Source organism: Eupeodes corollae, chromosome 3 (assembly GCF_945859685.1).
Source record: "Eupeodes corollae chromosome 3, idEupCoro1.1, whole genome shotgun sequence".
Classification (NCBI taxonomy): domain Eukaryota; kingdom Metazoa; phylum Arthropoda; class Insecta; order Diptera; family Syrphidae; genus Eupeodes; species Eupeodes corollae.
In genome coordinates this window covers 125,483,835-125,555,923 of record NC_079149.1, presented here as the reverse complement: position 1 = coordinate 125,555,923, position 72,089 = coordinate 125,483,835, and the positions used below count along the sequence as shown (strand labels likewise).

At 29.1% G+C, this 72,089-nt stretch overlaps 3 protein-coding genes across 6 annotated transcripts; all 3 read right to left on the bottom strand.

Annotated features, from left to right (window-relative positions):
• Positions 1 to 2,239: 2,239 nt before the first annotated feature.
• Positions 2,240 to 3,268, bottom strand: LOC129950217 (uncharacterized). The gene is made up of 3 exons (XM_056062070.1): positions 3,122 to 3,268; positions 2,823 to 3,054; positions 2,240 to 2,764 (listed from the first exon to the last, which is right to left on the bottom strand). The coding sequence occupies exons 1-3, from the start codon at positions 3,130 to 3,132 to the stop codon at positions 2,381 to 2,383; spliced, it is 627 nt and encodes a 208-aa protein (XP_055918045.1). The 5' UTR covers positions 3,133 to 3,268; the 3' UTR covers positions 2,240 to 2,380.
• Positions 3,269 to 6,375: 3,107 nt separating this feature from the next.
• On the bottom strand, positions 6,376 to 7,147 carry LOC129950302 (electron transfer flavoprotein regulatory factor 1). The gene is made up of 2 exons (XM_056062198.1): positions 6,943 to 7,147; positions 6,376 to 6,834 (listed from the first exon to the last, which is right to left on the bottom strand). Exons 1-2 carry the CDS (start codon positions 6,982 to 6,984, stop codon positions 6,628 to 6,630), a joined length of 249 nt encoding a protein of 82 aa, XP_055918173.1. The 5' UTR covers positions 6,985 to 7,147; the 3' UTR covers positions 6,376 to 6,627.
• Positions 7,148 to 13,454: 6,307 nt separating this feature from the next.
• Positions 13,455 to 71,233, bottom strand: LOC129952763 (synaptotagmin 1). Of its 4 annotated transcripts, none has more exons than XM_056065578.1 (11): positions 70,989 to 71,233; positions 70,408 to 70,651; positions 42,294 to 42,455; positions 41,935 to 42,212; positions 41,779 to 41,877; positions 39,844 to 40,038; positions 39,597 to 39,773; positions 28,659 to 28,767; positions 25,806 to 25,939; positions 18,201 to 18,602; positions 13,455 to 16,244 (listed from the first exon to the last, which is right to left on the bottom strand). In XM_056065578.1, exons 3-10 carry the CDS (start codon positions 42,445 to 42,447, stop codon positions 18,396 to 18,398), a joined length of 1,353 nt encoding a protein of 450 aa, XP_055921553.1. In that variant the 5' UTR covers positions 42,448 to 42,455; positions 70,408 to 70,651; positions 70,989 to 71,233; the 3' UTR covers positions 13,455 to 16,244; positions 18,201 to 18,395. The 4 variants fall into 4 exon arrangements, with proteins under 4 accessions (XP_055921553.1, XP_055921549.1, XP_055921552.1 ...); XM_056065574.1 differs by having other exon boundaries at positions 28,659 to 28,773; positions 70,989 to 71,232; XM_056065577.1 differs by having other exon boundaries at positions 28,659 to 28,773; positions 41,779 to 41,871; positions 70,989 to 71,231.
• Between the last annotated feature and the right edge of the window lie 856 nt (positions 71,234 to 72,089).

Below are 72,089 nucleotides of genomic sequence, written 5' to 3'. Positions count from 1 at the left end.
TGTTAATTTTTTTGTCGTTATTTTATTTTATTTTGTTATTTTTTAAATCTAAATGTTGAAATATTTTGTTTTTAAATAAAGAATACATTCTCCTATTAAAATGAACAATTTCTCTTATCGTATTATTATATTCTTAGAAAAAAAAATCAGCTCGGTGTGGGTGTGGGCCATTTTCATTGTGAGCCACTGTAAATACCAAAAGATTCATTTCATTTTGAATTCTTGTGTCCTTACCGAGCAGCTGATTGTGAAACGTCAAACCAGTGTGCACTAACTTTGCAGCCGAAATGTTTACATTACGTCGGAGGGGAAATTTCAACTTCTTTTGTAGTTAAATTCAGCCAATCAGAATCCCTTCACTAAGTAGCCCCTAGCTTTGTGAATGCGACCAATATCAAATTCAGAACTTTACTTCGCAAAAGGTACCAACAAAATTACTGTCTACAAAACACTCCTCAAGCAAGCTACAAGTCCACCGCGATTTGTATTTTGTATTGTAAGGAAATATTACTTATTGTTTTTCCAATTTGACAAGGAACCCTTTTACAAAAAGCATTCAATGAAGTTGTGTAGAAAACAAATAAATCATAGAGTAGTAAAGTACAGCCTTCAGTTGAATGAAAAAACATAACCAACTGTCATTTTGGTAGAAGTAGACTTGACTTAAAAGTTAAAGAGATTTTTCTTGACTAAATTTCCAGTGAACTTACCATTAAAGTTGCCATAATTGGAAGGTAATTTTTTAGCAGCTGGCCAATCAGATAATCTAGGAATTTGCCTAAATTTCAAGTCCCTTATGGCTGAAACAGAAACACGCTTCAGCTTCGGCTTCGCCTGACGTTTACGATTTAATTATTATTAATTCAATGCATGCTATCACAATGGAGCTTCGACCTCACGTTCCCTTTGACAATCGTAAGGAAAAGAACGTAATGTGACTCCAAACGGAAGCTCTGGTTCAATTATCTGAACATTTGCTTTGTCTGACAGCTCAACATCTGTACAAAAATGTCAACAAACAAAATATTTGTTTTTTGGAGGGATGAAATAATAGAAATGTCATTCAAAGAAAATTCGAAGCAGACCCACCGTAACACAGACGAAACTGTAGCGTGTTTGTGATTCAGCCATTATGTCGTCTGAAGCTACACATTGAAAGGCTACGTTCAACGTGCTTCAAACCGAACTACTTTAGAATAAGCTTTTCGACGAGAAATCAGTTTGATCAATTTTTTCTTTTTGTTAAATAAATTATTTTGTGTTAATAACAACAAAGATTTGTCACTTATTTTACATTTATTATAATTCTCTTAGATATCAAATACTTATTTTTTCACCTCAAATGTTTTATCGACGTAAGGTAGAATTTGATGTTCCTTTTTAAAATGAGAGTGGACTCAAAATTTTGGTTTACAGCCTATATTAAGCTTTTTGAGGGTATCTAAATGTATGATGTTGTATTTTTGTTCAATAAAATTCCCTATCTTCAATATCAATTTTAAATATTCATTTAAAGTGTTTCATTAATACCTATTTCGAAAAATATTCATAAGTTGTTAGACTTTACACATAAATCTTAAGGAAACGCTGAACTATTGATGTTAAAACTGTTTTTAACACAAAAATTCAAATCGATTCGTAAGTAATTTGTTTTAATAATCCCCCGTCCAAAAAAGGCCATCAGTTAAAATTCTTTGGCATCTCAATGTTGAAAAAAATGTAAAATAATGTTAAAAACGGATATTTTTTAAATTAAGCTCGTAGTTAAAATCGATGTTTGGATTCCAATTCAGAAGTTAAAATTAACTCCAAAATATATTTCTCAAAAACTATGGAAGCATTTATTTCAAAGTTGTTCAAAACTTCATTTAAGTGTCAAATGAAGACTCATAACAAATGAGAGTTTTCAGAAACTAAGTAAGAGACTAAAATGATTTAAACTGTATGTAGATTAGACAAAGATTTGTACTTTAGGATTACATAATTTATTCTTAAGGGCTATGATCAATGTTGTCTTTTACGTTAGCCTAAAGAACACCGTCTTTAGTTGTCTTTGACATTTTTAAAAAGGAATATTTTCAAAAACCTGATATGTCTCATTAAAAAACAATTGTTTTGTTTAACAAAAAAAAAGCTGACCCATTTCTTGCAGGTCAATTGAATACAGAGTTCATAGGTTTTCTTTCCTAATCCCATCACAAATGTTAACTTTAATTCAAAAAACAAAAACAAGGACAACTCCAAAGAACAAATATGAATATTTATTTAGAGAAAATGTAATTCAAATAAAATTTTATTGGTTTTTAAAATGTATGCATTTCAAGAAAATATATATTAAATTTCGCATCCGCCATATCAACATCAACATCATCATCAAAAGTTAAGATTTAATAATGTTCAACAAAGTTTGCATGTTTTCCAGTTTCTTCTTCCATCGTTCGCGTCTGTCTTGTTGTGCCCGATCAATCTGATTCAAACGCTCTTTGTAATATTCCGAACGTGTCATTTTCTTCTTTTTTGTTTTTAGAGATGTACTGCGGCCACCGCCACCGCCATCAGTGCTAATGTCTCCGCCGACGGCGCCTGTCGATTGACACGACGAATCCGAAGCTAATTCATCTTCGGAGGTGTCCGAGCCGGATGCTGATTCGGTGTCTGTGAGGACATTGGATATATTTTCAGGAGTTCCAAGTAAACTTGGGAAGAAGAATGCTCTTGAAGTTGAAGGCTTATTGGGTGAGGCTGGTAGAGGAATTGATGATACCTGTGAACCAGAACAGAAATAAGTTCCTGTATCATGTGAACATCGTAAGAAATCTTACAGTGAACAGATTCTCAGCCCCAATATTAATAGCTTCACTTTTTGAATGAATCGGTTTACCATCGAAAATGTAGTTTGTATCATTCACAAACGGAAGAGGTATTGGATAGGACTCCTGTGGTTTGTTGTCTGTCGCTGCTTTGGATGATACCAATCGCCTTTTGCTAGGTTGAGGTAATTCTCCATTCCTGGCCCCATTGAGGAAAGTTGATACATACGAAGAACGCTTCGATCTGTGTTGTAATTGATAAAGACACATGAAAAAACAAATAATTTATTGATTAAGTGGTATTTATTAACCTTTTTGACATTGTTAGCTTTTTGTTTTTTGGAATTGTTTTGTGTTTTTTGGGGAAATTTTGTTTTTTGAATTCACCGAAATGAAATTCGTATTCGATTCGACATTCGACGCTGTTTGACGTTTGGTTGGAGATGTTTTGAGGAACGACTGTGTTCACAAAGTATTGAACTTTTACACTGCTGGTGCCTACGTTTACATATGGGGGTTAAATGTTTGGGATTCAGTTGAAAGTTTGGTCAGAAAAAAGTAAATTATCGTTGCAATGTGTGATTTATCTTGATTCAACATTTGACATTTCTGCATTCCCAAGATTGGGCAGGTTCAGGCGACATAAGGTACTTGAAAGTAAGGCAAGTTTCTAGCATCTGATTTACCAGCTTCCAAACATTTCCTTCCAATTAAGGCAACTTTAATGGAAAGTTGACTGGAAAGTTAGTCAAGAAAATCTACCTAACTATTAAGTCAAGTCCACTTATGTCAGAATGACAATCTATCATGTTTCTTTAATTAAATGAACGTTGAACTTTATTCCTCTACGATTTGTTTATTTTTCGCACAATTTCATTTAATATTTTGTGTAAAAGGGTTTCTCGTCAAATTGGAAAAGATATAAGTAATACTTCCTTACAGTACGAAATGCAAATTGGAATGGACTTGTAGTTTTCTGAGAATTGTTTTGTAGACAATAATGTTGTTGGTATTTTTTGTACGGTAAACTTAAGGTTTAGTTTAGATAGGGATGTAAAGTTCTGAGTTTTAAATGTATGGCGCTTGAAAAACTAACTTGTTGACTTGGTCAAAATGTACGTTCAAGGAATGCAGTTGACTGCAAATGAAGTCCCGTATGTTGTCTGAACCTGCCTATAAACAAAAATGTATCGTTTTTTTTATGTCAAAAATCTGAGACTTTTTTGAGATTCGATTACTCAATCAATAAATATTTATTTGACTCCTAGTGAGCATGAATAGTAAATTATATTTCACTCTCCTGCTCTCAATGTAAAAGAGAAAATTCTCAGAAATCTTTTAAATAATTTATATTTTATACATTTTATGTTTTTATGTAATCTGTCAATTGTAAAACGTTTCTGTGGTCTTTAATCACAAACTTTTTTCAAAATTCATAAATAAAATAATTTGTCCTGTTATAATTCCTCGACAGAGATTTTCAATCACGATCTACACTTCTAAGTGTTTTTCTTTTTAGACTCAGAGCAGACAAATGAACTGTCAAAAAAGTGTTTGTGTTTCTTTTTTATCTCAGAGATATCACAGCTTTTGCTAAGGTTATGTTTCACTATGAGCTCTTAATGAAATTACCGATATATATTGGAATAAAAACCTGAGTTGTGGAGGACAGGATGGTAAATTCTAAAAGATTTGACAGTTCTCTTTTGTTTCATAAATAAATGTTAGATCTTCAGTAAAACCAATCTCAAGGCGTATTGAACATGTACAGGCTCTACATTGTGCTCTGCTCTGAGCTTAATAAGAAAAACGTCTACTGATTACACAATTGGATGGATAGAGTGCGGTTATGATCAAATGTCATTTTTGACATTTCAACCATAGAAAATGGTACATAAGGGACTTGAAAGTAATTCCAGTTTTCAGCATCTGATTGGCCAGCTGCCAAAAAATTGCCTTACAATTAAGGCAACTCTATTGGAAGGTTGTCTGCAAAGTAAGTCAAGAAAAATCTCTCTAACTATCAAGTCAAGTCAACTTATGCCAACATGTCAACATGACAACTGATCATGTTTTTTCATTCATGTGAAAGCTAAGCTTTACTACTCTATAATTTATTTATTTTCTGCACATTTCTATTTAATGTTTTCTGTAAAAGGGTTCCTTGTCAATTTAAAAGAATACAATACAAAAGACAAATCTTAATGGAATTGTAGCTTGTCTGAGGAGTGTTTTGTAGATGTTGCCTGAATCTGACCAGTTTCAAAAAGTCTATGGTCAGGCTCAGATGACATAAGAGACTTGAAAGTAAGGAAAGTTTATCGTATCTTATTGGACAGCTGCCAAAAAATGCTTTCTACTTGAGGCATTTTATTGGATAGTTGACTCTTAAGTTAGTAAAAAAAATATCTCAAGTCTACTTATGTCAAAATGACAGTTTTGTAGAAAATAATGGGCTTCAATTTGCTTTGTGAATGCAAAATTGCACTACAAAGCTAGTCAATCCAGAATTGTCATATTAATGACAAATAAAAAAAATATGTACATATATAAAATATGAAACATTTGTGTATTCAGAACTTTCAATAGTTTTTTTTTTAAATTCAATAAAACCAAATAGAAGATATAAAATGAATGATTTATATTTGTATTTAAATACCGAAAGATTCCTTTTATTTTAAATTCTTGTGTTCTTACCGAGCAGCTGATTGTGAAACTTCAAAACCAGTGTGCACTTAATTTGTAGCCGAAATTTTTGCACTACGTCGGAGGGGAAATTTCAACTACTTTTGTAGTTAGATTAAGCCAATCAGAATCCCTTGACTACGTAGCCACTAGCTTTTTGACTGGACCAATGTTTTTGCTAGTTTTTGAATGTTGAACTGAAGTTAGTGAAGTGAAGTTCCAAGCTATGGTTCCAAGTTTGAAGTTTATGACGTTTGAAAAACTAACTAAATGGTTTTATTAAATGCCCTTTATTTGCCAACGAAATTTCTTGTCATTCTCTTTTCGTACAACAAAGTGCAATCGTTTAAAAATAAATTGTACTGGTTTCGAAGTTTAATCGTCGATTTTATTTTTTTAATAGATTCTAGTCACTTTTCAGAAGCTTGGTGTGACTTAACTTATGAAATTTATCAGCATGTTTTTATGTTATCGAGTTCAAATTCAAAACGATAAAAGATACACTTTACACATTTTCGATAAAATTATGACCAATCTAAAATTCTATGGTAATAAAAATTGGATGAAATTTTAAACCTGGATCAGATTTGATAATTTATTTAGGAATTATTGAAAGGCCTGAGACTCACTTACTTTTTCGTAGACCTTCATATCAAGCATTAAGTCTTTATATACAAACAAAGATAAGATACCTACCCACACTTTCTGACATCAATCCAAATGATCATCTTAAGGTTCAGTCTATCAGTTAAAGTATAATCAGACTAAACCAACATTCAGTCTTATTTCATACTACAGCTGTTCCTTTTAGTACTTAGACTATGACCACCGTGCATTTGGGTTCAAAACCTTGAAAATAAAAAATGCTTCTTAATCTGAATCAGTCTTCAAGTAACATAGTACTACATTAATTTTATTATTCCGCTTGATAACAATCGATTTACAAATGAACAATATAAAGTATATAAAAACACAGAAAACTAAAGGATAAAACACAAGTCTTTGGAGGAAATTGATACAAATTGGAAGCCAATAATTGCATTTTGCTGATAATTTTTCGAGTCTGTTATTTATAATTAATATTTTATGGCATCTTCAAAGTTGAACTTCGATTCGTGAATTAAATTTTGATTTAATTCTTTTGATAACGCTGCTTCATGGCACGATATTTCTTTAACGAATAAAGTGCCTCCAATTCCTTGGCTACATAACGTCCTTTAGCAACCAAAGCCATAATTTGTTTTGGGTCTTGTACGTTTTTATTTTTTATGAATGCATCATGACATTGTTGACGGAACTTATTAGCTCCGCCAGGGTATTCGCGACCAAGAAATTGAAGCTATTTTTCATGAAAAACAAAAAATACATTTTTCAATCAAAAGAAAATCTTATTATGTATTATTTTTGTTGATAAATTTAGATGGAGTATTAGGAAATGTATGAATACCTGTTTATAGAGTTGAAGAACTTTTGTGCGTACTTCAGACATTAGAACGCAAATAATTAATTTTTTTTCGTAAAATTTAGTTGTAAGTTTAGTGAAAATTTATTTTTCAGGAATGAAATTTTTCGTTTTTCCGGGTTTTCTTTTATTTTTTTTTGTATGTCTGTCAGATGGAAAATTGTACACAACAAAATACAGCCAGTTCCACAAAATGAGACATTAGTTATGAATATGATCCACTCGAGTCTCGAAAAAATATACTACGATGTTGGTTTTTCTATTTTACACTAGGTGTCCCTTCCAATGTTGGTATCATATAAAGGTCCCTACACACTTTTATTGTTGTATAATTGTCAGTTGGCGTTTTATACATTTTAGACAGAGCAACTGAAAGGCCGGATCAAGGTGGTTGCTTTGGCGAAGAAGGTAAAATAAGTGATCAAGTGGATAAATACTTTGTTTATTCAGTAAAAACCAAAGAGAGGGCAAAAAAGTACAAAATCGATGTCAGATGTCCGATACGTCCATTTCAAAAATGAATCTGAGTGTTAAGACCACGTTTCTTATTCTTTTCCAAAATCTTTTACATCGAACATACAAATTTAACTTTTCTAGATTGATGGATATTTTGCAGAGCTGTCATGGGCGTTTTTCTTAGTTTTTAGGTTAGAGCAGAGCGTAAACTGTCAAACAAAAAATTGTTTTTCACCTGTGAACGTTCAGAGGTTTGCATTTGTGTTTCTTTTGTCATTCTTAACGTATTCTGAGCTTGTTTGGAGCAAGCGCTATAAGATCCGAATAATTTATTAGAACAGTCTAAGAAAGAAAACATAAGTGTTCAGATATGTTTAAAAAATAATTCTGTGCTCACCACGCGCTTTTTTTAGAGGATGTTTAGAAAGTGCGATTTTTGGAATTCCGTATATAGTACAGTAAGAAATTGCTAAAAAACGATCTGCTGTGGCCCGATTTTATATTTTGATCTTGAACATTCGTCAGAATAATTTAAAAGACAGAAAATTGTCAAAATTTAGATAAATTGTTATGTAAATTAAACTGAATGAAAGGGGTTCGTTCGTAGATTATGGTCTGACAATGAGAAGATTTTTGCCTGGAAAAGATGGCGCTATATTTGTTGACACAAATGTTTTGAAAAATAATTAACAAATATTACAACTTATGTGTATTGCCGTATAATTAAGCAACTAATTTGAGTCAGCGTACAAAAACAAAAAAGATCGATTTCATGTTCAACATCGTTGAAAACCCGATGGGGAATACTTATCCTTACCATTTTTTTCTTTGAAGAAATGCAAAGTTGCTCGTTCTACAATTGATACGAAATTTTGTAGGACTATACAAACCTAAGAAATATCCATTTCCAACAAAGATAACATTAAAGTTGAGTAGTTAAATAATCAAATATTGGTTGAAATACATTTTAGAAGAAATTCTGTTGAAGTGTCAACATTCATATTGAGATTCTTAAATTCACTTCAAAGTATTTTGTATGCTAAAGTTGAACATTACCCAACGAACACATCCATCGAGCATCAAAAGTTATCAACGTCTTAAAACGACAAACTCCAAAATTGATTTCGGTATTCAAATAATTATTTTACTAACTGTTGACAACCTACGCAAACGAATTAAGGACAACGAATTCCGTTTATGCACGTGGAATGTTAGGTTCCTTAATAGACCATGTGCGGCCGGCTGACAACACCAAAGATATGTTCTTCGAGCTCTTGGACAAAACATATAAGTAGTGTCCTAGCTACGATATTAAAATTGTCCTGGGCGATTTTATTGCCAAACTAGGAAGGGAAGACATCTTTGTTGGAATAATCGGGAAAAATAGCCTGCACGACAACACTTCCGACAACGGATTCAGGCTCTTAGATTTTGCTGCGGGCGAAACGTCATGGTAGCCAGTACGTGTTTTCCGCACCTTAACATCCACAAAGGAACTTGGAGTTCTCCAGATCAATCTACCGTCAACCAGATTGACTATATTGCTATCGACGCCAGACACGCTTTCAGCATCATGGATGCCCGAACTTTTCGAGGAGCTTACATTGACTCGGACCACTACCTCGTTGTAGCCAAGGTAACACTTGAGGTTTAAAGACCCAAAGCAAAACAGGGAGGTGCTGGGAGAAGGTTCAACGTCTAAAATACTTTTCCGACCGAGTGACAAGTAATCTCTCTCGAAGTTCTCTGCCGCCAACACAATGTATCGAAAACCAGTGGCAACATTGCCAAGATGCAATCAGAGAAGCCGCCTCTGATGTGCTGGGTTTCAAACAGCCACCAACAAGGAACCCCTGGTTTGATGAGAAATGTCGGCAGGCAAATGCAGCCAAACAACAGGCACGCAAAGCGGCGCTGCATAAAAGGACGAGAGCTGCTCGTGAGCTCTATGAGCAGAAGAGGCGAGAGGAACGCCGACTTTTCAGAAGGAAAAAGAGAGGGCATGAGAAGCGTGCGGTCGAAGATGTTGAGAGTTATAAAAGCAGGAATGAGGTTCGAAAGTTTTATGAACAGGTGAAACGAAATTCACAGGTACATAAACCTAGAACCGAAGGCTGCAAAGACGAAAGTGGAAACATCATAGTGGAACCGCAGTCAATGCTGAGGATATGGAAGGACTACTTCTGCAGACTGTATAACGGCGGCGACGAACCGAATTCCGCTGTCAAGCAGGATGATAAATTCAACATAGACGACGAAAGCCAACAATCCCGTTCTCCCGAATTAGACGAAGTAAAGATTGCCACATCTAAGCTGAAGTCTAATAAAGCCGCTGGAGCGGATGGCTTGAATGCCGAGCTCTTTCAAGCAGCTTGAGATAAGTTGGTTAGGAGCGTGCACCAACTTATCTGTAAGATATGGTCGGAAGAAAATATGCCCGTTGAATGGAACCTCAGTATTGTTTGTCCGATCCTGAAAATAGGAGACCCTCTAAACTGCACCAACTATAGAGGAATAAGTCTACTTAACATCGCCTATAAAATCTTCTCTGCCGTAATATGTGAACGTTTAAAAAAAAAAAGTATTCACGCTGCTCCATAAAGGTTGAAACAACTTAACAGAACCTTTCGATGTCAAAAAAGGTTTTAGACAGGGTGATGCGCTTTCATGCGATTTTTTAATATCGTGCTTGAGCAGAGCTCACATGTCAACACTAGAGGCACTATCTTTCAAAAGTCTGTCCAATTACTGGCATATGCTGATGACATTCATATAATCGGAAGAACTCAGCGTGATGTCAATGGGGCTTTTGTGAGTATTGAGGCAGAGGCGGCAAAAATGGGTTTAACGGTTAATGAGGCAAAACAAAGTACATGCTGTTGTCAAGAAAGGCCCTACAACACCGACGTCTTGGTCAAAACTTCACCATCGACAGACGTAACTTTGAGCTAGTCAAGGAGTTCGTCTACCTAGGCTCCGCTTCAAACGCAGAAAACAACACCAGCGCTAAGATCAAAGGCAGAATAACTCTTCCTAACCGCTGTTTCTTTGGGTTAAGAAAGCAATTGAGTGGTAAAGTATTCTCTCGAGGGACCAAAGTATTGCTATGTAAGACCCTTATCATCCCCGTCCACTATACGGTGCAAAAGCATGGACTATGACAAAAGCGGATGAAAGTACCTTGGGTCGCTTTGAAAGAAAAGTTCTTCCTGTGATCTACTGTCCCGTACGCATCGAAGGGGAGCGGAGGAGAAGATGGAACGACGAGCTGCACGGGCTGTACATTGACTTAGCCAGAAGGGTAAAAGTCCAACGACTAAGATGGCTGGGTCACGTAGAGCGCATTGATACCAATGCTCCGGAAAGTCTTCAGTAGTAGAGGAAGACCGCGGATCAGGTGGCACAAGTGGAAAGTGACCTCACTCAGCTTGGAGCACGAAACTGGAGACATCTAGCTCGGGAGAAGTTTGTTGGGTGAGGCGCGTTCACACAGGACTGTAGCGTCACCTTAAGTAAGTAAGTGAATCGCATTATATACGCCCCAAAAATTCCGTCAGCATATTTGGAAAGCAACTTGCGGCCCTGCGCTCCAAATAAAATAAATTATAGACCAAATTAAAGGTGCTTGACTGGCTCAAAACCAGTGTATACTTGTTAGCGAAATCTACTTTGGAGAGTTTTTGACGTTTTTTATACAAATCTCTTTTAAACCAGTTACACGAAACCTAAACAGATCTAAAAATTATTACAAACAAAGGTGGACATAGCTCGCTCAACATATATCATACTGTTCTTCCCAATATTCCATCTGACGTTTCCCAAAATCAACTTTTAAACTTCTTTGTTCGCCATTTTGCATTGGAGAAACAAAATGACAGTGGAGAGTAAATAAGGAAAAATGAAAAACACAATTAAATCGATAACAGAGATTTATTTCTTTTCATTTATAATAATGCCTTCATTTGCTCAATTTTTTTGTCAGTTTTTTTTTTGTTTTTTTTTTAATTTAATTTTTTTAAATAATTTATTATTTTATATTTGCAGTTGTATTATTATTAAATAATATATTTATATATATGTTTTTGTCAGTATTTCAGTTTGTTTTTTTTTTGTTTTGTATTATTTTATTTATCTACCATTGTTACAGTTTATTTTTATTATTTTGTTTATGTATAATATTAATTTTCTTGTTGCTGTTTTGTTTTGTTGTTAATTTTTCTTGTTTCGTACATTATTAGTTCTTCATTTACACCTACATATTCTTTTTGTTTTAATTATTATTAAGTTATATTTCGTATTAATATTATTATATGTATATAATAATAAACTCCCGACACACATAATATAGTTAAATAATTATTAAACAAAAAAAAAAAACAAACAAAACAAAACCCAAGAATAAAGAACCATTTAAATAATAATTATTTTGTTTAAAAATACATCTATTTTTGTTTTTTTTTTGTATCTTTTAATATAATTTATAATATATATATATATTATAATAATAATACATCTTCTTCTTTATGGGAGGACTCTTTAATTATGTCTTTTTATTTTATTCCATGTTTATCTTTTTATTTATTTCAAAATTTTTAAACATTTGAAATTCACTTCAGGGATAAGTTTTTACTAAGATTTTTGTTTTTCATTATGTTTAACCGAGAAAAAAATTAAAAAATATACATAATTATAATAAGAAATCAAAAAGAAAAAAACATTTTCTATGTAATTTTGTTTTGTTTAAATCTTTTCCATTTTTTGAAACGCTATTTTTATGTGTATAGAGTTGTATGCTTTCCTAATTTTTATTCCATTCTAAGTGCGAGTGTTTTTGTTTAAATTATGGGCAAAACTTTAACGATGAAAAGTTTTTTTTTTGTTTTTTCACTACACGCGATTATTTTTTGGTTTTCCTATATAAATGATTTTTGTGCTTTATTTTATTTTGTCTTCCATATTTAAAATTCATTTGCTGCATTAGTTTAAATTGTTTCCTTCAGCTCTGCAAAAATGATTGATTCCTATATAATTTGCTATCTTTTCTTTTATTTTTAAATATTTTTAATTCCGTGGGATTTGGTTAGTTTTGTTTTTAATAAATTCTCAAGACAATCCTGTTGATGTTTTGTGTTTTAGACTTTATTTTTATATGGTTTTTGGTGAAAAATTTAGGTACACCTACTTTGTTGGAAAAAAGTAGATAAATCTCTCTATAATTTAATATTTTTATGATTTGTGTGATAAAAGTGCTGTGTTAACTAACTACATCCTCTAACATTTTCTAATATTTAAATTTATTTTGTTAATAATTTTTTCCATTTCCTGGCCTGCCATTTCCTATAGAAAAACATGAAAATCCAAAAAATAAAATAACTAATCTTCAAATAATAATAATAAAATGAAATAAAAATATATCGTTGTTAGTAATTTATTTAAATTTTAAAGTGAAATTTAAATCTTCATGTTTCCTTAAATAATAATAATTAACAAAAAAAAAACAAAACATTAAAATTATGAGTCTGAGGAATATAATATATCTTTTGCTATACATTACCTACCTATGTTTTTGTTTTCTTTTTTTAAATTGATATGAAGTTATGATAGTTAAAATTTAAAGTAAATTATTTAATTGAAAAAAAAACTAAAATAATAAAAATCGCCTTAAAACTAAAACTATTTATTTTCACCTTTGTTTGTTTTATTTTTTTTTTGGTCGTTAGCGTAATTTATTTTGCATGTTTAAAATTTTTGTTAGCTAAGTCTTTCATTTTTGTTTTTTAGTTTTATTTTGTATTTTGTATATATTTATCTCTTATTTATTTGTTCTATTTTTTGTTTTGTTTTGTTTTTTTTTTGTATAAGAAGTTACGGATCGAATTTTCTTTTTTCTTTGTTAAATTATTTATAAATAAATTTGTGTAGTTTTTAATTTTAAGGTAGGATTTTCTTGTTTCTAAAATTTAAACAAAAAGAAAAAAGGAAAAGTTTGGAAATTTTAAAACTGAAAACAAAAAATTATATATAAAACAAAACCAAAAGCGTTCATGAATATAGTTTATTTTTATTTAAATTTGTTGTATATATATATACTTTGTATTTATTTATGTTTTATTTTTTTACATTTAATAAACTCTATCCCATTTGTATATTCTTGATTTTTTCTTTTTTTGTGAAATATATTTTACATAATTTTGTTTAGTTATTATTCGTGTAAAGTGTGTCTTCCGCCGCGTAACTACACACACTCTGTGAGACATCTTACATTGTTTTTGTTATTATTTTGTTGTTTTTTTTTAAATATTTAAACTTAATTTCATAATATTTATACATGACAAAACATCTAGGTAATTTTTTATATATATATATATTTTATGGTTGTTGTTTTTTTTGTTGCTCAATATAATATTTTTAATTTTTCAATTTTATTTTTGGTTTCTCTTAAGAAAAGATTGATTTTTTTAAATATATATATATATATATATTTATTTATATATATAAAGAATTTATTATTATTGTGTATAATATTTAATTTTTGTTTTGTCTTTTTTTGTTTATAAATAAGTAATAGCTATTATTGTTCTTAATATTTCATTATTTTTATATATATATTTTGTTTTTAATTTTAAATACATACATATAAAATGTTAATTATAGAGAATAAGGAAATCAGTAGTATATAGAAATAGATATACAGAAAATTCACGCAATTAACAAAAATTTAAATAAATTTGTGTGATTTTTTCGTGTCAAAAATCAAATCGAATGGCGGAAATTAAAGTTTCCGTTTCGAATTCAAACTTTTGGTTTCTTAAGTTTGACTTGTATTAAATGGAAGAAGAAGTTTTAAGGTCTAAGCAGGCTTAGAGCTTGAAATATACAAATAAAATAATTTATAAAAAAATTAGCTGTGCCTCAAACCACTTAGTTAATCTTCGAACCTAATCGATTAATTTTCATTGCCTTCTTTTAGGATATTGCTTTTTTTTGTTGAAGCTTAATTAATAATGATTAAAATCACGTGGAAAGAAGGATTCTTTTCCAAAAATAAAAGATAAAGAAGGCCTCCATTTTGATTTAAAATCAAGTTTTATTGACTGAAAAACAATGTTTGTATTGAATTACATTTTTAAGTCACGATAATTTTTATCTGACCCTAAAAGTATATAATGAATATTGCACTTTTTTGTAATAAATAAAAAAAAAGAAAAGATATTTAAGTGAATGAAACCTATTAGTATATTTATCGTTGGATTATATTATATATTTTGTTTGCCATTGATTTTTAAATAAATTCAAACAAAAACCACAGTAAAAAAGAAATCAAACCTTCATTCATACCAGAAATAACTCAAAAAAATTGTTTGTTTTGTTAAGTTTTTGTTTTTAATTTTATTTAACGGAGTTTTTTTTTAAATTTAAATTCCAAATTCAACTAGTTTTAATACAACAATACCAAGACGGAGTATGAGAGTAAATAATATTCTATTTAATATTTGTCATAAGTTTATAATCATAAATATTTAACAAACAATTATTTCATTTAATTTATGTTTTATAAATAAAAAAGATAACTTAGCAAAATGATATATATATTTATATTCAGTAAATCACGAATAAAGTTTAACTTTATTTTTATATTTATAATAATAATATTAGTACTTTTTTTTGTTTTGTTTGTTGTGTTGCTAATTTTTACAGTTGAATTTATTTATTTATTTTTATTTTGTTTTTATTTTTTAATATACTTACACAATTATTAATAAAATTTACATAACAGTTTTATTTTCAATATTTATTTTTTACTTAAGTTTAATTATAATAATATTTGTTGTTTTTTTTGTTGGAATATAATAAAAATTTAACATTATTTTACTGCAAATGAAAATTTTATTTCACAATGGAGAACAAAATAAAACTTTTTAAAAATTTTGTTTTATGTTAAAAATGGGATGAAACTAATATGCGAGTTGTTTTAGTGTTAATGTATTAAAGTTGTTAGTTTCTGGTTTTGTTTGTTTAAATGATTCGCAATGATTTTTGTTTACGATGTTTTGTTTTTATTATTTATAAATATTATCTAATCAACTCTAAACTCTGTTTTTTTTGCATAAATAGAGACATAAATTTTGTATTTTTTTTTAAATATTATAAACAGTCGTAATGATGATAATTAATAATAATAATATAAACTGCAAACATGTTTGTCGATTTTTTTTCTGTTAAATTTTTATGTTTTTTGTTTTTTAAATTATTTATTTAATTTTTCGTATTTTTTGTTGGGAAAGAGTTAAAGTTTTTTTTGTTTTTGGGTTTTTTTTAAAGATTTTAATTTTAATTTAAACATTTTTGTTGTTGTTATAGCAAATCTAAAACAGTTTGCACTTCAGTTTTGTTTGTTTGTATATTGAACGAATTTTGTATTTTTGTTTTTTGATTTTATTTAAAATATTATTAAAAATACAATAATAATAATAATAAATACTTTTTTTGTTTTTTCTTCTTTTATTTGTAATTTATATAATTTTTGTTTTATAATTAAAATGGAAATGTTAGGAATTTCATATTTTTATGAGGGGGAATGAATTTGTTGTTTTTGCGGTGATGTTGAATTTTGTAGTTTATTTTTATTTTTAAATAATGCGGAAGTGAAGAAATGAGGAGACATATTTTTTTGTTGTGATTTTGTTGATAGGGTTTTGTTGTTGTTTTTCTTGAAATGATGAATTTTCTTCTTCAGTTGATTGCTGTATTAATGTTGTTGTTATTATTTTCAGCTTTAATGAGATTCTTTTTGGTGTGTTCCTCTCTTATGTTTCTGGTATCTGTTAGAACTTTAAAATCAATAGTTTGACATTAGAATTATATGTAGAAAGTTAAAAATGATATATCATTGGATCTAACGAATGTCTTTAGGCAACAAAACGTTAATTATAATTGAAACAAGGATTTCAGAACAACATATTTTTTATTAAGGACAAAGTGTGGCATATTTCAATTGGAGGAACAAGCTGTAATTTGCCCCCAATACTCAAAGGCTTGAATTTTATATAGAAATCAGCCAGTAGAATTCTAATACCATTCAAAATCTACGTTTTGAAATGTTATCAAAATCACATTGTCAAAAACTAACAAGATTTGCAACAGAACTTGAAAGGAATTTGATGTTAAAAAATAGGTTGGGATGCAACCCTTCATAACTTCCCATCCGTGATCGTCTGTCTAAATCTTAAACAAAACATTAATAACAACATTTTGTTTGAGGTACTATAATTTTAAGTCAATAACATGCTTTGTTCTCATAACACCTGGGCCGAAAATCATATCTTATTAGTTTTTTGTTGTTTTAATACGCTTTTGTGTTTTGTAAATGAGTCAATAACTTTACCTATTCTCGTAATATTCGAATCGAACATTAGTTTTAAACAATTTTGTGTAGTCTCTAATTTCTTATCAGAAAATTGACAATTAAATTTAATAAAACTTCACTAAATGTTAAAAACAATATTTTCTTATAAGACAAAATAAGTTTGAAGGCAAATTGTTGCCAATATATTCGAGTTGAAAAACAATTTTTACCAACTTTGGTTCGTGAGATATTTGGGGTTATCCACGATTTTCTCGTTTCTATTCACGTTGTTATTGGTTGCGTTCAATCTAAAATAGATAGCGTATTCGGACACCCTTTTTGTGAGTGTTTTAAATGTAGAGGGGCTGACCCATAGAATCCATGATATGTGTTGTGGCAATGGATCCGTTGACATTGATGTACGAAATGGGTTAGGGTAACCCAGTGAATACGTTGCATTGTTTTGACACTTTAGAAAAAGGTAGAAGACAAAACTTTAAATAACAAGGTCTGTTCAATCTCTTGAAAAAATGTCAATGTCCAAAACGTTATTCTTTCATGAATACAAATATGTTGGAGGTAGTAAAATTGTTTTTCCAATTTTGTGTTACCCTACAATGTATACTATAAAATTTAATTGGAGCCGCTAGCGTTATTGGTTCGTAAGCTATTTGAGATCAACCGAAATTTTAACTTTGTTTTTAAAGTGCTATAATTGAAAATATTTTGAAAATCCTTTTTACATCTTTTGATGTTATTATTTGTAAGACAACATGTATGTCAATAGTTTAAGTTGGATAAAACGAATCCATTGCAATTACTTCCTATGAGATAACTTCCCGTATACAACCAACAACTAGAATTTTTAAAAGGAATTAAATAATTGCTTACTTCTATATAAACATTTCAATGCCTTTTTGAAGCATGTCAGAAGATGACAGCTTCAAAAGTGACATGTGACAAAATAGCATTAAGTGCAAAAAGGAGACGACCGGAAAACAAAAGCAAATTTCCCAACTGTTACTTACATATATCTGAAATTAAAAAGCTCTGATTTTGAAAGTTTAGCTGGTTATCAATTCTTTTCAACTGGTGTAAAGAAGAGTTAAATGGGTTTTCCAAAAGTTAGCAAATTATAATTAATTATATTTTTGATTTTAAGGCAGTATTTAGGTATAAGACATTCGTTTGAACCATTTTTTCAGATAACTAAACAACTATCATCAGCCGTGTTTTGTTGATATGAGTGAATAAAAAATGTTAATAATCTCATTTTTGACATTCAAATGTGATGTTTTTGTACTTATATGATTTTAACACCCATCACCTAAAACACGGCTAATTTTTAAAAACATTTATCACTATAACTACAAATAAATAAGATTTTCTTTCAAAACAAAATTACAACACCCACACAAATATTACAAAATAATTAATCTACCTGTTCCATTGATGTCATCTTGCATTAATTACACATTTAATATATTCTCATTTAATTGTTTTTAAGTAATTTTTTTAAAAACATTTCATTTTTCTTTTAGGTATATCTCATCATTTCCTATAATTTATGTGTGATGTTTACTATTTTTTGTTTTGTTGTTAATAATTATATTTTAGGTCTTATATGAGAAACTGCTTATTTCATTGCAGCTAGTTGAGCATCGGTCTCCTCAGGATCCTTAAGCGTGTGCCATTGAGCAATTGGCCGTCGCGGTGATGCCAACATATCAGACCAATGTCGTAATTCAGTGCCAGTAGCAGCGCAACCAAGGATGCATCTTCCAATTGGCTCAGATGTACCAATACGATCATAATCCACAACAGTAACCACAAGTTGAATTTTCTAATTTTCAATTTAGTAGTTTTTGGTCAAGAGTTAAAAAAAGAAGAAATTTTGATTAATAAACAAATTATAGGAAAATTTACCATAACAATTCATATTTTTTGTTTTATCAGTTTTATATTAAGGAGGAATATACTATAAAAAATATAAGACAATTTTATAAAACAAAAACCAAAGTACGATGTTGTACTTTTTGTTTTTCAATATGAAATTGTTTATATTTTTTTAAGTAAGAGTGTTTTATTGGTTGAATAAATATTCATTCATATTTATTTGTTTTCAAAGGGTATATAATGAAGGTAAGACGCTTTTAACATCAGGCAACACAGAAAAGCGGTACATATAAAATTTTACAAATATTATTATAATTATATATGTAATTTTTAAATCTAGAAATATATTAAAAATAAAGTTATTTATTTTTAATAAACTACTTTTTTTTAATTTCAAGTAACTAAACAATAATAATTTTTAAATGACGTTGCTATAGGGCGGGTTTTATAGGAACTTTTTGGTGGAATTTTTGGGTATTGTTTTTTAATTTTTCTTTGTAAGTTAACAGCAAAAATGTTCACCAAAATAATTATGAATTATGTATATAATTTTAAGAAATAGAAAATTTGGGACTTTAAATTAAATACTATTTCAGGAAAGAAATTATGAAGCTTCTAGTTTTACTCGTTTGGTTCTGGTTCTTTAATCTGTAAAAGGGGATTTACAACAAAGAATTCATTACTGGAGGAAGATTCTTAAACTACTGATTATTATGTAACATTAAATATTAAAACCTAACCTTAACTAAACTAGTAATGGAAAACTTAGGTTCTGACACCGTTTTTAAGAAATAAAATCAAAAACCAGGAAAATAAAAGAGTGGATATATTAGTAACCTACATTTTCTATAACAACGAGAAGTCCCTGAGAACCAATAATCTCTAGCTTTTAATTATTTCACAACATTTTGAAGTTTTAAAAATAAAACAACGTAAAGGTGCGATCAGACTATCATACGTCAAATCAAATCTGCCTTCTGTCAATATGTTGGCAGCAGTATTTAAGTTGTTATTGGCTCTGTCAATCTCAGATAGATAGGGTATTTTGTAAGTCTTTTACGTATAAAATGACACATGATCTAAAACAGCTGGGCTAACAGTATATAAAACCAAAGGTATCCAAGAATTTCTTGTACATATGGTAATCTGACAGAACAGATGGAAGGTTATCATTTTTCATTGACCATTTTATTTTGCAATAATTTTGGACCTCAAACTTTAAATTTGTGTGTTTGTTGTTTTTTTTGACAGCTATCTCAATTTAGCTTTCTAGCACGTTAGATAAGGTATCTAAAAATCCGCCTATCCACCTAGCCTGTTCTACACGAGATTGAACGCAGCCATCTATTTTATTGTGTATTTAGCACTTGAAAACTTAGAACTGGCTTTTGAGTAGGAAATGTACTTGATATTTCTTGAAAATGTTTGTGCTAACTTAATATCTCCAATATTCCAATAATTGAACAATTGAAGAACTGAAGGAATAGAATGTGTAATCTTTCAAGCTTTGTAAACCCCCAAAACATAATTTGCATGTACATTTTTTGTATTTGACAGCTAAGGATTTCTAACCTTTGGTAATTAATCAATGGTTATCGCTTGTAAGGGAAACTTTTGAGAGTTAAATATTATTATGAATTATTTCTCTCTTGGTAAAAACATTTTAAGAATCGAAAACAAAATGTTGATTTAATTTCAATTATAAAATGTAATGTTTTTGAAGTACATATTTATGTGCATTAGTTTTGGTTTGAAATATAGATTAGCTGCAGGGAGAAATAAAAAAATTAATCCATCGATATCGTTGACAAAGTTTTCAAAATTTTTATTTGAGTTCAATTTCAAAATATTGTCAAAAATAATACAAATTTAGAATTGTCAGCTCTGGTGTGTATTCAGGTTAAGTATTTTGATGGCTTCGTTCAGAAATAGCTGAAGCAAAAATGTAAGGTCTTGTTTATTAGAATTTCTTTGAACGCAGCTAAGGATGACAGTTTCTCTATACTTTGTTTACAAGGAAATAATATATCAAAAGTTGTCTCATTACTTTACTTGTATAATCTGTCAATTGAAAGTTGACTGAAATTATGTGAATAATTTAATTTATGCAAACAAATTCTTATGAAGCCTTATTTTTGATAAGACTTAAGTAAAAAAGCTAGACAATAGTATCAATCTTTTAATGTTAATTGACAATTTAGCATACATTAACCTCAAACGTCAGAACAAACATTTTGAATGCTTGTCATTGTCATGTTCACGTTAAATATTGACGTGTGAACGATATTTTGCAATATATTTGTAGAATTTTTACACATACAAAATTAAGATTAGCTGTAATTTTGACATAGGTGAACTTGACTTTATAGCAACGAAGATTTTTCTTTAGTTAATTTCCAGTCAACTTTCTAATAAAGTTGTGATTGGCAGAACATTTTTTGGCATCTGGCCAATCAGATACTAGAAACCTGCTCATTTTTATAATTGAAAGTTTATTAAATTCTATATCTTTCTCAATGTGACAACTGTAGTAATAATAAGTTGAAAGGTAATGAACTCATTCGAAGGAAAAAATCTTTCAGGAATATTTGGTTATTTGGAAGATGGGTAGAAAACATAAAAGGTACAAAAGATACTCTAAGATGTTAGTGAATTCCAAAAAGTCAAAAATGACAAGCGAGAAAAATTTCACTGTTGAATTTAGCTAATAGACAAAGAACCTGATCACTAAAGTTAGAGAACATGGTCTTGGTTTTCTAGTTCTGATGTAATAAAAGTTTAAACAAATGTACAAATGTAAATTTAAGATTAATTGGCTAAAATTTATAATAATACTTTAAAGAATGGAATTTCAGTAATGCTTTCGAAAATTAGTCAATATTGTCTAAAACCAAATCTGAAATAGTCCAAAAATATATTTTAATTTTTAAACACTGTTTAAATTCTGAAAAAAAAAAACGTAAATAAAACATAATTTTTAATTTGAGATTTTGGTGAACATCAGATGCTATTACTTTAATTGGTGAATTGGTGATTCATGCAAATGCTAAAGTTTTGGTGATAATAAAAATAATTACTGTGGACGGAGGGAACTTGCAGGTTTTGACTACTTTTGGTGCACAATTATAGTAATTTATTTTTTTATTTATTTACATAAGTTACTAAATTGTATTGTAAGCCGTTTATATATTTTTCAAATATTTTTTTTTTAATGAGTTCGTATATATATAAAGTGAATGTATATAAAAATATATATGAATGAAATGTATATTTTTGTGAGGAAAATTATGTAAATGAGGATGTTTTTATTTTTAAATATTTTGATGAAATTCTAAACACAGATGACAGGATGAACACATAACGAACAGCAATTGTTCATTAAATACTGGTAGACGAAAATGTATAATATTCAATCCTATTGTATATATATATATTTTATATTTTTTAATATTTAATTTTAAAATTTTTTTTAAGTCAAATTTTGTATAGAAATGGTTTTCTTTTGGATTTGGAGTTTCGATATTTTATATAATGCTGTTTTGTGATTTCGTTGGTGTCATCGCCTTTTTTCTGAACTTTTGAAATATATTTTTTTTTTTTTTAAATCTTATGAGCTCATCCTTTATTCTGAAGGATTTTAAAAAATATTGTGGGTACGAGTATAATAGATGGTGTGTTTTTGTGAGTATATATATTTTGTTGGTTTTGGATTAATTTTCGGTACTGTAAGGATTCTAGATGGGGATTTATATATTTTAAAGGAATTTTCGATTCAAAAAATGTATAATTTGTTTTAGCTTAAAAGCGAATGATATTTTTTTACATAATTTCGATTGATGGTCGACGTCCAGGGTATAGGAAATACACATATTTTTAGATGTTGAATGTAGAATTTGACATCGAAATCCTCATCATTTTGTTTCATAACGATATTTATATGTGTATCTATACAATTGTATCCAAATCAGAAGACAGTGTCAAAATAATGAACCCGGGGTTAATTTTGACGCCGTACCGATTGAGAAAAAAATCTTAAAGACGAATTTATATTTCAAGGCGATGCTGATTGTTTTTGTATAAGGATCAGGGTTTGAGAGAGAGTTTAGGGAGAGAGAGAGAGACACAAAGTGAAGATAGAGACAGATATAAAGGACGAAGAGTTTTTCATTGTGCAGAAGATGACAACCATATAATGACTGTAATATTTGTAAGTTTTTTGTTTTTTTAAATTTGTTGAATATTCTTTTGTCTAAATAAATTTTGAAGTGATTATCTTTTTTTTTTCAAAACTATATCAAGACATTGAAAGCGGGTTCAAATTGTTTAGTCTTTGGCAAATATATTTTGTTGCAACTATTTACTTTGTTTGGCATTTGTGTAAACCTACTTAACTTTTGGTGAATATATTTTATTAGAATTTAGAATTAGAACTATAGAAGTTATAAGATTATAAAAATATAAATGTTTAAATTTTTGTATTTTTTCCTTTTTTATATTATTTTGAAATTTCTTTTGAAAGCAAAAACATAAAATATAAACGTAAGGCTTTTTGGTTTAGAAATAATAAACAAAAAAAAAATAATCATGATTTTGTATATATATAAAATATATCACATTAAACGACTACATTTTCAAAATAACATCAATATAATAACTATAATAAAATTTACTTCAAACAAGGCAGCTTTAATGATTATGTTTGTTTTTTAATTAGAAGTTATTCTTAGCTTGATAAGTGTATATTTTTTCAAAATTGTGTAGAATTTTGAATTTAAAGAATGAAGTTTTATTGAAATAATTAAATTAAATGTACGCCCTTCACTCATTCGTTGGTAGACAACATTTCACTTAGAAGAAATTGACATTTTCTCATTGAATTAGTTTTATTGTTTTGTTTGTTTGTTTCATAAAACTGAACTTCGAAAATCAAAATTGACACTAAGCGTTCTTAAAAATAAAATTCTTTTCACAGAAAATATTTACTTCAGTCAATATCATCAAATAATGCCCTGTCACTTTTGATGCATAGGTCCGAATATTAACGTTTTTAAGAAAATGTTCCTTTATTTTGTCAAAAAGAGGCTGTGACTACTTTTTGAGATTGGATTGATGATTTCCTTGTTATGTTCGTCAATATAACGGAAGCAATATTCAAAATTTTAGGAACCAGTGAGACATGTTTCATTTTTAAGCGCATAATTTAAAAAAAAATATTGACAGATGTCAACTCTTCAACAGCGATAAGTTTTTTTAAGATTGGAATGTTGTAAAAAATTTCTTGTACTCTTGTTTAAAGTCTTGCTCTTTTAGACTCGTTATGTATCCATTTAAGTCAATAAATTCACACATATTGAAAAAACGTCAACATTTCGACACTGCAACCATTTTTTATAATGAATGATCAATTTTATAGAAGGAATCTCAAAACTTTTAGAAGCGAGGAATATGTTAATTTAAATCGAATAATTTTAAGAAATACTGACAGAAGAAATTTCGAATCTTTTAGTAACCACAAAGGCATGTGTCAATTTCAAAAATATTGATAGACGTCAGTCCTTTAACATTGTTGGAGCTTTAATGGTATAAACTGGTCCGAATATTAACGTGTAAGGCAGAGATGTCACCCTACATTTTTAATGTCTCAGGATCTATAATGAAAAATATACGGCTCGAAGGACCAAATTTACAAACTTTGAAAATGTTGACAGACGTCAATGTGAGAGCTTAAGTTTTGGGCTTTTGTTCCTCCTCTTTTACTAAAAAGATTCAGTCTGCTTTGGAAGATTGTCAAAATTTAAACTTCAATGCTGTTTGAGTGACGACATAATGTCGTCATTTTTTTGACAGACGAAATAGTATTATGTTGCTTTTATGTCATATTTTATCCTAACTTAATATAAAATTCCAGATAAATATTTTGAATGAAATGAACGTATTGAATATGCAATAATTAAGTATTCCTAACTTAAGGACGAATTTTGTTTTTCAAAATTTTGATTTCGTTCCCTTAAAAATTTTTTGCTAATAGAAAAAATATACACTCACAATTGAAGCTAACAGCCAATAAAAAAGAAACATCATTAAAAATATAAATAAACATAACATTTAACATCAATTTAAACAAAACAAGGATAAATAAATTAATCAATACATAGGTATAGATTTTAATTGAAGGTTTTTGTTGCATGACTAATTATTTTAATTTTTTTTTGTACTGGGAATTGAAATAAAACATTTCTACGAGCCGTATGCATTCACATGGAATTTAAATCAATTTTTGTTTTTTGAGGGGTCAAGGGCGGGAGTGGTGAGCAACACAAAATTAATTAATTAAAGGGCGCACTTATACAGGTGAATATCAAATATATAGAACAACATCGCAACATATAATATTTTGTATATTCGAAAGTATACAGAAATTATTATTATTATTAATTAAGTATTTATTGTTTTATGGTATAATAATAATTATATTATTTACAAGTTAAGAACATTTATGTTTTTATAAACTGTGTGCAACGGCTCAGCTTTTGTACTTGGTATGTTTTTATTTGTTTGCTCAATTGTTTACAACAAAAATACAACACAAAACATTTATGCTGAGAGAGGTGATGGCAGATAAAAGGGGGACAGTGTTCAAGTATCAAAATCTTTTTTGAGAGGGGTGTTTTGTATAATTATTTCTTTGAATTTTGTAGAATTTTTTTAAGAGTCTTATGATGTGTCTGTATATATTTTTTGGTAAGTTGTAAAAAAACTGGTAGTAGAAGTTGTAGTTTTTAAATATTTTGAGACTGGTTGTGAAAACCATTTTAATTGTCTTTAAAAATTGTGTTGACTTGAGGTATGTATAAAAATATATGTAGTAAGTATATATTTTTGTATATAGTTAGGTATATGGTATTAAGGTTTTTTTTGTATTTGTTTATTTTATTGTTTTTTGGGTTTTGGTTTTTGCTTGTAGTTCAATACAAAAAATATATTACGGATTGTTTGTTTGTTGTAATTGTTTGTAGTTTGGTTGGTAAAAATAGTAGTAGTAGTTGTTTTATTGTTTGGTTTCTGGTTTTTGGTTTTTGGTTTTTTGTTTTTTTTTTTTAATTAAACAGTAATATTTAGTTATAGGATAGTATAATACATTCTCGCATACTTGTATTTGTTCAAATGGAACTTCAAATGAGAACGACTCATTGTAGTAAGGGTTGAGGGTGCATTTTTTGATACTTGTCTTCTTCTTTTTCAAACGTTTTCCATTTTGCATGATAGCAATTTTCACATATGGATCTATAAAATAGAAAAAAAGAAAACAAAATATGTTTTTTTGTCGAATTTACTTCTAATTTTTTTTGTTGGTTTTTCTGCAAATTTCTTTTTTTTTTGTTACCATTTACGTTTTTAATTGTTCATTTCTCAAAATCTTTACTCGTATTTATTAGAAAAAATATATATATTTACTTTTTATTTTTTATTATTAAATTTAAAATAATTTACGTTACTTTAAGTTTTCCAAATTCTCTATAAAAAAAATATAGATACAAAAAATTAACACAAATAATCAAAATTGAAAGAAAATGTTAATTTTAATTTTTTGGATATTTACATTATGTTGCATAGATTCTTGTTGGGGGTTTAAAAAATGTTTTTATGTTTTCAAGAGCTCTCTTTTGTTACTCAAGATCTTAAGCCAGAAGTTAATATCTTTTAATACATCGTTTTACAGAATTTTGGTTTGTCATTTTTTTGATAAGCCTTTTAGTGCTATTTTAGAAAATAACTGAAGTTCTTAAGATGTACAGTTTTCAATCTGGTAATACTTTTTTCAGAGTTAGTCCTTATGACAGCTGTCACTTGATACATGCTCAGTTCAGATAGCCATTTTATAATGAGCAGACTTACTCTAGACAACGATCTTGCAAATTAACTAACAAAATAATGGTTTGGTTAGCACGGACCCAACGAAACAATCGATTTAATGAAGGAAACGTTTGGTGAGCGCCATTATGTCACGTAGTCGGTCTGTGGTGTGGTCTCCAAGATGTGAAGTCGCTTTTCTACGCAAATAAGACTGAGACGATTGACGCCTTAGAAGAGAATATTCTGATATTTTGTTAACATACGGCCCTGATGGCTGCACAAAAAGTTATCAAAAAAGTTCTTTGCTGGAATTCATTGGAGCCTGACACGATGGCTCGAAATAGTTTTTGAAATTGATAGCAAACTCTCATCTCAAAATGTTTTAAAAATGTTAAAGACAGCCAAAAACAATGTTTTAAAGGCTGAGGTACATAGTTTTTAACTTAAAACATGGAAATTACCATTAATTATAAGTCCTTTTGTGACTTTATAGTAGGATTTGAGAAACCTTCAATTTAGAAACTAAAAAAGTTTTTGGATCTGATCTAGATTTCTTCTTTTGAAAACGTCCGCTTTCAACATTAGTCTTATATTTTGGATGTCTTGTTAATAATACGAAGAATTTGTAACAAAATTAAAACTAACTTTAAAACGTTTTTCGTTTTTCTGTTGAAAACAGTTTTATTTATAAATGGTTTAGTGATTTTTACAGATTAGAAAATTATCAATAATTATGTTGGAAAAAACTGCTTCCTTAATTGAAAATATGGGTTATGGAATTAGAAAATTATCAATAATTATAATAGAAATAACTGCTTTCTAAATTTAAACAGAATTTTAAAAAAGTATAATGACTCAAAAACTTAAGGTGATAGAGTGATTTTGGAGTCAGATTTGAATTAGGGCAATCAAAACCATACAAAGTTTTTGAAATGTACTATATTTAAGGAAATATACATTACAGTTAATTGATGCCCCAAAAATTATGATATTTAAAATAACATCGAAATATTTTTCACTGTTTGTTTGAATTTTGTTTGAAACTTGAAGTGAAATTTGTGTTATAGGATAAAAAATCTTTAAAAAAATTCTTCACCTTCTCAACATTTTTTAAAAAACCACAAAAAGAATCTCAAAGCCAATTTAAAATACTTAAAAATTTATTTGAAATTTTTTTTTTGTCAACAAAAAAAAAACGCGATTTATTTTTTTAATTAAATCTAAATTTACTAAAATAAAAACTTTAACCAAAATGAAATAAATGAATAAATAATAAAATTACTTTTTTTTTCTTTTGTTTTGTTTTTGTTTTTAGTAAAAACTTAACAAAATTTAGAGTTTGTTTGTAAAAGCTTAGAAGAGCTTTGTTTGATATTTTCACAGGCAACACTTTAATAAAATAATTTTATTTATATAAAGAATGGCATTCGTAGGGACCCCTTCGTGTATAAGACTTAGGTAAGTTAAAAATTTATTTAAGAAATAAAAAATAGAATGATCATTGTGATTATACCAAAAGTATGTATTCACAATATTACAATAGCTATACAAAATTCAAGCATGTTAACTAAAAAAAATATTAAATAATTCATAGCATGAATATTTATTTTATTTAAATTGTTAATTTAAAATGCAAGCTTGTTATACGAAAAAAAATATTATAAAATATTTTATTTTACAAAACGACGGTCGATAAAATGCTCATTTCTCTTAAATGTTGCTCATATGAATATATCACAAAAAAATTGTATTTTTTCAAGACGTTTTTTTTTTTAAAGAGACTATTTTGTTGTTGTTGATATTTTGATTTGTTTAAGATAAGATTATAGAAAAATTCACCGATTGGCTATAATTATAAATATTGTAAGAAGACCGTTTCTTGTGCCAAAAATATATATTTAAAAATACACACGTACATAATAATTATATTATATAATTTGTTCGTGTTGTTTTAAGAAAGTTTTTTAGATGTTTAATGCTAAGAAAATTTAAAAAAAAATAAAATAAAAAATAAAAATAATAAAATCTCCCAATCGACTTGAAAATTTATCAATCCACAAAATGAAATTATGATTGAAGTTGATGTAATAAAAATGGTAGATATGTGGATTGTTGATTTTCAAGTCGATTTGGCGACTAAAATTTTTACCAGACAATCCACCGACGTCCATCTTTTTCAAGTTCTTAGCTTCCAGAATGACGACAGTAAGTTTTCCAGCAGTCGGTACGTAACGCAGAGAGAAGCAGATGTCACCAAGCTTTTCCTGTTTTGATGATGGTTTTCGAAGTTTTCAAAAAACAAATAAATTGGAAAAAATACGAAAAAGAGAAGAATTAGTACAAAAATATTGTTCAGTATTTTTTAATATTGTTAAGTAGGTATATAATAATTTAATATGCTGCACATTTATTTCTACATTAAAACAATTATTATTAATATAATATAATAATATTATAGCTACTCCATAAAAAAACTTATATATTTTTTTAAGGATTTTTACGCACATTTGCTCATTGACAACAGTCTGAATATTCACAACATTTAATTTAAAAGGGAGGCATATAGTTTGGTATTTTTGTATTTATATTTATGTTTATTAATTATTTTATAATTAAGGATATTAGGTATAGCAAAACGCGCATATTTTTGTGTGTTGTTTTTTTTATCTCTTTTGGTTTGGAATTTATTTTTCCATTTGTTGGGTAGTTTTATTTTTTTAAATACGAGGACAACAAACATATTTAGATATATAAACATCGAATATGATTAACATACGGGTTGGAATTCGAACTTTATTTGATTAAAGCCTTTAACATTTTAAAATTAAAAAAATCATAATTTAATGTAGGGCACAACAAAATAAATATAAATTATTTAAGTTTTTCTTTTTTAATTTATATGCTTCAAGCAAAATGTGGCGTATGCATGCATAACTAATTTAATTTACTTTCAAGGACGAAAAAACTGACGTGAATTGGTAAAAAAGTGGCAAACTTTGGGGTGCATCCGTTTCCTGTGATTTCATCAAAAAGGATTTTTAAATCTCGGCAAACTTGGAGTCAACAAAAAAAAGTTGAATATCAAAAAGAAAGACATTTTTATGAAAACCCGATATTGTGATAATTTCGTTAAAGCAATTTTTTAGTTTTATTCTTATAAACGGCGAGAGTACTTGTAATTTGTTGGAAAGATTTTATATACTATAAGCAACGAGTTTCTTTATCACAATATTGTTAAAGCCGTTTTTTTAGAAAATATAAAAACAAATTTGCAATCATAAAAAAGTAAAAACACACCACAGTGTACAGAAGTGTATTTTAATGACTGAGGTGGAAGGCTTTTATAGCAGCTTTGTTTTTTACCGATATAAAAAGAAACATAACGCTATAAAAAAGAGCTTGTCTTCTTATTAGTCACATGTCAAACTTTAGAATCTCGGGATGGATTATGTTAGGTTGAAGTGGTTGTCTGGCTTGGATTAGGACACACTGAGGCCAGTTGTTGGCCTATTGCGTTACCACATGAACCTCGGTTATAGAGTTTGTCTATACAGAGTCCAACAAATGGCAGCTTTGCCGTCTGACAAAATTCGGATATCAGATGTTATATCACGTTTTCTTTAAGTCATTACAAGATTTCTTTTATAGTCAAAAGCTCGCTACCGTGACTCGTCTTACAGGAATGCAAGCTATTTCCTCAAGGAAAGTATAGAATTCTGGAAGCTGCTATGAAGCTTCAATTGGAGGAAGCTGTAGTTTGTGTTGTTTGAAATTGATACTTAATAATTAAGAATTACGGAGAGTCATGAAACTTTGAGGCAAATGGCAGAGCTTCGGCTATTTGTTTACTGTGAATATCTAGAGATGTCAGAAGGAGTAGGGTGTCCAGTGCCGCAGTTGGAGTCGAACAAAGTGTCCACTCATACATAGGCAAGCAAAACGTTTGACTTTGCTAAGTTTTTTTTTGTAGTTTACACCGAAGTATGCGTTGTTCGAGGTTGCGTCCACAACCAGACATAATTGTATTGCCTTACAGGCTAAAAAGGAGAGACAACAAAACACCTCCTTGAGGCTTACCGCTGCTGGCAACTCTTCTAGTGCTGAGTTAATTATTCTTCTGGTCTGAATTTTATGTATAAACTCTTTAAGTGAACACTCCGCGTGTAGAGATATTATTGCATATGTTTCCATGTTGTTAAAAGCACCTTCAACCATAGTGTATTCCTTATAATGAAGGGAGTTTTCGATGATGGTACTAGGGTGTGTAACGCCGTTTCCACTTATTTAATCTTACGGCAGGTATGTTGCGATTTAGAATTCTTCAATCAATTTTTCTAAGGTCCTAAGAGGAAATGGTGATAAACGTATAGCTTTTAGATCTTTAAGGTGTACTTGCGAGCATTGTTGCCTTAGGTATGAAAACAATATCAATATTTTTCTAAGATGGATATCAATCAATTTTTCGAAGGTCCTAAGAAGGAATGATAATAAACTTAAAGGTGGTCCAAACAAACACCTGTCGCACTGTTGTTTGCACAAAGTTAATAAAAAAATAAATAAGTTGGGTGGCGCAACAGTCTTTTAAGAGCCAGAGCATAGTGACTTACAGCTCTCAACAATTTCTGTGTGCGGGTACTGTTGTCAGGGATGAAGGGGACCTACAGTTTTAAGCCGAATCCGAACGGCTAATTAGAGAGAGCGCTTTTCATGAAAAGAATTACTCTTGGAGACACGAGAAAAAAAACTTTAGATAGCATAGGCAGGGATTGAACCCATTTTCTCTGGCACGAAAGTCCAACTCACTAACCATTATGCCATGGGTACAAAAGTACAAAGTTAATAGCACGGATAAATCTCCCAGTGCTAAAGAAAAATAGACACAAAAAAGTTCCAACATTTTTGAAACAGTTACTTCTTCAAAATAATCTGTTTATGAAATTGATTGTGTTAAAAGGAGGAATTCCTAAATACGCCACATTTTTTTAAATTTCGAATTCAAATAAAAATTAAAAAAACAGTTTAAAGCATATTTGTTTAATTATTATATTTGTTTAATTTTAATAATACCAATCAATGCTAACTCAATTAACATAACCAATAATTATAATATATATTTTAATAATTATATTTTTATATTTTGTATATATATTTGATGTACTTCATTACACATTGACTACTCATTATTTTTCAAGTAAACATCGATCATAAACGCAAAACTTAATATAAAACTCCATATATTATATAAATTAACAAAATTTATAAGAAAATAAAGGATAAGAAATTATAATAAAAAGGCTTTTGCACTTTTACTGAACGTATTAGAGCTTCGATTGAAAAACAAAAAAAGTTTAATATATTGTATGTTTTTATTTTTTTTATTTTCTACACATAAGTAGAAATAATTTAAAATTTTACCATGTAGAATGAAATACGTTGAGTAGAACAAGAGTATTAATAATAAGGAAAACAAAAATTCAGTGTAAAATTACGAGTTTCTTTTTTACCTCACTTTTATTAAACACTAAACACCCAGCTCAAACCAGCTCCATTTTTTAATTGTTACTGTTTTATCTAACCAATTTTTGTTTAAATAAAAAATGTTATGTTTTTCTATACATAAAAGTGTAGGAACAAAGTATATAAAAACAATAATATTATGTAAATATTTTTGTTAAGAAACATTACTTCCATCATCATCATCCTTGATTGAAATTAATGTCTGACTTTAAAATTAGTAAAATATTTTGTGTGATATTTAAAATACTATTATAGGAAAAAAGAACTAAGAAATAGATTTTTATGAATTATGTGAAATTATGATAAGTTGTTGATAATTTTTTTTTAATTTAAATTTATTTTTAAGGGAGAAAAATGTATATAAAAGCTCTAATTTAGCATTCATAATTTTAAGTTATTAAATATTATTTACGAGTTGTTTTTTTTTATTTTAATTAGCAAAGATTAAAATTAGTAAAAAGAGTAATAAGCGTATTTCTTTTCTAATTGAATATCGTGAGGAAAAAATTCTTAAAAATAGGATTGTAAGTTAAATTTATTTTTTAATTTTTAATAAAAGTCACGAATTTAGAAATTTTTTCTATTTATAATTGGGGCACACTCAAAGGCTTTTTAATACATTTAATATGTCAGAGACACAGTGTGAACAAAAGGAAAAGAAGAATGGGTTGGAAGGAGATGTCGGTATACATTGATTTTGAATTCTTTAAAATGAATGTGACTGAAAAAGACAGAGTGTGGTAAGGCATTCCACATTCACGTAGTACGGCTAGAGAACGAAAATCTTCACATGACGACGGAAGTTGGACTTAAGGGTAAACTGATAGGCATTTCTAGAAGCGCGAGTATACTAGTTGAAGTTTATTTATTTATTTATTGAATTCGTTAAACAAACTAACGTTAGAACTAAAGACTAATATAAATTTTTTTCTTAGATTAATAGATTAGCAATGCTTTAAGCATTTTGCAAACAAAAAGCTAAACTGATGTATTGAAAAAAATTACTTTAAATGTTTTACTTTTAAAATCATCGCTTACGGAATATAACAAAAAGTAATACTTTTCGTAAGCTGAAATTAAGTTGACTGTTTTTGCCATTGTTCGATCTGCTTGATATAGGACGTAAAGGAACTTGGCTTCTAATTCTTGAACGGCTATAAATAAAGTTTAACTGTTTCAAAATTGATGGGGATATGACTGACCCATTGATTAATTTTATAATAAAGCACAGCTGAATGTACTCTTTGTGTTTATAAAGCGATGGAACATTTATGATCGTGAGCCAATGAATGAAGGTTGAAGTTCGAGCATATTGGATCATGGGCAGAAACAGAGGCGCATGAATCTTCTTTGTACTCCTTCTATTCTGTTTATATGGACTGAATATAAGGGAGCCCATATTATGCAGCCATATTCCAATATTGGTCTTAAAAATGATATATAAAGAAGTTAAAGAATATATGGGTCGCGAAATGTGAAAACAGTTTTATAAATCCGAGTGTCTTATTTGCTTTTTTAAAAATATAGTCATAATGATTTGTAAAAGTTAATTTTGAGGCAAGAATACCTAGGTCAGAGAAAGTAGAGAGTTTAGTCAAATAAGAAGAGTCTAATTGATAATTGAAAGTCAAAACATTTTGTTTGGGTGTAAAACACATTGATTTATATTTGTCTATGTTTAGTAAAAGCTTATTTATAAAACAACATTCGTGAAAACTATTTAGATCATCTTACAGGAGTAAGCAGTCGTCAAGTGAGCCAATACGTTTGAACAATTTAATGTCATCAGCGTAAATTAAAAAAGATGAGGGTTTTATAATAGAAGGTAAGCCGTTAACGTACAAAGTAAACAGTAAATGTCCTAAGTGGCTACCTTTTGGTACGCCAGTTCTTAAAAACAACGCTATATGATCTATTCTATAAGTTCGGCGAAACCCAACTTACAAATTTATCGTTAAAGCCTTGGGATTTAAGTTTGCAATTTAACGTTTTATGGCACAATTTATCAAAGGTCTTACTGAATTCTGTCAAGACACAGTCAACCTGTTTCCGTTTTTTAAACGAATCTAAACAAAAAGAACTGAAATGAAAGAAACCTTGTTGACTGTCACAAATTATAGACGCACAATTAAGCGATATAACTTTGCAAATAATGGACTCAAATAACAAAGGGATGACGGACAGTTTTGCGATGGGACGATAATTATGTATTTCATTTTACTACCCTTTTTATGAAGTATTTAAAGGGAGTAATACAACTGACTTTTACTTGATCGTAGTCTATAGAATGTTTGAGACAAAGCAAAGCCCTGGGGCACACCAGCAATTATTTTAATAAGACAACACTTAGAAGTAGGTGAAATATATATGAATAGGAAATATTGATTTACAACCCTCTTCTGTAATTATCTATTTAAACAGAAGCACATAACTCAAAAACTCTGTTTATAAATCAAGCCTAAAGGTTGTGTTTAGAATGTCATATTTACAATTTTTATATTTAACTTACAATCCTAAAATATTACGATAAATAAATGTACTTTATTATATTACTAAACCCTTGGCTGGTTTTCGCTTCTGACCAATTTTGTTATGATTATTGTGTATAGAAGAATAGAGAAGTAAAATTTTGTGTAAACCTTTCCAAAGATTTATTAAAAAAGAAAACAAAAATGTATTCAAACTAAAGCCCATTTGAACAAATAAAAAATAATTTATTTTATTATTTATTTGAGCAAATATGACTATAAATCTACTTTAATATTATTAAAAATTTTAGTTTTTTTTTTGAATAAGAAAAAATTAAGAAAAAACTTTACTTGTTGTTGTTGTTCAATGTAGTAGTAGTTATATTTTTAAGTAGGTATTTATGTCCGGGTTTTATCGAAGCTCTGTCAAACATTGCAGTAATGAAATTATTTATTTTTTGTTGTTTTTCTTTTCATTCGACTAACTTATTAAATTATTTTATATTTCTGAGAACTCATTGAAAACAGAGGATTCAGTTAACTTCAGATTTCTTGTAATTTACGTCTTAGAAGCATTCTTGAAGCATTTAGCAAGACATTAAGTTTAAATGGTTGAAATGTTTAATATTCAAAATATTCCACGTGACTTTACTGCTTATTTTCAATATAAAGTAAAATAATACGAAAAAATACGTTACAAACTTTATTTGTATGACATTAAAAATTTGACAACAAGTCGACCATAGTCCATCATGTACTTCAGAAGTGACAGTAATGGGAAAAGAGAGTGAATAGTGTATCCAGAAATTCCAAAATTAATAATCAAGGTTAGGTTTTGGAGCGAAAAATAAATTTTATTAAAGCTATTTTCAAGTTGAGTTTCCTTTAGCACAATGCATCTATGCACAACCGAAACCGTAAATTTATTTCTTCACATTTTCGATTAATTTATTTTTGTCAAAACTTTTAAGTGGAATCTTCAGCTCTAATTCATGAAAAAAGTCATACAAAAAATGTGAAGTCTATGGCAAGGGTTCGAAATAAGGGTGCAATAAAACAACTTACAACTTTTTCGTAGTGAAATTGAAGTTAACATCATCCTTAAAGAAATAAGCTTACTTAATATTTATTTTACTAAAAATTAAGATGCAAGACACAAGCAGAATGACACAATTAACTGCAGAATATCAAAATAACATTTTCATGTTATTCATTAAGAACAAAATAATTTATAAAACAAAAAAACAAGCAACATCTCAAAAATACATGAAATACACCAATTAATTATATTATATTTTTGTTTGTATCAAAAGTAAAACACGAATTTCAAAATTTTACAAGCACAGTATGAATATACGAATATTTTTTTTTTCAAATTGATTTTGTTTGTATACTTACGTGGATGAATTATAGTTTTGCGAGATAGAATTTTGATTGGTAATTTTGGCAATAGATATGGATTGATTGATTGATAATTTGTTTCGTTAGCGATATAAAAAAAATTAAATATTAAAGAAAAAACAAAAACTAAGATTAAAATTTGATTTATAAATTAAATTTTTTATTTTGAAAATATAAATATATAATGGCTTGTTTTTTTTTAAGTTATACAAAATTGAAGAATAATATATAATGAGAAAGAGGATATATAAATATTTAAATGTTATTACATGTTTTCAAAGATATATATATAATTTATAAAGAAAATGGGTTTTAAGTAAAAAAATGTTTATTTTGAAGCGAAGCATGCAAGTCTTGTTTTTTTTGTTGAAAGAATAGTATTTTTTGTATTTTGTTTTTACAAAATGCGATATTTTATTTTGTTTAATTTCAAATTCCAGATTATTTTTGCTGATAGATTTGTTCAATTATTAGTTTATATTGTAATGGAAGACACAACCATTCACAGGCGTAAGCACAGCAGAAGTTAAAAATGATTGACAGTGGGTGGGAAGAAAAAATAAATAAATTAACTAAAATGTAAACAAAAATAAATTAAAGTAATTAAAATGTTATAATATTTTAAAGTGTACTATTTTGTGAGAGAGATAGAGAGACTTTGTGTTGGTTGTTGAATAGTTGTGTTTTTTTATTTCGTTAAGTTTTTTTGCTTTACAAGTATAAATTTTGAATTTTGAAAAAAAAAAATTTGTATAATTTTGTTAAATATTATAGTTTCAATCTGATTTACTGTATAAATATTGTTTGTGGAACACATAATAATAAAAACTGTCAACTGTCTACAAAGGGATGTTTTTACTATAAAATGTAACTCAAATTTAATAACACAATATGTGTCGTGGTTATGATATTTTTTTGTTGTTAAGTAATATATATAAAAATGTTTAAATTATAAAAATAAAACTAAAATTAAAAAAAAACAGTTAAGATGTTTAGCACTGATTATATATTTATATATAATATGTATACACGAGTACTAGAGTGAATCGAATTGGAATTGAATTAAATATAATATTGAAAAGAATGCATTTGAATGTTTGTTTTGTTCGTTTAATACAAATTAAATGAAAATAAAAAAAAAAACAAAAAAATAAATAATATATATGAAAACAATTTTTAGCGATCATTTCACTTCTAGCAGAGCATAAGAAAATATTGTGTGCAACTTCTAAGAAAATTTTATTGAAAAATAATTTAAATGAGAGTTTCAAAAAATGTTTTGTTTTATGAACAAACTGGTTTCATTAAAAAAAAATAATTATCAAACGTTCCACAAAGGCCAGAAGAAAGATGCTTTTTAATTTTTATTAAAAAAAAATAACTCTAATTTTACTTTTAAATAAACTTTGGTATAAAAAGTATATACTCAATATTGAATTTTGCGTGTGAATTGATTTAATTATGCATGTGTATATATACGAGTATATAAAACCTAATCTAGCTTTAAAATGCAGATCTACATTCAAAATAGTTTTAATCTCAGGAAAAAGAAAATTCATTGGAAGTAGCATTTCTATTCAATGTGAAAAACAAAGACTCTTAGAGCTGATATATTTAATCAATTTCAATCAATTTTGATATTAAGCATCCAAAACAAAATAATCAATAGGCAGTTTTGCTTTGAACTTTATCTTTTTAGTGTTTTTTCAAAAATTATAACTTGTTGCCTTGAATGTACAAACTACAAGGAAGTATAATAATGAAGAAACCTAAGACCATTCATTTTACTCTTAGAAATAAGTACGATGTTGGTATTTTTGAAATCGGATATCGAAGAAACATCAATTTTGTAAGAGAAAATGTTTAAAACAATCAAAATATAATTCTTTTTAGTTGAATCCAGCTAGTGGTGTTTATTATAAGCTCAAAGATAATAATGTTTATTTTGTACAATTTGGAGAAACGAGCTATGACATTGATAAGAATTTGCGACCACAGAAGGGGCTCTGCTTAGGTTTTGAATCCGCCATCTAGTGGTATTTATTATAAGTTCAAAAATAATTAGGTTTATTTTTTACAATTTGGAGAAACGAGCTATGACATTGATAAGAATTTGCGGCGAGCACAGAAGGGGATCTGCTTAGGTATTTAGTTAAATTTTAAAGTATATTTTTTGTATTATTATATGTATGTATATTTATTATATCTGAGGCTAACATTATAAGTTAATTTATTTTTTAATGATGATCAGTAGCGGATGGTGTGAGGAGTACCACGCGCCCTTACTTGAATTTTTAACTATACAAATCGATTTGAATGAATGAGAATCAAAAAGAACAAACATTTTTGTTTAATTAATGAAACTAGTTCGTGATAGAACTTTCGTTTTGAATTGATTCTTTTTCAATGAGATATATTTTAAGTTGAAATAAATATATTTTTTTACATATTTTAAATATAATCTGCATTTTTTAGGTTTTTAATAACTATTATCTACCTCTAAGACCCTCAAATAAATACAAAGTGTTGATTACAAAACGTAAAACTCAAACAAAATGGTGCAATTAGTAAGTATATATATATTTTATATAGTATCAAAACAGTCGCATAATGATCGCTAAATATCTATGTATATAGAAGATAAGTATGTTATATTGTTAAAACAATTTTTTTTTATTATTATTGTAGCATCATCCAATCAATCAGCTTATAGAGATAACAAAAGAAAAATAAAATATATCCAATATAAAACTATGATTTATTTTCTTAACATCTCTGATTTCTTTTTTATTTTTTTTTTGAAAAAAGAAATAAAAAAGAAAAAAATGATTTTTTTTTGGTAATTAACATAGTTGTTTTTTTTTTTAATTTTACGTATTACGAGAAAGAAAATTTAAATGAAAATGAAATGAAAATCTCTGACCTTGTTTTTTATTTATATTTTATATCAGAAGTAGTTAAGTAGTAGTAGTAGTTGTTGTGTTATATTCTTGTATTTACCTTCTACGAAGGGTCGAAACAAAGTGAGGGGGAAAAAGAAAAATAGGAAATATTTTCAGTAAGTCTCTGTAGAAAAATACCCGCCCACAATTTTTTTTTGTATTTTTATTTCTTATTAAAAGAAGAAAGAGAGAGAAGAAATAAAACTTAATCACAAAAAAAACTAAAAAATCCGTACAAAAATTAAAAATTCTTTTTTATTTTTCAATTTCAATTCTTAAATTAAAAAAAATAGAAATTAGTTTGTTATATATTAAGTAAATTAAGTTATTCTAACTAAAAACCAAAAAAATGTGCGTTGTATAAAAATAGTTGTACTTTGTATTTTGTTTTTGGAAAGAAACTAAAAAATATAAATTTGTGTTGATTTTGTTTTGTAGTTTTAACATAAAATAAAAAAGTCTTGATTTAACAGCTTTTTGAACTGGGTGTGAATTTATTATTATTTTTTTTTTCGTTTTGTTTAAGGTTACTATAAAAAATATTTCTTTCGCATTTTTTTCACCTAGGCATATTATTATATTGTGTATAATTGGAGTTTATAACCTTTGTTTTATTTTTTCTTAAAAGTATTTTGTTTTAAAAATTAAGAAACAATATATATTTATAAAATTAATAAAACAAAAACAAAAGGTATATTTATATATTAATAATAATATTAAGGATGAGTAATTTAAAAAAAAAAACATTTTTTCACATACCTGTCCACCTTCGCCTTCGACGCTGACCAAATCACGCCATTCTTCGATAGTTTGCGCCAAATCAATCGTACATAGGGGCACCTTGACTTCACCAATTTGGTCATGTTTGGAGAAACGATCAAAATCGAAGATCGCAAATACTAAGGTCTTGTTCATAGCGTCAGCATAGGGTAAACTCTAATATATACCATTTGTCATAGTAAGTTTTATTTAATCAAAACCAAAACGAAAACGTAGGGATACATACCTTAAATGTAAATGTTTCATTGAAGACAGGACTCAAGGTCTTACGATGGACTTTGGTTTCGAATTTTTTCTTTTTATCCGGAAGCAGGTAACATTTGACGTAAGGATCTGATGTACCACCCATATCAAGGGCTGGTAGATCCTCCGCCTGGATAACTGTTACCGCTAAGCTGTTTGAATTAAAGTCGTATTCGAGCTGTTGAAAAATTAAGGATATTAATTTTTTGTGTTCTTCCAGGATTACAGTTTTTTTTCTTCTTTTTTATTAATGTTCAAATGGAAAAGAAAATGTATATGTTGTGTCGAATGATGGTGAGTAATGTAAGTGAGAGTGGGTGGATGGTTATTTGAGATAAAGAAAAAAACCAGAGAACTTGTGTTCCCATTTTATATATGTAACTCTATAGTATACTTCCCATCTCTATATATATATATCCACTTCGCCAAACTAACTTCCCATGAAATTAATTTTATTGATTTCTTTTTAGCTGAAGTATAGTATACAAGATTAGGTACATATATCATATATGTATAGTATATGAGAACTCGAATAAAAGTTCTTGAAAAGTCATTTATAACAAGGAAGCGAATTTCTTGCTTGCCATAGCAGCGATAAAAAGATGAACGAAATATAGGTACACATCAGAAGGGTACATATTTATGTAAGAATACGAGAGTACGACGAGCAAAGAGAAAGGATAACAATGTAAGCAAGTTTTTTTCTTCGTTTCCGCATTTCAAAAGAGGTGTAAGGATTTGTTCCGGCATTTTTTTCCATAGTATATATATTGTGCTTTAATTCACGGTTGTGTGTTAGTCTCTGAACAAGGAATTCTAAATGTACCTTTTGGAAAATTAAAAACAAAAAGAATGTGTAAAAAAATTCTTTAACTTTTGTAGTTTTTTTTTCCAGACTTAGGTATGCTAAGTTCAGGACTTTTTTTATGGTAAAATGTACTAACGTAGATGACGTTAAGCTAAAGCTTCTTAATGGAAGCAAAAATCTTCTCTACTTTAGAATAAAAACATTTTCTCAAGAAATTTTCGTTTCTTGAAGCTGAGGAAAAAAGTTTACATTTTTAAAGAAATAAACAAGAAACAGAATATATGAAAAATCAGTTTGAGTGAAACAAACACACAAGTTTTAATATATTCAAAGTTAAAGCAAAGAAATAGGGACCTAAGTGGCTCCACTGAGTCATTCCATAAATAGTTTAATAACGATTAAGTTAAATAAAAAAGCTTGGAAAGAAATTATCAATTATTCAATTGATTTAATTGACTTTAGATTCTATTAAATTACATCTAAATTCAATTTGAGTTCAATAAATAAATTTGAAGCGGATTTAAATTTATGAAAAATATAGAAAATGCATTACAACTCTCCAGGTGGCATTTGTTCTTGAAGAGGGTTTATGGAGGTTGCAAGAAGGCTAAAAACCGATAAAAAAACGAGGTCTTAAGTGGATCTCTTGCAATATTCGAAAAAGAATATAAATAACACAGAGATAATTTCCGTTCAATAAGTGGAAAGAGTTTCAAGCTTACATTTGTTAAGACTTTTTACAAAAATCCTCTCTGAAGACGACTTGCTCTTATGTACATTAACAACGAAGTCTATGCCAATATAAGAAATCAAAACCATGGATTTGAAAAATCAATCTTATCAAAAGATCGCACTTTTACTTCAAGCCAACGTTGCTGTCTTATAGTATTTTTTTTCGCATGTGGAGTATTAAGAAATTGATAAAGTTAGTAGTGTTCTGTTGTTGTTGGTTTTGTTGTAGTTGTTTTAATTCTCCTCTTTGTTAAGTACTGTTATACATAAACACCATCATTATTATCATCGACCAATTCATATATTATATACACCATCGCATCATCACATCCGAATTATTTGATGCACATGCAGAGGCATTTATAATATTGGACTTACCTTGAAATTTAATCTTCCTAATTTTACTTCACTCTGCTTGCTCTCTCCATCGTCTTGTTCTTCAGCATTCTCCGTCAATTCCTCCATATCAGGCTGAACCTATGACATACCAGAACCCAATAACTACTTAGGCAATAATAAGGGCGTGATACTTACTTTTTCTTTATACGCAGAGCCTAGAAGTTGGACCGATTTCATATCGACCCCCTTCTTACCCTTACCATCTTTGGTTCGTCGTTTTTTCAAAAATCTTCGAACACAAAAGAATACCAATCCAAGGACAACAAGACAGACAGCAATTATAATCGCCACAACACCCCATGTTGGTATTCCAACTTTGTGTGCTAGTTTTTCTGTGATTTCGACAGCTTCTTTGCCAACTTTTTCGACTTTTTCTTCAAATGGTACACCAGTCGTTGTTGGGCCTTCTGGTTCTAATATTGTAGAATAATATAAGAAAATGTTATAAAATTTTGTAATTGTTTGGGGAGAAGGGATGGGGATGGTTTTTTTACCTTCACCGCCTAGTGTTGTGGTTATTTTTGATGCCATAGTCGTTTGTTGTAATGCCCTAAAGGGACTTTGATGTGGCTCTTTAGTTGTTTCTTCCACTTTGAGCTCCTCGCCGACCTGCGGCACTGTCTCCTCGACTTGGGTATTTGGAGGCATTTTTTATTCTAAAATTGATAACCAAAAATAGGAGAATTAAAAATACCATCAATAAAAATAGAGACACCATATATTTAGATCAATTAATTATTTTTAAACAAAGGAAAGGTAAAAGTTGAAATATAAGTAAGAGAAATATAAAAAGTTCTTAACTTTGCCGACAGTTTTCAAAGGACAAAAATAACTAAAATCCTTTTCTCTCTTTCAAAAACCATATTGGCAAAATTTAACAAAATAAGGAACTCATATCTCATATACATAGGTAACCCAAACCTCACGTAAAATGTACACATCCTTCTTGCTTAACCTGGTAGATTTTTTGTAGATTGTAAAAGATGTAAGTTACATGACTATATATTCGATATACAGTCAAGTCAACCACATTGAACTTCCCCAACCCTTATTATTGATGAATTGCTACATTATGGTTGAACCTTTTTTAGGTTACCTTACATTCTATACGTTCTACCTGTTAAATTATGTATATACATATATTTTTTAAATTAAATAGCTCTTGGCTATCATTTTCTGATATTTGAATTCAAAGCACGTTTTTGAGATATGTATATTGAATTTTAGGTGCTATTATTTTTATTATTAAGAACAACACTTCTATATTATATGATTTTGTTTGCAATCAAATTTACATAAAGTAATTTAAAGATTTCAAACACATATTATTTATACATATATGATTTGGTTACAGAATAGTTGATATAAGAAGCATAATATGTTATAGTCATATTCATGTAAGGATTGTTTTTGAATTTTTAATTTTACTTCTCAATAAAAGTATCGAAATAAAAAGGTTTCTCGAATCTTTTAAAATTCGGCAAATCTTAAGCCAATCGATTAAAAATAGTCTTAGTTAAAAGTGTCAACTTAAAATTTGTTGTATTGGAATAAACACATTTGAAGTTATGAAAGTTAGAAGATCATGAATAATTTTGCAATACCTTTCATATTAAAATTAAAAACCAGATCATTTAAACGTTTTTCCATTACATCATATTTTTATGAACATTTTTTAATGCCCAAACAAAGCAATATTTGGAAAATTCTACGTTAGCCTAAGGTCTTAAGAAATATTAAGTGTACTAACAACAGTGGTTTACAGTACACCCATAAATCAAAACTATAAATTACTTAAAGTTATACTAAGTTCCTTAAAGTCCATGAATTCAATAAAAGACTATTCGAAAGTTAGCAATTATTTGAGCTAGAATGCCGCAAGGGAGTGTACAAGGGCCAATCATTTGTTTATTTAATTTACATACAGTATACAAAGATCGGTATTACCAATTTTTAAGACTTTAAAACAACTCTTTTAATAATAATGCACGAACAAAACACATGAACTTTTTGAACTCAACAAAAAAGGAAGCTAGAATATTTCAAAATAAAGTTTTTACATGTTTTTTAGACCATTACTAAGGTCACCCTATTTTTTAAAGTACTGCACCAAAAAACAAAAACTAAAGCTGGTGTACCACAAGGAAGCCAACTAAGATCATTAATTTGTTGGTACTTTACTAAACTAAAATACAAAATCGATTGCTAGGATAAGTGAATTGAATTAAATAGTTTTTGTGAGAAAAAGCTGAAGAAACTTACTTAGAGTGCAGTAAAACTAAGAAACACAAGAAAAGTAATAAGTTTGAGGAGGTAGAGATTTTTGAGTTAAGTCGAGATTTCCTGAATGTCTGCTTCATTAGAAATTATAATTTCGATTTTGTTGCAGATTTTCGGGTTTGATTTTAAGAACCCTTATATTATTTGTTCGTAGTGGTACCCGTGTCATGGTGGTTAGTGCGTTGGACCTTTATGCCAGAGGTCTTGGGTTCAATCCCTTCCTGTGCCAACTATAGGTTTTTCTTTGCTTTGCGAGGAAGTGAAAAATTCTCCAAGAGTAATTCCTGTCATAAAAATTGCGTTCTCAAATTAACCGTTCGGATTTTGCTTAAGACCGTAGGTCCCCCCATCCCTGACAACAGTATTCGCACACATTAATGTCTGCGATTTTTAAGTCAATAGGCCCTTGTTAACTATAGGCTGTAGCGCCACCTAATTTAATTTAATCAATAAATAATATAATCAAAAACAACGATCTCCCAGTTTCTTAAGCTAATTATAAAGTTTTGCCAACTTAATTGACTTGAAAACTTGTTGAAGTACTTAACCCTGAGACTATATGATCAGAATATAATTTTAAATGTTACAAAATTGTGGGTATTATTTGTGTTTTTTACCCAGTAGATAATCCCGCAGCACATACTTAGAATAAATCACAATCTGAATGACTCTACATAAAAAGAAAATCCACACTACCCTAAAGTTTTCTATCACGATATTGAAGATTTCTGTGTGGGAAGTTGAATGCTCACTGTCCGGAAAATACTATTAATCAAGATCTTAAATGTCCCATTTTGTAATGGCAATTTATCAACCCTCAATTGACAAAAGGCTTATAATTATTGTTAAAACTCCTTTAGTAGATATATTTCTTTGGATATCCATCCAAAGACTACGGCGACGATGACGTGGTAGTGTGGCGATGGCGTCTATTCCTTATAATGAGAAAAGGCTCCATTTCGTTGTCAAACCGGAACTGACATACACACTTTCTACGTTAACAAAAGCTTCCAAAACCCACACGAAAAAAGAAAAAAAAAAACAAACAGGAAGTCGAATGACCTCACGCTGACGCTGCTGCTGCTGCTGCTCGACATCCTGGTACATATCCATACCAATGATATCCTCTTTTTGTTCTCTTCGTTCAGCAACGATGGACACTCAGTGGTTGGATAATTTGTCAAGTAAAGTTTTCCCCATCACATATCCTCCTTATATACCTATCTTAACTCTTTTTTTTGTTTCTGTTCACTTGCCCTATAAGTAACTGAGAATGTGTAATGTGTGTGACAGCAGCTTCCATCAGGCTACATAACAAATATATAGGGTTTCGTTTCTCACTTGAGGTGTGCTGAGGGTTGAACAAAAAGTTGTTTTGTTTGAAATAGCCAGACAGATCAAACTCGTGGGTGGTATAGTTTTAAAAAGCCCTTAAAGGCTTTCATGTGGTTATGTATGACGGTAAACTTCAAATGAAATCAATTCTATAACTACGTGTTTGGATTAGGGTAAGTAGACCATTTATTAAGTTGAATTCGATTTACGTCAAAGTTTTTCAGATTTCCTTATAATTTTGAAATATAGGATTATGTTTACTTGAAAAAATTGTTTTAAATGATTTAAAACCCTGTAATATAAGTATTAAAACGTGAACAACTCAAGTTTTTCTTAAATGGAGCCCGGGTGAGCTATTTAAATTATGGTTAAACCTTAATTATTTCCTACAAAAAATGTAAACAAAATAATGTAAAATTGTAAAATATTCTTAAAAAGATTCGCAAATGCTTATTTTTCTTTTTAAATGGCGCCCGGCTGCAGTACTATTATAAGTATAAATTAGTCCTGAGAGACTTTTACATGATTATATCTGACTTTGAAACCAATTCTATGGAAATTTTACTGCACATAAGAGTGACGACGACGAAGACGTGTTTAAATTGTGGTAAGAGAACTTTTATTAAGTTTAACTCGATTAACGTCAGAGTCAATTCTCTTTTGATTTTATTTTTATTTCAGACTACCTTATAATTCCGTATGTTTTTAGATTAAATTGAATGTATTTACATAAATTGTATAGAATATAAGCTTGACTAATAATAATCGAGACATATGGTAACGTATGTGAAATTTATCTTCACAATCAAAATAGTTACACAATCTCAGTGTTCGGGGTATCGTTATTTATCTTTATGGTTATTGACAGCATAAGCTACATTAATCCTTTCGATATAGAGCTTTTGGAGAAGTATGAAGCAACTGTAAGACACATTTATGTACAATACTTTAACTTAATTCATAAGAGCATCAAATCCAGTTAACTATTTATTAAAAAAAATGTAATCCTTGTGAAACGTGTTCAATTGTATTTTCCTTTATTGCGCTCTTAGCTAGAAAACTTCAAATTAAATGATGATATTCCTTTGAATGGAAAAGTATTTTTTCTTTTTCAATAAAACCACTTCAATAGTTCATACGAAATAACTGAGTTAATTCTGAGGACTTTTTCAGATATAGGTAGGTTGCATCATTAAATGGAAGAAATACATCCAAAGAATTACGGCACGTATAACCTATATTGGTCTAGAAAACTCCCAAGAAATGAGTTCTTGCCATACATATAGCATAGGATAGGTAGATAGATACCAACCTTCTTATCCTGCTTTTAGCCCAGCCACAATAAATTTCCACCTACATGAACATCCTTTCAAAAAAATAAAATAAACGATAGAAATAAATAGCGGCACACAAAAATATATATGAAAAAAGTATTGAAAAGAAGAAGGATTGCATCTAGGCCATGCCATCATCATCATAGAGTCCATCTATATCTACACAAAATTTATACCTATAGAGATATGAACCTGCAACGGGATTTGTGCCAGAAATCGATTTTTTTATAGAACAAGCAGAGCACGAGGAGTGACAAGAAGAGACACAAGAGAATGATACCACATCACACAAAATATATAGGATAGATAGGATAGGCATAGGGCATAGGGATAACAGATATGCGGGCTAGGACTGAGGTTTTGAGAGCTAAAAGTATTGTAATTCCAGAAAACATAGTTTAAAAGAACACTAAGTTAATATAGTCTCTTCTATGGCTATGGCTAGATCTTCATTTTTAGTTTGCATTGACTTGGAGATATTATAAAGACAATTACTTTGAGTGCGTATTTATCTTCTTCCTTTCTTCTTCTTTTTTTAGCATTGTCCGTCATTATTTTGAATGACAGCCTCTTATATTTATGTATACCTTCTTTGTTTCTGTCGTTATGCCTGCGCATACCTAGATAGTGATGTAAACTTATTTTTCAAACTTTTTTATAAGTTGGTTGTTTTATTTTTCACAATAAATAATAAAGATTAATGTGACTTTTGGTATACTTAAATTTTATCAAGAACCAGCCGATTGGAAAGTACTAACAATAAGAAACATGGTTACATAAGTCTATGAGTAAAATATTAATGGTTTTTGGTCTTTGGTTTTGAGAATTTCATTTGAACATAAAACATTAAAATCAATTTTCAGTGAAATACTAAAGATACCCTTTTCCTAGTAAATGCGCATTTATTGTATTGTTAAGTAAAACCCTTTGGGATTTCTTGTGTATAACTGACTTTTATACTCTTGTTCCGCTTTCTGTTCCTGTTAAATTGTTGTAAAAGAAAAAAATTCAAAATAATTCAAATTCTGTATTAGAATTGTTTAAATTCTTTAAAGTAAGAAATCTTTTTAACTTCCATGTGTTAAACAATTTTTTTTTTAAATGGCGCCCGGGAAATTATTTCAATTGGTTAATTAAATTTTAATAGTTAAGTGTTTTCCTAAATAAGTATTCTATTCCTTCCTTATTTAGTACTGAAGTTGCTCTTTATTTTTCGTTTGCGTTCGAAATAACGTACGTTTAAATTTAAATTAATATCACCAGACCAAATAACTTGTTCTTAATCTTGTTTTGCTTTCAAAAATGCTTTTTTAACTAACCGGAATTCAGCCATCTTGAAGACGTTTAGTAGATAGTAGGCTTGGAGTTTAGAGGTTAAATTTTGAATAGAAATAGAAGTGTGTTAACAGTTTCTGAACCTTTGTGAGACTTTTTAGATCCCAATACTTGGGCACCATACAAGGCAATACTCTCTGCAACAGCTTCAAATACCTTGAGCTTTCTGCAATGAGCTATGTCGAGCTGCAGTTTTTTATTCAGTTTTCAGGTTCCTAGGAAAAAAAGCCAAGGTTCTCAAACTTACTGACACAGTCTATATTTTTTCTGTTAAAAGTACATTTTTCATAAAAAGCATTCTGGCCCCCCTGGTTTTTAAAAATCATCACCTTTGACTTCGGAACGTTGACTATTAAGTTCCACAGGAGATAGTAATCGTAAACTTTGTTTACCAAAACTTGTAATGCTTCTGGCGAATACAACATGACCAATATGACTATATCATCTTCGAAAAGCAATGCTTCCACCAGAAAGGGAATCGATGAGATCATATCTAAAAAACGAAAGTATGTTGGGATTCAAAGTGCAACCCTGACTCACTCGCCATACGGTTATGTATCCTTCCAAAAGTAAAACTCCGCTGCCACATTGCAGCCTGGGTGTTGTGTATAACTCCTTAAGAAATCGTCTAAACCTAAGCGACAATTCCAGAACATATAATTTGTTGAACAGAGCATCCCGGTTGATTGAGTCAAAAGCAGCTTAAAAGTCAATTAAGAATGTGTACAATTTTCAACCCTGCCTTTACAAAGACTTTTGAGTATAAAAATACCTATTTTGGAGGATCCTGATCTAAGGACAGCTTGAAACTCTTTAAACAAGATTTGTGTTGCAATCCACGTTATTGAAAATATTATCGCATCCCGGAAATTATTTACTAAAAGGCCACCCACCTTATTAAAAAGCATTACAAGACGTTCTTTGACTTAAACGGTTTGACTAGTTGTATGTATCGTTGCTAATTGAAGACGTTTATTTGAATTGTATTAATTGAAATCACCATTCATAAAATAATACAACATGTCCATTTATGGAAGAAACACAGTCAAATATTTTGAATGGCGCCCAGGTGATATACTTCCAATGCTCAACAGTAATAGTTGATAAGTTGGTATAAACACAGCACAACACCTTTATAAGAGTTTTTAAATTATTGAAATGTGTTAGATTTGTTTGTATTTGAAATGAAAGTGTTAAAAAAGCATGGTTTTCTCTTTAACTGGAGCCCGGGATCAGTTAATTTTTTTTTATAAATGTGGATCCTTATGGTTGATAAAAAATAACTATTGCAAAAGAATATATACAAACTATTTACAATATTAAGACCATAACTATATTCTAGGAAAATAAAAAAAAAAACATTTCCTTTAAATGGCGCCTGGGTGAAATACCTTAATTTTCAATTATAAATGTGTTTAAAATTATTGACAAGCAGAAATAAAAGTATAATTTATCAATTGTGGTCAAAATGTATCCTCAGACGAAAGTTTTGAAAATATATGTTTTTCTGTACAAATGGCGCCCAATGTATTTTCTTAAAATAATGAGTATTTGCGTAATTAATTAAAACATGAAGTCATTTAATAATTGTAAAATTTTAAAACTCTCATGCGTAAGAAAACACAATATACCATTGGTGTGAGAAACTGCTTTTTTGTATTAAATGGCGCCCGGGTGAACTACATACATATTTATTTATTTATACATTAAACCATTTAAAAAGGAAATCCTGTTTCTCTGTGGGTTCTTAAATTGAACTTAATATATTTTTGTTTTTTAATTTAGTTGCTATGAAAATTTTCCTCTGACATCGATATTATTATTTTTATTATGTAACCGTTCTTCTTTTCCAATCAAAACATTTTATCATCATTAATTTTAACTTGTTTCGAAAAGTCCTTGATGTGTATACCCGCCGCCGCACATTTTCAAGGTCAGTTTAATTATTTAAATACGCAATTCATCTGGAAACATGAGTTTTTGTAAAAACATTTTTCTTGTTGCTGCTCCGTTCACTCTTCTGACAATTTTAAGCTTATCCTTATCCTCGCTGTCTGTTGAATTTTATTTAAATTGAAACGAAAAAAAAAATATATAAAAATCAACTAAGATTTCTCTTGTTTTCATTTATAATGAACTCTATGGATTAAATAGTCGTTTTCTTTATTTTCTTTTGAACTTTGTTATAAAACTAATTGGTGATCCCTTAGCAGATTGAATTTTTAATTGGAAATAGCATGAAAAATCAGTTTAACTTGATTTGTTCTCTAAATGAAATAAAAATATTAATGCAGGTTAAAATATAAATGACTTAAAAAAGATTGTAATTCCTTCGTTTGTGCAAACAAAAAACATATATTTTTGAAGTGATATCTTGTGTGATTAATAAATCCTGAGTAAAAAAAAAGGGAACATCAATGATTTCATTTCCAACAGATTAAAAAAAGTCTAGACGGAGAAACAATATCCCAAGAGTTTTTCGTTAAAAAATTGTAGCCAATTTTTTCCTAGAAAATACAAGAAATCCGCTGTTTAAAATATTGAAGCAATTTTATATCTTTAACTGTTTTAGTTCTGAATAAGAATTTTAAATTATGACTAAGTCTTCGACATATATTTCTGTTTGCTATGGCTTAAAAAACAAATAATCTTGCATATAAAATAATTAAAATAATATGAAACCTACTTTGTACAACGACAATATTTCGACCCACATAATGCATAAAGATAAATGACAGACATAAAATTCATAGACAAAACGACATGACACAAGAAAAACACCAAAAGAAGCCCTATAACTATAAAAACAACCCAAACATACACACAAAATAAAACAAAATGACTAACAAGGTGCATTTTTTGTTGCCCTGTCATCTATTTGGAATCAGATGACATCGAACGTCATTCGAGCTTTACCCTCGTCGACGTTTTATTTTCTTCGTATACTCGTATACATTCTTAGACTAGAAATTCGATACCAAAGCTTTTCACTGACATCATTTTGTCAGTGCTCACGAGAAAAAAAAACTCCACTTTTCTCACCCACCTTACACTTTTCACTTAAAGACATATTATATCTTTGAAAAATAGTGTAAAATTCTACAAATGTGTCTTTGTTATGCCGGTAATTGAAGTTTTACTTCCAATTTACACAGATTAGACAGAGATTAGGCAGCCAGTTTAATCTGAGGATTAAGATAAAGATTAAAATTTAAGAATCAATTGCAGTTCAATCTCGATTCAACAATTTGTCTTTTACATAGTTCAACCCCGAACATTAGTTGAAGATGACAGTTCATCGAGTAAAGTTAGAAGTGGAAACTTGTAAACGAATAAGTAAGCATATAAATAATTTACTAAGTTAAAAAGATTATTTTTAACTTCTCAAAGGAAGTTATTGTAATTGGTCCGATTTATCAAATTGAAAATTTTGACATTTCTCGACGTTTCAATGTCCCTAGAATTGAAATAAAAGATTTTTAAAAAGATGTCTGTGCGTGCGTGTATTCGTATGTACATATGTACGTTCGTACGTCTTACGTTCTCGACGTTTTTTTCGTCGTCCATAGCTCAAGAACCAGAAGAGATATCGACTTCAAATAAATTTTGTTATACAGATAAACACGAAAACTTACAAACTTTTAAGCAAGACAAATAGACAGGCGGGATCTGAAGTTATTAGTGTGGGTCGCATCCCAGCTTCTTTTTCTTATTTAAATAACTTTACAATCTGTTAACAACTTCCAAATTCATAAAATCTGTGATTTCAAATTCTTTCAATTTCAAATTCATTATTTTGTAGATATCAGATATGAACGCGTCCAATACTTGTTTAATTGAATTGCCCAAAAGAGTTTTTCTAACCTAACGAGGAAGCGATTCTTTATAACCAAATGCATGCATTTTCGAAAAGTAAGTGCAATAATCTTACGTTCTCCAAAACGATGTAACGATTTGTTCCACTGTTCGGCAGGATAAATCATGAGATTACTAGTGGACATATTGCGACGAAAGCCATTTTGCCAGTTATTAGGAAGCTTTCGTTCTACAAGATATTTCTTAAGCCGAATATTGATCAGCGTTTCCATTACCTTGGAAAGGATTGACTTAAGTGCAATTAGGTAATTGTTAAAGGGTGAGAAAAATTTAACTTTTTTAGGAATAGGCTGGACAAATGCTATTTTAAATCCACTCGTAAGGAGACATGTAGTATTCGACAGATGGAAAAGCTCACGCAATGGTTTTGACACCGTTAAAGAACACCTATTAAGAACAATAGCGGGGATACTATCCGGACCAGCTTATTGCCAAGATCTTTTAAGTACTTTGGCAGCTGTACGAATGTAAAAAAAGATTTGTCCCATAGAATCGTTTAAGCTTTCAAGTAAAGGAGAAATCATGTCATTCATTAGAAGCATTATAATTTCTGCTCGTGCAAATATTAAATGCGTTGAAAATGTCCGTTATATGTGTTTCTAGATTGTTTAAACTAATTCCGTTTTTGTTTAGTAGGGTTGGGTTTTGTATATCCGGAAAATTATATATTTGATCCTAATAATAAAACTATGAGTTTTATTTGGGTTTGATAGATTTTACCCATACTTTAATTTACTTTAATTGGCGCTACAGCGCATTGTGCTCCTGGGCTTCAGTTTACTCGATTTCTAGTTTACTACCTCCAGTTTCGAATACTAAGTTGATTTGCGTCGGCCTCAACTTGATCACTCCACCGGAGATGAGGCCTGTCTCTACTTCTTGTTCCCTCAGGCTTGGCGTTGAATACCTTACGGCTGGAGTTTCGATGTTCATGCGCTCGAGATGCCCTAGCTATCTTAAGCGTTGTACACGCAGTTTTTTGACCACTGTTAAGTCGCTGTACAGCTCCTATAACTCCTGATTAAATCTTCTCCACCAGATGTTACTTTGCCTGTCTACACAAATCGCACCATAGATCGTATGCAAATCCTTCCTTTCGAATATACCAAGAGATCCTTCATCCGCCTGGGAGAGGGTCCATGCTTCTGCACCATACAGCAAAACTAATATGGTTAAAGTTTTGTACAGTGTCTTTGGTACTTCGCGATAGTGTCTTATTTCTCAACTGCTTACTTAGGCCAAAAAAAAAGCGATTGGCAAGGGTAATTCTGCGTTTGATCTCCGCACTGATGTCATTCGCAGATTTAACATCAGTGCCCAGATTAACAAATTCGTTTACCACCTCGAAGTTGTACCTGTCAATTGTCACATTTTGACCAAGTCTAAGGTGTGAATCAACTCTGTGTTAAGGGCCAATAAGTTCGTCAGTAAATGGCTTCAGGCGTTCACATATTACGCTGGACAAGATCTTGTACGCGATGTTTAAAAAGCTAATGCCTCTGTAGTTGGCGCAGAGAAGGCGGTTACCTTTTTTATGGATCGGGCAGATGGTGCTTAAGTTCCACTCATCGGGCATACTTTTTATCCTATTTGGGATAAATTTTGTCATTCTACAAATAATTATGTTTATGAAGGAAAGCTGTTGGCTTTCTCATATTGCCAAATGGTTCTCGTAGAGGTTTTTTCTTTGACAGGGGTTTTTTGTCATCCGAAATTGGCAGATATGAAAGAATGGTTTGATCAGAGGTTATTGAGTATTTTGGATACTGCTTAAAAATTCTGCCCAACGTCCCTTTGGTTAAACATTAATACAAACATCAAAACTCCGTGCCGTAAAGATACAAGAACCTGAGTTCAACCTAACTACGAGTACGTCGGTTCATTCCTAGAAGTCGTTCTTTGAGCATTTAAAATGGATAAAATTTATCCCACAATCTACCAGTGTATAAGTGTTTTGTTGCGTCGTTTTCACCCCACAATTCACACTTTGCAGCTTTGCAAACAAATAATGTCCTGCAAAGTAAAAGTCCAAAGTGTTTCACAAAATTTTCAAAGTGAGAATATTTTTCATTTTCCAATTTTCCACAATTGATTGGAATAGTAGTTATAAGTAAAAGTGTTTCACTTATTAAAAATAAAAATTTGCAATAAATTTGTCGTTATAAAAAGTTGCAAAGTAAATCTTAAATTTTGTTTACAAAGATAAAACAAACAGTTGCATGGTAAAAAAGGGTAATTTATAAAAGCTAAATTTGTTACAATAGACTTAAACACATATGTTCGAAAGGAGTATCGAAATTAAAACGTAGTTTCAATATTAGACAACACGATTTAAATGGTACTTTTCGCTGTCGAAAAAACATTTTCGATATTTAAAATAATTTTATTTTACTACGCTGTGCTGTGGTCAATATTATTAAATTCTTTGTTTTTTAAATAATCTTCAGAACGTTTTTTTTTGGTTAGTTATTTTACAACAGCTTTTCAAAAGAAATTTGTTTTCGTTATAAAGTGTCAAAATCCATCGATGGGTGACTACGTTGTCGATGAATTAAAAAATATTTTTAAAATTAGACATTTTTGGAATCAAGATAATCAAAGCGTTAACCATAAAACTCAAAATTCACGTTCTTTAGAGCAAATTTGTCAAAATATAAAAAATTTCCACTTTTATTTACTTTTTCATTTTCAAAGCTGTTTATATATATTTTGTATGTGTTTTCGATAGCTCTAAAAACAAACTCTTAAATTGAAAACGAAAATTTCTCTTTGAAAAATACTAAAAAGCTTTTCAAAATTCTAAATATCATTTGAAAAGGCCCAATTTTTGACAACAGGTGCACAAGTTTTCTAGTTTAAATTTTGTACAAAAAAGTTTTAAATACTTATTTAGCATGTATTTTTTCAATATTTTTTTTTGTAATTGCAACTTTAATAGAGCATACCCATTTAACAGTTTATGTAAAAAACTTATTTTTGAGAAATGCATCATTATTAGCATTAGATGATTTTGGAGTACCAACATTTTAAACAATCTGTTTATTTTTTTTTAGTACGCTTACTTTTTTTTCTCATTAAGTTGGTTTTAATTAGCCCTTGTTAAGCCGCTTTAAATTTGTTTAAAGCACTTTTACTTTGTTCTAGTGAAGAATTATGCATACACCATTCTGATATTAGTCCTATTTCATGCTCATGGATTTAAATAACTCTTAATGATGGTAAAGTGCACACAACATACCAGTTTCAAGGGTGTAGTATAGTGTTTTCGTAATTATAGAAGGTTATAGGAGGAAGGATTGACGTCAGGAGTAATAAATTTTGTTAGGATACCTAACCTAGCTACATATATTCTCTTTTAGTGTTGGATTATAAATAAGGAATCACAGCCTTACAACATACTTAAGATGTCATTTAAATATAATAGTTTTAGTTTATAGTTAAAGGAAATACTTATAACAAAACAAAACAGCTCTGTCAATAAGCTATCAAAGGATTTCGTTATAAATATAAGATATACAAAAAGTGGGCGGATACTACACCCCTTAAGTGCATACTTTTGTGCTTGAATTTTTTGTGCACACCTCCCAGTCTACTGAATTTAATTATTCTGCAGCACTTGGAAGTTTTTCTAATTTATTTCATGAATTTTATATCTATGTGGGTGGATACAACGCCCCCTAAATCACAAAGAGTCTGGTTTAGAATAGAAGTAAAATTTAAAAGTATATCTTCAAAATAAGTTGGTCTCCAAAAATTTAAACGATATTTAACTTTTCAAAAAAAACTTAATGCTTCAGAATTGTTTGTTGAAAATCGTAAGAGTTTTAGTTTTATCTTATCATTATAAAGCTACTCCATGTGACCATGGGAGAAAACTTAAAGTAAGCCTTAAGAACCTACTTTTTACACACACAAGTCTGTAAATATGAATGGAGTTAAAGTGGCCCAAATTATACAACGGTATTTAAGGACTGATCTGAAGAATGATATATATAAAGTTTCAAGGACGTAAGGATTTTAAAGTTCCCCTTCAAATCTCTTCATTAAGTCTAGAATTCTATTAGCTCTCTTTGAAATGTTGGTAAATATGATCAGTAAAAGTAAAGTTTCTCGAAGTTGGTAGAGTTTAACATGTACTCAAAGCACGTTATGTTTACGTGTAGAACACCTTGTTTTGCCCTTTTCAATATTCAAAATTAAACGATTTGTATTGCCCATAGTCGAAGTAGATAATTTTATAATAATTTGCAGTCAGTTAAAGAATTTAGTGCATTCAAACAAGCATACAAACAAACAAATAAAAGTCTTGAGCTTTAAACTATTAGTATAGATGATTACGTTTTCGGCATCATGTACATTTTGTAGAATATTCAAATTTTTAATGAAAACTATTTCAGCCTCTATGTTGTTACATGATGTTACTAGATAGATTATTTAGCAAAAGCAACAGCTTCTTATCTCACTATTTTCTGTAACTCTGTATAATATTTTGATAAGGGGTTTTTCAAAAAGAAAACTATTTTGTGGCGTAAAAGATATGCGTTTTTTTCCGAATGTCTCTTAGTCTAAGTGTCAAAGTTGTACGGGCTCTAGGAGAAACTCACATATTTTGTTTGATTACTCGATTGTCATTGTTTTAGAAAAAAAGTTACTAAAAAATCGATTATGGAGTTATATTTTATCATGAGTTTTTTTTTTGTAAATTTTAAAATAGATCTTAAAGAAAAGCCTATAAAACTCGAGGCTTTGAACGACCGATGGAAGACAGCTTTTTTTAGACCTAATCTGGATTATTGTTGTGTTGTTTTTAATCTGTATTACACTTATTTCGTAAGAATAGAAAGACTACAGAAAACTTTTATAAGATACGATAGTATTAAGTTGAATTGGACACTTGAGTTAAGAAGAAGGATGTAATTTTCAATAATGGGTTTAAATGATATCTTAAGCAATAACGTTTATTGTTCTTATTTGGTTGAGTCTTCGTATGTTTTTTTGCCTGCGTAATAAGTTTTCTTGCTGTAACTTAAGTACATTAAAATGAGAAAAAGTGTTTTACACGGTCTTGATATTTTTTAAACTCTATTCAAGAGATGGTTTAAAAACAAATGTAAACCATGTTCCGCTATCCAACAGCGGCACATTGGTACCTAAATTAATTTACACTTCCCATATGAAATTATTGTATTGTCCCTTTTGTCGAATTGAAAATGTTCACATTTCTTGACGTTTTAAAGATATGAGTCAAAACGTTTTCTAAAAAAACTGTTCAAAATTTGTAAAAACTGACGTTCGAATCGAATGTTTCAGGAATAAATGAAGGTACTTCAAAATTCTATTCAAAATTTTGTTCTTGGCGTAAGATAATAGTTTTAGAAAGATCCAATCAGTATTTTTGTGTACAAGAAGTGAAATAAAAGCTCTTTAAAAAGTGCTCTTAAATTTTTTAAAACTTCGTAAAAATTTCGATTAAAAATCTCTGGAACAAAAAGAGATATTTAAATAACACTAAAAATTATATAAGTTGTAGCCTTTTACAGATTTTCAATCACTCTTTGATTAATAAACCAAACAAAACCAAATTCATTAAAGATCGAAAAACAAAATAATTATAAAAATCTATACACAAAATATTTTAATCCTTGTTTTTAAATTACCAAAAATCAGTTTAAATATAATTAAAAAATAAAACATAATAAAGACTTAAGGCATACAATTCACAGCTCTAAGAAAGATCTTACCGATATCAGCTATTTAATAGCATCCAAATTTATTAAGGTAGGTTGATATCCTTATTGTTAATTAAGAATGTTCAAGCGTTTCCAAGGACAATCCGGAATTTAAAGAACATTTAATGATTCTTATCTAAGAATTTCTTACTTCGAAGAAAAGATAATACATTTGTAGGCTGTAGGGTTACAACAAACAAAAAAAATTAATTGGCTGTTCATTTAAGCCTTATCACACGAACTTTTATGTAAGGTATACCTACGTATAGCCTTTTTCACTTTAGAAAAGTTCTATTTTGTTTTTGTTGTCAATTTGTATGCTGCTAGAATATTAACTGATTTAATTCACAAATTGTATTTTCCCCACACAAAACACTCATACTTAATTATGTTGCAGCTCTAAGAATCCTAAATGGAACTCGAACTTGAATGAATTAACATTCCGTAATTTTTCGTTTGATTTTGTTTGTTGAATAAATTCAAAGGATTCAAATGCAAAGCTAATTCAATCAATGATGAAACAATTTTCTCACTAAAAAAATAAAAACTACGAAAACACGTCCTTATTTTTAACAAGAGAGCGAGTCTACAAAATCAGTCAACACACTTTGGATCCTTGATACACGAGTACGAGTCCCAATCCCAACTAAGTTTCCTTTGGCTGCGTTGCTTTATCGTGTCGTCGTTTTTTCGTCGTCCTTGTTGGATCTGGATGTTGGCATAGTCAAATTCAAAATAGCCTCAGAGGAAAATTCAATAAAAATAAATTTCCCCAATCAAAATGAATGTGTGCACAAATTTTCCATATAACTTTTTTCTTTTTTTGTAACGTTCTCTTTTTTATTGAATATCCTTGCTACTGTGCTGCTAGTCCTGATGATATGTACCTTTGTAAGCAAGAAAAAAGAGTCCTACTAAAGTATGTCGCATTGTAATGCGAGTTACCGTTGCTTTTGCCAATTTTTCATTCAGAATTTTTCCTTATTCTCTTCCAGACAAATAGTCACCACCAAAGTTGACATAGAAATTGAATTATCCTTCTTTCATGCACTCCCATAAGCCTACATTAGGAAGGCATAGTTAATGCCTGCCATCAGCGCCAGCGTATTATTTGGAGAAAATAAGAATGAGAGAGAGATTGCGAGAATATAAAGAAGAAAGGGAGAAACATAAAATTATAATAAATAATCAATTCCGAGGATTCTTGTAAACGAAAACGAGCATGAAAAAAAGGTCAATAAAGGACGATGCAAGGAGTAAAAAACTCGGATGGTAGGTCTAATTTTTTGATTCTTTTTCTTTGAAACTTCTATGCCAGTAGTGAAAAAGCTCAAACGAAAAGAGAGAGAAACACGGAAAAAGCAAAAAAGAGAGGGAGAACAAAAGAGAGAAACACTTGACAGAACGAAAGCTTTTAGGAACAAAATAAGGACTTTTTTTTTAGTTTAATGAAAAAGAAAAATACCATAAAAAAGGATGTGATAATTTCTGCACGGGGAGGAAGGAGAGTTTCGTAATTCGGCTAAACTAGAAGAAGAATATGATGATGAAGATGCTCTATATGAGAAAAAAAAAACGTTTTTAATAAATTATTAATGTCTTTTGTGTTGTTGACTTTTTTCTGTCTTTTTCTTCTTCTCTGAGTGTGTTCTTTAATTTTGTATGAAATCATCAGACCTTAGATATTCTCAAAGATAAAAAGGATAGACAAAAGAAAAGGAAGGAAAAAATTTAAATGGAGCCAAGACGTGTGTCGCTTCTATTTTTGAACATTTTCCAAGAATTACACAATCTTTTGAAGAAAAAACACGTAGAACACGAAGAAGAATAAGTAAATGAAAATGAAGATGCTGCCAAACCACAAGGAAAATTTAGTTGTTCTTATTCCCTTAAAACTGGTTTTGTGGACCATTTAGGGTTCTATATTTTTTGATTAATGCATTGAAGTTTTTAATGGGTTCTTGCAGATGATGTTTTTCGGTGAACTTTTTTGTTCAAGATTCAAAGTTAAGGTGATGTTTAGGTATCTGACTAAGTTTTTCAAATCGATATTTTAGCAATAAATATGTGATTTATTGTGAGGTATAAGAAGAGCAAGATAAAGGAAGGAGAAGAGAATTGGAAATTAAAATATAGTACAATTTTAAAATATGGTATTTCCTTTCCCTTAATCCAATAATTTACTGTATGAATTCAAAATTTGACCTTATTTTGTGTTCGAAAAAGAATTATCAAGGCAATTTGGTTATGCAAATAAATCAAATTAATTTTGGTCATAATTTTTACCATTATTCCAAAGCTATTTCGAAGGATTATGTTTTCAGAAAGAAATAAGGTTACCGAAAAAAAAATGAAAATTAAGTGGTACAATTTTTTAACAGAATCTGTCTTTCTTTTCACCAGTGACATTTCCTTAAACAATTTAGTTGAAAATTCTTTATTGAATAAATCTTCGTTCTTCTTCTACTGCTTTTTTCAGACATAACGAAAATAATATGACTTCATGACAAACTTTGTGGTGCTACTGAAGTGTTTTGCAATAAGAGGTTTAATTTTAAATAGTAATCTATTTGGGGAGATGTTACTTATCAAGCTATCATCTTTTGACACTTAACAAGTAAAATCACAAGTATTATGACTATAAACAAATAAGAAACAAAACAGTCGGAATTTTAGATAAAACAAACTTCTGACGGTGTTGATTGATATGTAAAACAATTGGCTACCTATCCCTTGAGATTTAGCACTGAATTCTTACTTGCGTCATATTGGAACAGTTTGTCATTCGTTCAAAATAAGGACCTCCAGCATTTAAATCAAACAAGACATTACGATGGTAAAGAAGTCAAAAAAGTGGGTCGGCCGTTCGTCCCTCTGTCAGTCTGTCTCAGCCCCTACAGTCTAACTGTAGGGTTTAAAGCAGATACGCATTAGGTGTTTTTTCAATTTTTTTTTTAAATAAAAATAAACATCGAAAATGCGAATTTTCTCAAAAACGAACCGATAACTTTGTATTAAATTTTCTCTAAATTATTTGTACTGAATTTTAGCTTCTTTCAATATTAATATGTATATTTTTGTATTGCTACTGAAGGGTACCCCATATAACCGTAATTTTTCTCAGAAACCCAAGAATTGATTTCAATACACTTTTTGTATGCACAAAATCTCATATTGTCTAAATAATATTTTATGATCAAAATGTAAATGTTTTTGTTTTGGATTGAGAACAAATTATTATTTTTCTTGTTTTCAAAATTCTATATCTCGAAAACGGGTCAATATTTCTTTTTAACAAAATTTAAATATACAATGTATATTAATATATTCTTAATGACTGTATACCAACAATATTTGCATAGAATAACTGATTAGCATACAAAATTAGTTAAAAAAAATCAAACGATTTAAAAAAAAATTTAAGACTTAAGGTTTGTTTCAGAAATCAAAGAACATACAAAATTTTTGAAGACAACTTTGGTTTCCAAGTATGTAATTTTATTTTTAAATCTTAATATTGTTTGAAAAATTTGTATGAAAGTTTCTATACATTTTTTCGTTTTTTTTATTTTTCAAAAACTTGTTTTGCAAATATAAAAATATTTTAAAACAGTATCTTTTTGAACAAGTTCATGTAATCCAGTCGTTAGATTTATTCTTTTGGGGTCTTGTGAAAAGATTTCTGCAAATGATCTATAATCGATTTAAGGCCCTTAGATGGAATTATTGAAATTATAGATTTCTGGCATATATTTTTACTGCAACATTTGATATAAACATTTAATTTGTATTCAGTCTTAGTTGTTCTGACTTAAGACACTGACCTTATGGAAAATACTATTTGGGTGCTATTAAAGGGATTTCTTATAATTAACCCGCCAATGGTGACCAACTGGTCACCGTGTGTGCGAAAAAATGCGAATACATTGCTTCTCCTTTATTTTTTTTTGTTGACTTTGATTTTGTGTATTGTGGTAAAAGAGCTTCTGTTGATTTAATAACATGATTTTATTGTCAAGGTGTATATATTAACACGTTTCGAAAAATCTTCAATTGAAATACCCGGTCCGTGAGACCGGCGGCGGCCGGCGTCACCATTGATCAAAGTCAAATTTGCGTCACCAATGGGGGGTTAAGGAGTTGGAATTGTAAGAATTTCAAAAAATTCAGTATCATGTTAAGAGCCTATGTTTTCTATCACTTTTCAGCACTGAAGTATTTTTAAAATTGTTTAAAAATTTGTACAAGTAAATGTCAAAAATTATCTTAACACTATTTTTTTAAATGTGCTTGCGAAACTTTACTAAAAATATGATTTTCTTATTCAAAATCTTATAATCATTTACATTATACCATGAAAGAACCATTGCGTAAACAAAATATAGAAAACTAGCGGCCCGTCCCGGCTTCGCATAGATAGACATAAATAGGTACAGATATTTAAGTTATAAGAATGCTAATTAAAACGACCATGAATCACATAATTAGAAAAAAATTGTATGCTTATCTTAAAGCCTTCCTGTACACTACGTTGGCTGTGGTATTGGAAGGTGGCAACAAAACGTATCGATTTTCAGGGTATCCTACTCGAGAAAGTGCCACGTACATTTGCTCGTGGGAAAAGCACTCTTTCCTTAAGTCGATACCAACTATGGAATAAGTTTATCCCTGGGACAACCATTATTTGAACGGCCGGTACAGAAGTACATCTGAATCAGTGTTTAAGATATTAGAGTTGTACCTATTTATGTCTACCCGTGCATAGCTGGGACCGGCCGCTAGTACTTAATATAGCCTATGTTACTCATTGATAATGTAAGTTTCTAATGAAAAATGATGTTAAAATCGGTCCAGTACTTTTTGAGTTTATTCGTTACATACAAAAATACAAATCTTTCCTCTTTATAATATTAGTGTAGATAAGTTGTTATCAACTGAAATTTGGTACATTATGTAAGGTATGAATTTTATTACTAGATCGTGAAATATTGTTTAATACAAAAGTACTCTCACAGCATCTCCAACTATTTGCGATAAACTTTGAAAATAATTTCAACGTTTTGTCCAAGCATCATATTTTTAATAACATCCTTAATTGCTTTAAGATATGCACAAAAGTCGTAAAATGTCTTGGAAGTATTGCTGAAATTTTGTATTTCCTTTGATGTCAAAATAACTTGTATTTAGATATTTTTACTTTAAGATAATTGAAAGGTCCATGTTTTTCAAATTTCCTTTTTACAACGTTTTAATCAAAAACTTATAATACAAATTTTTTTATCAAAAATTCAAGACAGCTTTTTTAAGCCATTATAGATTTGTACTTAGAAAAAAAACGAAATCCTTCGTTTGAAGGACTTCAAAATGTAATGTATCATTTGAATGGGCTAAATGATAGAAGTTTTAATGAAATGATAGAATTTTTAATGATAATTGAGAATGTTCTAGTCATCTATTAATAAATGGAAAATGTATAAATATCAGGCTTGTATAAGAATGGAATCTTTTGGGAATGCAATCAAAATTTACTTCAAGTGATTGAAATTAATTGAATGAATTCAAATGATTGGAGACATAATAATTGCAGTGTTTTTAATGTCAAATGATTGCTGATTGAAATATTTTAAGTAGGTGAATTTAATGAAACAAATTTTTATAAATTTTAAGTCATAAAAGACTGAATTCTCTTGCAAGCCTGATAAATATAAATAGTAATTTTTAAAAGTCAAAATTTTAGTGTGTTAAAACTATCAATTGATAGTTAACACTAGTCGCAATAGGGATCCCTTATTATTTGCGGCTTTGGGTTTGAATTATTGGATTCTAGATTTTATTTGTTTAATCAAGACCATTGTATTCAAAATGAATTCCTTAATTTAATTCCAACAACTCCTAATTGATGAACTCACAGATATTTGCTTCAACATTCAAAAGAAAATTTCCTAATATGAGTTAATTTATCTAATTAATCAACACATTTAATAAAATGCGTTCCATGATAAATATGTAAGGAAATATTTTTGCAATAATGCTGTCAATTGAATTGGGCGTACACAAATCCAAAGAGTCTTATGTAAGCTTCGTAACACTTGGTTCATAAGTCCTTAAATCCTTAACACTAACATATGGCCCATAAAACTTGTTCTCATCATTCATAAAATAAATTATATTTTTGTTAAGAATCTATTTTCATTCAGAAATGTTTCTTGTCTAGCCACTTAAATAAAAGCTTTGTTTTTGTTCTATTAAAGTTGATGTTGTTTAGTTTTGTTTATGTCAATTCAATTAGTTCTAACAATTATTACAACCCAGGGGATCTTAAAATTGGTCTAATTAGAAACGTAAACTAACTAACTACTATAATAATATAACACTTTGTTTTATTAGATATACAATATGGAGGTACTATAGATATTGGATATTATTAATGATGATTAAAGTTGCGATATATTTTATACAATGATACGACGACGTAGAATTTCATGACCTCCCCCATCAACAAATAGTCACCAATATGTATACTATAAAAATGATTTACAAAACAACCCCTATAGAATACGAAGGACAAAAACAACAACAATAACGCAATGTGTGACTTTATACCTATGAAAAGTTTTTTTTACATAGAAGGATATTCAAACTAAAAATAAAATAAAATACAAAAAAATCAACACCACCCGTGACCGACAACCACCCCCACCCCGTCCCTTTTTGGTCATAAAATAAAAATCAACCATTAAGAAGAACGTGACATTTTGCGTTGGCTTTTATTTTATTGTGCATAACTTATATAAACACTATATTTATATTTATATCTATACTATACTAAGTCACAATCACAAGCTGTTTTTAAGTGTTTTTTTTTTTAAGTTTATAGCTGCCTTTTTGTTGTTATTGTTTTTTCATTTCTTGATTTTTAAATCTTTCGCACACGACTTTGTTAAGAAGATGCTAAGATGACGGTTTTGTTTTTGCTTCAGTTTTGATTTTTTTTTTTAAAGTAGTTTAATTTTTTTTTAACTAACATACATATTTTTAGAGACAGGATGATTGACAAGGATATTTTTATACGTAATCTTAAACTTGGATACCATCAGGAGTGATGTCACGGTGGAGTAAGTTCATCTTTTTTTTTTATGTTTTAAAGTTTTTTTCGTATAAGTTTGTTTAAGAAGAAGCAGGGTTTTAGATACAGAAGAAGATGAAAATGTAGTTACAAAATTCAGTGATATATATTCATAAAGTATATGTTCTATTTCATGAAGTTTTTTTTGGAATAAAGTAAAGACTCAATTTCGTAGTATAAGGGCGTTTTTTAGACCTGTGGTTTTCAAGGAGAAAAATAAATTAATATGTATTGAAAAAGAATTTAGCTGTTTTTAAAAAAGAAGTGTCTGTCTCTATGTTTTAAAAAAGATGTCAGGTAAAAGGCAACCAATAAATTTCAGACGAGAGCACTAATTTTCAACAGCAATTGGGGCTGTAGGTCAGCTGAATATTCTTTTCCAAGATGTCAATTGTCCCGAATTTAACTGCGTACACAAATTCACACTATCCCACAAAAACGGTCCAACAGTGTTAAACCAATCGATCTTTGAAACCAAGCCATGACGACGTGTGATAATACGCTCCCCAAAAGTTTCCTTCAACAAATTGATTGTTTCGATGCTTCTCGCAAATCGAAATATTTTGTTGGTAATAAATTGGCACAATTTGCAAACGTTGATCAAGAGTAAGTCTGTTAATTATGAAATGACAGCTTTCAAAAAGACTAACTCCGAAAAAAGTAATGATATATTGAACAATACACATGTAAAACAAAAACTCCAGTTACATTTAAAACATTAAGCAAAAAAATAAAAAAAAAGTAAAATATTAGAGAAATGCTAAAATGCTTTTGAAAAAGCATGGTCTGAAGACCATTATGGCTGAATCACAAACACGCTTCAGCTTCGGCTTCACCTGATATTTACGAGTCCAGACTTCTCGTTTCGCTTGACAATCGTAAGGAAAAGAACGTAATGTAAAGTAATGTGACTTTAAATGGAAGATCTAGTTCAATTATCTGAACATTTGTCTGACAGCTCAACAGCTTTAAAAAAATGTCAACAACCTATATATTTGGTCTTTGGAGGGATAAAATAATAGAAATGTCATTCAAAGCATGCCCACCGTAACGCAGACCAAGCCGAAGCTGAAGCGTGTTTGTTATTCAGCCATTAAGATCTTTACCTTTGTGCATTTACATTTTTATATGAACATTTTTTGTTTTTATTTTATTTATATGATTTTAAAAATGCCAGTTTTCATCTAAAAAAATCTGATTTTTATAAACTTCAATTAGTTCTATGACAGATTGTATTGTAATCGGAAACTTTTACGAATCCCGAAAAAAAATATTTTTAAAGCTATAATTAAATTTCCACTACGATCGTAGTTGGTGAGAATTTATTACGGAATTTGTAAAAGTCTCAATTTTTGTTTTCAGTGTTGCAAAGCGGCACTTTTAAGGATTACAAAAAAATTGTATTTCAGAAGAAAAGAAAACTGTTTTAAGAATTTATTTTTGTAAACCATTATAGTCACTTTTACGGAACACATTAAAAAGTTAAAGGATTTTTAAAATAAATAAGTACAGAATTAAGAAGAATCTACTCAGTCAAAAAATTTTTAAGTTTCTTACTGACAACCTTCGAAATTGTATGTACTCAATTTTTAGAATTCTTGTATTTTTGGAATAAAAAAAATTAAGTTTTTGTTAGTCATATTTTATAGTTTCATAAGAAGATTGGCAAACGTGTTGATTTTGATCAAAATCAATTCATAAATACCAACAATATATTTCATACAAAGAAATAGCTTAGGTTGAAAATCTAGTTTTGTTAAATAGATTTTTAGTCGAAAACAAATTTTTTTCCAAATTTAGTAGTATTTTTTAAATTTTTACAAATTGAATGAATGGAATTAATTTAAGAGATATTCAAAACCGAACATCAATTTTTTCCAAATTTGACCACTATTTTTTGTAGATTTTATTTTCTTATGAAAAAACTGACTGTTGGATTTCTATAAAAAAAAACTAATAAATATCGAAAACAATATTTTCTGTGAAACAAGAAAAGTTTGAAGACAATATTTTTAAAAGCTATTTGAGTCGAAGGTTAATTTTTACCAAGTTTTAGTATTGTTTTTTTGTTAGGTTTTTACCTTTTGTAAAAAAATTGTCAATTCGATTTTTATCAAAATTTTACTAAATGTTTACGACAATATTTTTTAAAAGATAAAAGGAGGTTAAAGCCAATATCGCAAAGTTTTAAAAAGATATATGATTCGAAAATCAATTTTTTCCAACTTTCAACAAACTGTCAATTCGATTTTTCTTAAAAATTTTTTAGAATGTTGAAAACAATATTTAAATTAAGATAGAAGTAGTTTGAAGCAATAATCTCAAATTTTCAAAAATATATTTGAATCGAAATTCAAGTTTTACCAACTTTAAGTAATGTTTTTTTTTTTAGGATTTTATTTTTTTTAAGAAAACTGTCAATTCGATTTTTCCTAAAATTTTACTAGATGTTAAAATCGTATTTGTGGTTGCACAAAATTGGTTTGGAGATGTAATCATTTTGTATTCGTAAAATTTTCGGGGCTGATAAATTTTTTTCAAGTTTTTTTTTTTTAGTTGGATTTTTTCAAAAAATATACTCAATTGGTATCACGTTACAATATATTATATAAAATTTAGTTCAAGTTTCTTGCACTCTTGCTTCGTAAGATATTTAGGGTTAACCAAATTTTCACCTTTTTTTTAAACTGCTATGGTTAAAAAACCGTTCACGTAATTTTCTTGTGACCCCTTTCTGTCTTATTATCTGCATAACAAAATTTATTTGATGTCGATATCTCTTCTGGTTCTTGAGCTATGGAGAACGAAACAAACGGACGTACGAACGTACGTACACACGCACGCACAGACATCTTTCTAAAAATCTTTTATTTCGACTCTAGGGCTTTTGAAACGGCAAGAAATGTCAAAATTTTCAATTTGACAAATCGGACGCATTACAATTACTTATTATATGAAGTTAAAAATGTATTTCAAACCTTATTCAATCTTTGTTCGTTTTGAGATTATTGATTTATGATAATTATATTTGTATTCTTTCTTTTAAATTAAAATGTATACAATTAAAAAATAAAACTGTTCAAAGAGTGAATCTTAAAAGTTAATTTCTCTTCGAAAATGGTATTTTCAAAATGAAGTAAGATCATCTTATGTGGTAAGACATCCTTCACAAGCATCACCTCATGGACCAAGCCGAAGACATCTATTTCTATAATTTCTGTGGTCTAAGTTAAGGGTTCTTAAGTCGGCTTAAGTGGTTTTAAACCTCTTGCCGATAAACCTTTTCGAACAAGAAAATTATGCCTTTTTGTAAAATAGCTAAATTTTAATTCAAGGGCTTTTGACGTATGTATCAATTTATTTTATTTATTAGATAATAGTCAGTCCCGTACGTCAACATAAGATATTTTACCACAAAACTTTGCCTTCATTTACTTTTCTTATATTGACTTAAGATGTTTTACAATATTTTGTAAATGAAAAAACCGTATTATTTGTTTTGGTAATAGCACTAAAGTCAACAAAAAAAAATTAAAGTGTATTAAATACTCTGCTTATCAAAATTTAATTTTAATATTTAAATAAGTTTATATAAAAAAGTAAAACTACTGAAAACTGTATTTTTACATCCTTCTTGTTTTGTTTTAAACAAATATTTGCTAATCAGTTAAAAACCAGCTTTCTCAAAAACTATGGAAATAGAGCTTTTACCATTTGAACAGAGATTTGGTCAAAATATCACTTTTTAAATATAAATTTTTTAAAATGCTTTTTGGCTTTTTCACTCTCCAGAGTTAGACTGAATATCATAACTTAATATTGAGTCATAGATCTGACAATAGATGTTTAAAATAATAAAAAAGTATGATGGTCACAAAAGTCAACAATGCAGCTTTTTCAAAACACCAACCAAATTTTCTCTACCCTCGATACAGTAAACATGATTTTTTTTAAATAATTTCAAATCCATCATTATACCTACCAAGGTCTTCCATTTGTAAGATTCAGGAATTAAAGTATTTAAATTACATGAGTCTTTTAGACTTGAAAAATTAGATCATTTTTCAATGTTTATGCAAATATTTTATATAACTTTAAGCTATTATTTTAATGCCAATGCGTAGTTCTGTAAATTTAAACACTTCGATTCATAAACGTCAATTTGACATTAATTTCATTTCATCTAAATTAAAAAACTTCGATGAGTACAACAATTTTGAAGGCTAGTAAAAATCAGAAACTCAAATCAATAAATATTGAAACTGTAGTAAACTCTTTAAATTCCTTAGGTCTTCAAAAAATTAATTTTGCAGAAAAAGAACGTGATATTTTCTCCCCAGTTATTTGACAAAAAAAACCATGAAGTCCTCGTTAAGTAAATTCTTACTCGCTTCAAATATAATACTTAAGCATGACTTGACTGTAATTGAACTTGATTATAGTCATAGTTATAAATTAAGCATCATCAGTGATTTTATATACATTTGTATGTACTATAAAAAATCTATCAATAAACTATGTAACTATTTACGTTTTTTTTAAATAATCCGAAACTATAATCGATTTACATATGTACCTTAGTATATAATGTACCTATCAATACTATATGTATCATGGCTAAAAAGAAAACTATTACGATATGTGCACATACATTAAAAAAATATATACATATAGGTATGCATGTACCTATAATGTATATTATATACTTCTATTTGAAGTGACACTATTCCTATATCGTGTGTCAAAATTACAATTACAATTTGACACATGCTTTGGGTGTGCATATAAAATTTATATATAAGACTGATAAAAAAATACTCTTTCTCCGGAAGTTACTAGTGTATTTCGAAAAAATATATCTCCTTGAAAGCGAAAAACTCTAATTTTTTGTTTGATTTATCTCAAAACCTTTTTCAAAATTCAAAACTAGGAAAATCTCGAAAAACAAATTTTAATTTAAAATTAAGCAAAACAAGTGAAAAATCGTTCAACCAATCGAAGTAAGGTTAGGTTTCTGCGATAAAAAGCTTCTTTTTCAATCAACCTCCCTCAATCTCCCTCTATTCTCCAATACCCCCTTTGCTACCATCCCTTTTTAGTAGGATAGAAGCAAGGCAAACAAAAAAAAAAGAAGAAAACTAAAGCACTATCTCCTCCACAATTTTCCATTCCTACTTTTTATGTTTTGCATTCTTCTATCATACATTTTTCTTCTTATTCCTTGCATCATTTTCAATCTCTTTCGAAATAAAAAATTTGTCTTCTTTTCTTCGTGTCACTTTTTTCTTCTTCTTCTTCTTTTATCATGTCACGATAAAAGTACATCAAAGGTTATGGGGGTAGGGATTAAAAAAACGGCTCTATTCTTTTTTCCCTTCAAGGAACTCAAAAATCAATTCGTCTTTAAATTTTCGAAAAAAAAACATATTTTCCAAAAAACCATCATCATTGAAAAGATTACCAGAAGTTTTAAGGATTTCGTTTGTACCCATACATTCATAGTTTCCTTGAACTAGATTAGGGAACATCCTGCAAAAATTACAAAAACAAATTCTGCTGCTTTTCACAGGGAAAAGTCCTTTTTTTCGCTTACCTAATATAAAAACACGAACTGAAGTGGAATTCTCGAGGATCCGTGATGTTTTGTCTTGCTGAATTTTTTCTCGTTTTTAATTTTGTTAAGTCTCGATATTTTAGAAATCCTTTTATTTTAGTTTTTAATTTTTATATTTAATTAAAATGTATCTGCAAAAATGTATTATCCTTCGACGTCACGGGGCGGTTTGGGTTTCAGTTATTTTCTCGTCGGACCGACATTTTGGTAGAGCTTTTTCTTTCTGTAAGAATTTGATTTTTTCGAATCTTATTTTTCGTTTTCCATCGGAATTTTCTTCAAAACTAAATTTAACACCAATTTATTTTTTCGATTATTTAAGAATATAAGAAAAATGGGAATAATTTTCCAACGATTTTCTTATAACAAAAACGTAATATAAGAAGAATATAAATCAATATAATTATGTATAGATAGGTCCTTTCGTCGTTGGGAGGATTGAATGAAAAAAAGAATATATATTTTCTCGATATCAAAACACCACTCTTTGCTGCAGCAGTATAAAATAGCAGAACAGCAAATAAAAAAAAAGAAAAATGGAATTAAACGTAAGAACTCACTTTTCAGGGATGAAAAAACTATATTTTCCGATATTCAAAGGAACCAAAAGAAACGAATTTCGAAATATTAGGAAATTTTATCCATTTTTATTTAACAGCATAAAATCACTTGAAATTAATTAAATATGTTTTATATTTTCTTTCTTTATTTTTCTTTATACAAGAAGGTATAAGTTTTTAACTTAACGCAAGGCAGAACAACACACGCAGAGATGAAAGAATTCACTCGCGTTTTGGTCACAAAACCAAAGGCGAATCTGTGAAGTTTTTCCTGAAAATCGATTTCGAAATATGATGGGAAAAAGTTCATTTTGGTATACGAGTATGTGAATGAGTAAGCTTGAAATTAGGAATTTTTTTTTTCTTGGGGGTGGGTGGTATTTGAAGAAGAGGGTGGTTTTATTTGTTGTTTTAAGTTGAGTTGACGCATGAACTCTAAGAAAGCTTAAAAAAAGGAAGCTTTTCAATGGAGGACTTATGCATACTTAGGTTTTTAACTTCACAGTGTACATAGTGGTTTGTGGATGTGTAGGAATTTTACACCACTATTTTGGTGAAGGTTGTTGTTTTGTTGTTGTGTTGTTGTTGTGTTTTAGGGGGTTGTAAGCATAAATATCTGGGCTGTATGTATATGGGGGAGACTATCTATCAATAAATAAAATGACAACTGTAACGAACGACAATGTGATAAGGACTTTTTGTCAATGACTTTAAGGGCTTTTGCGAAAATTGCGTGAGTGTTTGGTTTGCTGGGAAGCTTTTGCTGGACTTTGAAATATAGAACATTAGCTTTTCTTGTAAGATTTTGAAACGGTTTCGGGATTTTTCGTTCATAAGTTTTAAAAATTCAAAAACAAATACTGTTTATTTCTGAATATTTTGGAAAGTTTAATAAAAAAAGACGATATTGGCTGACATTTTTAAGCAACCTATTGTTAAGAGCTTTTTATTAATCAAGCTAACAGTTTTCTGAATATTAAGCAATTCAAACGGTTAAAACCATTTCTAACTAGTAAAATAGTATTGCCATTTTTAGGAAGTTATTGTAATTGGTCTGATTTGTCAACTGGAAAATGTTGACATTTCTCGAAGATTTAAGAT

Bases quoted from the DNA above. Each gene is read 5' to 3' on its own strand.
- LOC129950217 (XM_056062070.1), bottom strand. The intron at 2,765-2,822 runs GTAAGATTTCTT...TCTGGTTCACAG, and splicing joins GGGCTGAGAATCTGTTCACT to GTATCATCAATTCCTCTACC.
- LOC129950302 (XM_056062198.1), bottom strand. From the start codon at position 6,984: ATGTCTGAAGTACGCACAAAAGTTCTTCAACTCTATAAACAG. The intron at 6,835-6,942 runs GTATTCATACAT...CATGAAAAATAG, and splicing joins TTCTTCAACTCTATAAACAG to CTTCAATTTCTTGGTCGCGA.
- LOC129952763 (XM_056065576.1), bottom strand. From the start codon at position 42,447: ATGCCTCCAAATACCCAAGTCGAGGAGACAGTGCCGCAGGTCGGCGAG. The intron at 41,878-41,934 runs GTAAGTATCACG...GGTATGTCATAG, and splicing joins GCTCTGCGTATAAAGAAAAA to GTTCAGCCTGATATGGAGGA. The intron at 28,774-39,596 runs GTATGTGAAAAA...TCATCAAAACAG, and splicing joins TCGAAGGCGAAGGTGGACAG to GAAAAGCTTGGTGACATCTG.